This window comes from Arachis hypogaea, chromosome 16 (assembly GCF_003086295.3).
Source record: "Arachis hypogaea cultivar Tifrunner chromosome 16, arahy.Tifrunner.gnm2.J5K5, whole genome shotgun sequence".
NCBI lineage: Eukaryota > Viridiplantae > Streptophyta > Magnoliopsida > Fabales > Fabaceae > Arachis > Arachis hypogaea.
The window spans coordinates 71,785,727-71,857,815 of NC_092051.1; the positions used below are offsets into that span (position 1 = coordinate 71,785,727).

The window sequence follows — 72,089 nt, forward strand, 5'->3', positions numbered from 1 at the left end:
AACAAAGGCAAGGAAGAGACATTGAGGAGCTCAAGCACTCCATTAGATCTTCAAGAGGAAGAACAAGCCGACATCACTAAGGTGGACCCGTTCTTTAATCTCCTTGCTCTTTATTTTCTGTTTTTTGAATTTTTATGCTTTATGTTTATTTATGTTTGTGTCTTTATTACATGATCACTAGTGTCTAAGTGTCTATGCCTTAAAGCGATGAAAATGAATCCATCACCTTTCTTAAATGAAAAATGTTTTTAATTGAAAAAGAAAAAGAAGTGCATGAATTTCAAATTTTAAAACAGTTTAGTTATTTTGATGTGGTGGCAATACTATTGTTTTTCTGAATGAATTCTTGAACAGTGCATATTTTTTGAATTTGTTGATTCATGAATGTTAAAATTGTTGGCTCTTGAAAGAATGATGGGAAAGGAGAAATGTTATTTGATAATCTGAAAAATCATAAAATTGATTCTTGAAGCAAGAAAAAGCAGTGAAAAGCTTGCAGAAAAAATATATATGCGAAAAAAAATGCGAAAAAAGAAAAAAAAGAGAAAAAGAAAGAAAAGTAAGCAGAAAAAGCCAGTAACCCTTTAAACCAAAAGGCAAGGGTAAAATAAAAAGGATCCAAGGCTTTGAGCATCAGTGGATAGGAGGGCCCACAGGAATAAAATCCTGGCCTAAGCGGCTAAACCAAGCTGTCCCTAACCATGTGCATGTGGCGTGAAGGTGTCAAGTGAAAACTTGAGACTGAGCGGTTAAAGTCGTGGTCCAAAAGCAAAAAGAGTGTGCTTAAGAGCTCTGGACACCTCTAATTGGGGACTCTAGCAAAGCTGAGTCATAATCTGAAAAGGTTCACCCAGTTATGTGTTTGTGGCATTTATGTATCCGGTGGTAATACTGGAAAACAAAATGCTTTGGGTCACGACCAAGACTCATAAAGTAGCTGTGTTCAAGAATCAACATACTTAACTAGGAGAATCAATAACACTATCTGGATTCTGAGTTCCTATAGAAGCAAATCATTCTGAACTTCAAAAGGATAAAGTGAGATGCCAAAACTGTTCAGAAGCAAAAAGCTAAAAGCCTCACTCATCTAATTAATACTGATCTTCATAGATGTTTTTGGAATTCATTGTATATTCTCTTATTTTTATCCTATTTGATTTTCAGTTGCTTGGGGACAAGCAACAATTTAAGTTTGGTGTTGTGATGAGCGGATAATTTATACGCTTTTTGGCATTGTTTTTAGTATGTTTTTAGTATATTTTAGTTAGTTTTTATTATGTTTTTATTAGTTTTTAAATAAAAATCACATTTATGGACTTTAATATGAGTTTGTGTGTTTTTCTGTGATTTCAGGTATTTTCTAGCTGAAATTGAGGGACCTGAGCAAAAATCTGATTCAGAGGCTGAAAAATGACTGCAGATGCTGTTGGATTCTGACCTCCCTGCACTCAAAGTGGATTTTCTTAAGCTACAGAAGCCCAATAGGCACGCTCTTAATTGCGTTGGAAATTAGACATCCTGGGCTTTCCAGCAATATATAATAGTCCATACTTTGCCTATGATTTGATAGCCCAAACCGGCGTTCCAAGTCAGCTTAAGAATCCTAGCGTCAAAACGCCAGAACTGGCACAAAAGCTGGAGTTAAACGCCCAAACTAGCACAAAAGCTGGCGTTTAACTCTAAGAAAAGTCTCTACACATGGAAGCTTCAATGCTCAGCCCAAGCACACACCAAGTGGGCCCGGAAGAAGATTTCTGCATTAATTACTTATTTCTGTAAACCCTACGCTACTAGTTCTCTATAAATATGACCTTTTGCTATTGTATTTTCATACTTTGATAGACCTTTTCATGTTTGGGGGCTGGCCTCACGGCCATGCCTGAACCTTGTTCTTATGTATTTTCAACGGTGGAGTTTCTACACACCATAGATTAAGGTGTGGAGCTCTGCTGTTCTTCATGAATTAATGCAAAGTACTATTGTTTTTCTATTTAACTCAAGTCTATTTCTTCTCCAAGATATTCATTCGCACCCAAGAACATGATGAATGTGATGATTATGTGACACTCATCACCATTCTCACCTATGAACGCGTGACTGACAACCACTTCCGTTCTACATGCAAACAAGCTTGAATGTGTATCTCTTGGGTTTCTAATCTAAGATTAGAACCTTCGTGGTATAGGCTAGAATTATTGGCGGCCATTCCTAAGATCCGGAACGTCTAAACCTTGTCTGTGGTATTTTGAGTAGGATCTGGGAAGGGATGACTGTGACAAGCTTCAAACTCGCGAGTGTTGGGCGTGTGATAGACGCAAAAGGATCAATGGATCCTATTCCACATGATCGAGAACCGACAGATGATTAGCCGTGCGGTGACAGCGTGCGTAGAACATTTTCACTGAGAGGACGGGAAGTAGCCATTAACAACGGTGATGCCCAATATAAAGCTTGCCATGGAAAGAGTATGAATGATTGGAAGAAGGCAATAGGAAAGCAGAGGTTCGGGAGGAGCAAAGCATCTTCATACGCTTATCTGAAATTCCTACCAATGAATTACATAAGTATCTCTATCTCTATCTTTATTTTATGTTTTATTATTTTTTAATTATCAATCCTCCATAACCATTTGAATATGCCTGACTGAGATTTACAAGATGACCATAGCTTGCTTCAAGCCGACAGTCTCCGTGGGATCGACCCTTACTCACGTAAGGTATTACTTGGACGATCCAGTGCACTTGCTGGTTAGTTGTGCAGAATTGTGACAAAGTGTGATTCACGTTTGAGAGCTCCAAGTCTTTGGCACCATTGTTGATGATCACAATTTCGTGCACCAAACACAATCCAACACTTTGCACTATATCGGGTCTAGAGGAAGTTAAGTACATAAGAGAACCAATCATTCCTCTATACCTAGTCTCATCAACATCTTTCTCAGTTTCTCCCTTATCTAATTTTGAACTAGGATGCATGGGAGTTTCCATATGTTTGGCATTTTCCATACCAAATTTCTTAACTAATTCATTGGCATACTTCTCTTGATGAATGAAAATACCCTTTTCAGTTTGTTTAATTTGCAGCCCAAGGAAAAAATTAAGTTCACCCATCATACTCATGTCAAATTCACTTGTCATGAGTTTTCCAAAATCAAAACAAAGGGATTTATTGGCTGATCCAAAAATAATGTCATCAACATATATTTGGACTAGAATAAAAGAATCATTAGAGTTCTTGATAAATAGAGTTGTGTCAGTGGTGCCTCTTTGAAAACCATTTTTCAAAAGAAAAGAGCTAAGTCTCTCATACCAAGCTCCAGGAGCTTGTCTTAAACCATAGAGAGCTTTATATAATTTGAAAACATGATTAGAATGCTCTTTATTTTCAAAACCAGGAGGCTGCTCCACATACACTTCTCTATTTATCACACCGTTTAAAAATGCACATTTCACATCCATTTGATATAATTTAAAACTACAAAATGCAACATAAGCTAAGAGAAGTCTTATGGCTTCCATTCGGGCAACATGGGCAAAGGATTCATCAAAGTCTATTCCTTCTTCTTGGTCATATCCTTGTGCCACTAGTCTTGCCTTGTTTCTTGCAATGTTACCATCTTCTCCCAACTTGTTTCGAAATATCCACTTGGTGCCGGTCACTTTCTTTCCACTTGGCCTAGGAACCAAAGTCCATACTTGGTTCTTTTCAAACTCAAGAAGCTCATCCTCCATAGCCTTAACCCAAGAGGGGTAACTAAGGGCTTCCTTGATGTTTTGAGGCTCTATTTGTGAAAGAAGGGCAATGTTTGATCCTTCATTTGCCTTTCTAGTGGAAGACCATGTTTGCACTCCATGAGAGACGTCCCCAATGACAAATTCCTCAGGATAATTCTTTAAGAATCTCCATTCACGAGGTTTGGTGGATTTGGAGGCAGATTCAGGATAATTCTGGGTGCTGCTGGCTTCAGGATTTCCTTCAGATTCATGAGACAAAATGGAATTGTCTCTTGAATTTTTAGCAGTTGCAGTTTTTGGTTCAGCTTGACCAGAATTTTCTTTGTCATGATTTTGAGTAGTTTCATCTTCCTTTTGAGCTTGATTTTCTGCATCACAATCTTCCAAAATGCTTTGTACCAAGTTAGTATCACAAAATGTAACATGAATGGACTCCTCAATAATCCTAGCATCTTGATGATAAACCTTATATGCTTTACTAGTTGTGGAATATCCTACAAACAAACACTCATACGCCTTTGGATAAAATTTTCCCAAATTATCCTTGTTATTTAAGACAAAACATTTGCATCCAAAGATGTGCAAGTAGTCTAAGTTTGGTGGGTAACCTTTCCAAAGTTCATAAGGGGTTTTCTTCAAAAATTTCCTTATGATAGTTCTATTCAAAATGTGGCAAGCCGTGTTAACCGCTTCAGCCCAAAGGAATTTTGGAACATTACTCTCACATAGCATAGCTCTTATCATTTCTTGTATGCTTCTATTTCGTCTTTCCACAACACCATTTTGTTGTGGTGTTCTTGGACAAGAGAAGTTGTGAGATATTCCAAATTCCTCACAAAAGGATTAAAATATATTATTTTTAAATTCAGTTCCATGATCACTTCTTATAGAAGAGATTTTCAAATCCTTTTCATTTTGAATTTTCTTGCAAAAAGGTTCAAAGGCCGAAAAGGCTTCGTTTTTGTGTGTAAGAAATAAAACCCAACCAAACCTAGTGTAGTCGTCCACAATTACTAAACCATAATATTTACCACCTAGGCTTTGAGTTCTAGTTGGACCAAATAAATCAATGTGTAGCAACTCAAGTGGTCTTTTAGTAGAGATGTCTTCCTTTGGTTTAAAAGAACTTTTTGTTTATTTTCCCATTTGGCAAGCATCACAAGTGATGTCTTTGTCAAACTTTATCAAAGGAAGGCCTCTTACTAATTCTTTCTTTACAAGTTTGTTTATTTGAAACATACTTGCATGGCCCAATCTCTTGTGCCATAACCACTTTTCAGATTCTTTAGAGTGAAGACAAGCTACATTTTGATCCTTTAGTTCATTAAGAGTAAGTCCATACATATTATTAAAACGCTTGGCAATAAATATCACTTCATTTGTCTTTTCATTAACAACACAGCATTCAAGTCTTTTAAAAATTAATAAATATCCTAAATCACACAGCTGACTTATACTCAAAAGATTATGCTTCAAACCACATACCAAAAGTACATCATCAATGAAAGTAGATTACTCATTACCTACTTTTCCAACAGCAATGATTTTACCTTTACCATCATCTCCAAAAGTCACAAAACCTCTGATGACAAGTCATCTTAGCCTAGTTTTACTAGTCTTTTTCTTTATTTCTATTAGGTTTTATGCACTTTCTTGCATTATAAGTAAGTAATTTGGAATGGAAATGCATAGTTTCTTTGAATCAATCAACCATCATTTAATTAATACTAATTCATAAGGTTTAAGCCAAATTTAATTGATATTTAAGTGATTTATAAACCTTGTGAATTTGGTGATACTTTGATTGGTTATTTTGATTACTTGTAGGTGAAGAAAAGAAGAAAATAAGAAAGCGTAGCTTAAGAAGTGTGGCCTAAGGAAGAGAATAATGTGGCAAAGGAAATTAAGAAGTGTGGCACAATGAAGGAGGGAAGCCACGAAGCTTTCTCCAAGAGCCCAGTGCTCTCCAAGGGAGCGCAACAATGAACCAAGGAAGCAAGCTTCAATGCTCTTCTCCCCTTGAGAGCGGAGCACAATTTGAAGCCAAGAAACAAGGAAAGGAAAAATAATGCTCTGCTCTCCTTGGGAGCATTATCGGGCTTCCACCAAAAATAAATCAAAGGAAATGTTTGCCAAATGCTTCCTCCAAGATTCGAACCAAGTACATCAAGGAAAAGAGGAGAGAGAAGCGCTACTTCCTTCACAAAGAAAAGAAGCCAGCGTGCCTCCAACAAGAATCGAACCAGGGACCTCCTCTTGGAAGCACCAATGCTCAGCTCACAAGGAGAGCAGAGCGCTACTCCTTGGCGCACACAAGCATGCTTACATGGACCAGGAGGGAGAGACGCGCATCATGACACGGTCCAGGGAGGAATTGAGCGCGCAAACATGACAAGGCCAGGGAGCACAAGGCGCGCAAGACCCACACACAAGGCTCCAATGCTCCGCTCCCCACATGAGTGGAGCATCATCCTGATGCCTCTCCCAGCCTTGGACGCAACAAGGATCTCCACACAAGGCTCTAATGCTCTGCTCCCCACAAGAGCAGAGCATCCTCCTGGGAGCAATTTCCAATTTGGGCTGAAACTCAATCAAAAATCCAACTTAATTCAATTCTTCACCAAATTAAAAAGCCCATCCAAATTCTAAAATCCAAGAATAGAAAGTGTATAAATAGAAGCTAGTTTGATTAAGTTAGCACCTCTAGACGTTACTTTGAAATTTTTCTTTGAACTTTCATTTTCATTTTGAGCTTTTACTTTTGAATTTAGAACTTAGAGAATTGGGAAGGGGAATTGATCTCTCTTCTTCCTGGTTCTTGCTTGAGCACTCTTTTATTTTCTTGCTTTGGATCTTGGGTAGAGAATTGAAGAACTTCTGTTTCAATCTCACCTTGAGATCTCTTGTTTACTTTTCTGCATAATTCAATTTCCATTTCTGTTTACTGCTTCATCTTCTACACTTTCTGCAATTTACTTTTCTTTACTTATTTTGCAATTGTTCTTGTTGGATCAAGGAAGGATTTGAGATCTAGACTTGTTTTCTAGTCTCTTCCACTCCTGAGATCTTCAATCTTCTTTTAAATTGCTACAATTAAGCATCAGTCACTTTCTATTTTAATTTCTCAAGCATTTTTACTTTTCTGTTTAGATCTATTTTACTTCAATTCACCTTCTACTCTTCTGTTTAACTGCAATTCACTTGTTCTTGTTTAAATTCTGTAATCCCAACTCCTAATTCCCTTTATAATTCAAGTAATTTACATTTCTTGCACTTTAAGATTCAGTCATTTACATTTCTTGTAATCTAAGTTTCTGCAATTTAATTTACTTGTTCTTTAAGATTCAGCACTTCTACTTTCTGTTCTCTTTAATTTACTGCAATTCTTCTCTTTCCCTTTACAATTCATGCAATTTAGCTTCTGTCAATTATAAACCACTCAACCAATACTTGATTCGCTTGATTAAATCAACCACTAAACAAAAATTGCTCAATCCTTCAATCCCTATGGGATCGACCTCACTCATGTGAGTTATTATTACTTGATGCGACCCGGTCCACTTGCCGGTGAGTTTTGTGTTGGATCGTTTTCCACACATCAAGTTTTCCATCATACTTATTTAGTTTGATGAAGTAAGTTGACCTTCCAGTCATGTGCCTTGAACATCCACTATCCATGTACCACATGTCCTTTTTGTTCTTGGATGCTAGGCAAATCTCATCAAGATTGTTGTTTCCAGCCATGAAGCAATCTTTATCATCTCCTTCAGATTCTTCTTCTTCATTTGAGTCATTTTCAAGATCTTCCCAAGCTGCCATGAGCACTATCTTCCTTTCCTTCTTTCCTTTGTCCTCCTTTTTGAGCTTTGGACAGTTTAGCTTGAAGTGTCCAACCTCCTTGCAGTGATGGCACGTCACCTTTCTCAAGTCAATCTTGTGCTCCTTTGAACTTGAACCCTTGTATTTGCCCTTGTTCTTCATCATTCTTTTAAATCTCCTAGCAAAAAACAAAAGCTCATCATCTGAAATACCGTCACTAGACTCACTCTCTTTTGGTTCTATTTGTGACTTGAGGGCTATTCCCTTTTTCTTTGAGTCTGTGTTTGTGTGTGTGGCTTCATAGGCAAGGGGTTTTCCTCTCAGCTCATCATAGGTTATGGGACTTATGTTGTTGCTCTCGGTTAGGATAGTGGCAGTGTTTTCCCATTCTTTTGTGAGGCTTCTAAGGAGTTTTCTCACCAAGGTTTGTTCTGCATAGTTTGTACCCATAGCATCAAGGTTGTTGATTATGATTGAGAATCTCTCAAACGCTTCATCAATGCTTTCTCCATCCTTCATGCTAAACATCTCGTACTCTTTTCGCAGCATATCAATCCTCATTTCTTTGACTTGTTTAGTGCCTTCGTGTGTAGCTTGGAGTTTTTCCCAGATTTCTTTGGCTGTCTTGCATCTAGACACCTTCCGGTACTCTTCAAAGCTGATAGCACAGTGAAGAAGGTTGATTGCTTTAGCATTCAGCTCTATCTTCTTCTTATCATCTTCATTCCATTCAGCTTCTTCTTTTGGAGTCACCACTCCATCAGCACTTATTTTTGTTGGGATCTTGGGACCGCTCACAACAATCTTCCATATGTTGTAGTCAATGGATTGGATGAAAATCCTTATCCTTTCTTTCCAGTAGGAGTAGTTCTTCCCGTTGAAGAAAGGTGGCCGGTTGTTTGACTGGCCTTCAGTGAGGGTGTAGGCAACTGTGGTTGTGCCCAAGTTGTTCGCCATTGGATCTTTGCTCCAAGCGGTTAAGCTTGATTCTTGAGACCTTAGCTCCTGATACCAATTGAAGGTTGTGGTAGGCTTAGAGAAGGGGGGTTGAATCTATGCCTACCTTTTCAGTTGCTGTTATAACCCTTTAAAATAAACTTTCAATTCTGATTCTGTTTGTACTCAGCAGCGGAAATTTATGAGACAATTTGTTTTTGTCACATGAATATCAGAAAATAGAACACAGCAGAGAAGAGAAAAGATAACACCAGCATGTATCCTGGTTCGGTTGCCTTGTGCTATGCAACCTACGTCTAGTCTCCTCCATAACAGAGGAAGAATTTTCACTATAGTTAACAGTATTACATACACCAATTTCACAGAATTGACCCAATCCTTTCACACTCAAGTTCTAACCTAACTTGACATTGGCTATGCTAATACCTAACTATTCACTCTTAGTGCTAACCTAACTAAGAAAGGGATACCTTACAGGTACAAGATACAAGACACTTAACCAACCTAAAAAAATCAGAAAATAACTCTAGGCTTTTCTCTCAAGCATTTCTCTCAGCCTTTTTCCACTCATGGTTTTTTCTTAAGCTTTCTCACAATGCCTTTTCTCACAAGAAATTACAGAAAGATAAACATTGAAAAGTAAATCGTAATCAGTAAAGTATGAAGGAGATTGACTTCATCAGCAGCCTCTTTGCTATGTGCAAAACCAGATTCGCAAACCTCAGATACAGTTCTTCAGTATTGGCCGAATGCTTCTTTGATAGAAAGAATTATCCAAGTAGAGGAACTTCTTTGCATAACACAATTCTCAAACTCTAGTTTTCTCTCCTTGGTTTCTGAATGAACAGCAAAACCTCTTTTATCTCCTTGCATGTTGCTGGGTTCTTCTTCCAAGGTCAACACCTTAAGCCTTGAGCTTCACCAACCCACAGATTCACTTTTTCTCATTAAACCTTAGAGTAGAAACTCTCCTTCTGACCTTCCAAGGTTGACCGAAAGCCATAAAACAGCAACCACAAAAATCTTCCAATGGTTAACTTAATCTGAGCCATTGAGAAGCTACTTGGTCCCCAAGAATCACTTGTGACCGTAGATATACAGCAGATTAGGGCAGAAAATAACTTTTCTTTGTATGCCATTTTCGGACTTGCAGAGAGTTGGGAAGAAGAGAAGAAGATCTGATGCATGCAAGAGGAAATGGATTACCTTTAACCTAAGCTTGATTTGGTTTAAACTTGGTGATTTGACATCTGCCTTTCAAGCTTAATCTTTCTCTTTCTTGCTTCTTTGACAATTGGCTTAGTGAAGAAGCTCTCTCTTTCTCTTTCTCACTTTTCTGAGTTTTTGACCAAGGTTCAGAAGTGAACGTTGCTAAGGTAAGGCAAAAGAGAGGGATTTGCTTGCTGAAATCAAATCGGGCTTGGATCGGGTAGTGATATGTTTGACCCATTTTGATTTCTTCAGTTTTGATTCTTCATGGGCTTTGTTTATTTATTGACCCACCAGCCTTGCTATATTATTTTTATTTCAATTTGGGCTGCTAAGTTTTGGCCTGCAACAATAAATAATTAGTAATATGCAATTATAATTGATCCATACTAATTATTTATTTGCCAAAAATAATGTTTGTCATCACTAATTAATATAGTTAATTTCTTAACTCAACAGAAACATCAAATGATGGGACTTGTGCCTATTGAGTAAAACTATACGATTGATAGCCAACCACTATGATTAGATCTTCTATGATGATGGTTCAATGTGGTCAACGAAGTCATACACATTTTAAGGGTACTATCGCTTCTTTGTTTTCTGTCATACATATGCGATGTTTGGCGATGAGTTCCTCCCTAGGGTGAATGATAGTACTAATTCAGTTATGGTGCTTTATTATTTCCACGATTCATATGAGATGCTTGGTGATGATATTCATAGTCCTAAAATGTGGGGATGGAAATGTTACTGCAGCATACTCTTGATGGATAGGCACAAAACTGAGAGTGGAGATGAGGTCGTCTCCTATGAGTTTGGGCACTTAACTTTAGAGCTCTTATGTTAACAGGATGTGGTGTATGACTGTTAAAGCACAAACTGCCAGGAGCAACATTACCTAAAAGAATGTTTTGTGGACTTGTTGATGTGCGCCAACCATAATCTCAGAAGTATAAGGTTCAAAGAGTTTACTGTACCACGCTTCTACAGGGTTGTCACTCACTCGAGTTAAGGTGAAGTTCAAATCCTTTTGGGTACTTCACTAATGCAAAATATTCTCAACCTCCCTTAGTTCTTCTAGTTTCTCCTAAGTTTGAAACATGTGGGGATTGTTGTGTTTTTAAGATTGTGTCTCAAATTTAGTACCACATGAGACACTCTAATAAAAATAAAAGTTTTGAATTGATTTATGACCGTTGCTAATCTTCTTAAAAATATAACTGTTGCTAATTAAGAAGAAAGAAAATCATTGAATTATATATATATATATATATCCCAAAAGACTCTCAATTATTGTTAATCTGTAACTTGTGCTCTATCTCTCTGTCAATAACATTAAGCCTTTTCAAATATTAGCAAAAGTTACTTGTAATAATTTTTTCAATTAAGAAGAAGAATGAGGTTGTGCTGCTTCAAGTGTTCTAAGAATATTGGTGTGAGTTGTATTTTTGATGATCCACGTCTAATCTTGGAGGATTTCCGTCGAGCCATTCTATCTACGGGAAGGACAATAATAAATCCTTAAGGACAGTGTCTAACACGATTCGTGATAATGTTATTCTAATATTCTTTTAATTTATTTGTCTACAAAATTTTATTTATATTTAAATTAGCCAAAATATTATTTTATTGGAAGTCTAATTTCCAACATTTCTTTCCCCATAAGGATCTCTCTCTTTAAGTTACTGATACGGAATTCTCCAAATGTCCATATGACGATGATTTTGCTTTCATCGGACAAGAACAAAAAAATATGGGAACAAAAATTCTATTCAGATACAGATGCAAAGAAAAATAATATATGACAACTGTAGATGTCTGGGTTTGTTATTGGTGCAAAACAGATTTTTACATCAAAAGATGCGTTTCAAACTAGGAGGTGCAATGATAACGCATTGGTTAAACATGTTGAATTGTATTCTAATATTAGAAACTCATACATGAATATCCATCTAATATATAGAAGATGTGAACGTTAAACATCGTCAATATTAGATTTATAGTCTTGAATAATAATAATAAGAGAAAGCCTAGGGGCCAGCAATTTTTGTGTTTTATAGTCAGCACTTAACCATCAAAAGTAAAGTGAGTGATCTCTCACCATTGGATATAATCTCACACCATTAAAAACACAAAAGTTGCTGGCCCCTAGCACTCCTCGTTATTATTATAATAATAATAATAATATCTAACACAATTATGGGTTGAAAGTGATAAGTTGTGAAATTATTTTCAATGTGACTGTTCTAATGTTTAATCTCTTGATATTGCCATTATCACAAGACTGATTGATATCATATTTCCCTATTAATGCATAGTGGCAAGCACTCATCATCAAATAGAAAGCATAATTTAATTGGTGAACAGAGTATGCAGCCCGTCCGAGCTAAACAACAATGATATGATTACCATGTTTTCAAATTTTACTTTCCTTGAAACCGTGAAAGTGGAATTTGATCTCAAATCTAAGAGGAAGACAGACACATCCCCTTGCCATCAGATCACTTACATGCTTCAAATAATATATGTTTTAGGAAACATTTCAAGTGTATCGAGGAATACCGGTGCACCAGTTATTTTAACCGTTGATTTCAATTAATATATATTATATATATTTTTTATAATCAACGGTTAAAACAACTGGAATACCGGTACTTCCGATACACTTAAAATGTTTCCTATGTTTTATACTCCAAAGTGCGTTGACTTACTATTTATTCCATTTTATTATTTAATGTCATCTCAGTCAACTTGAATATACTGGTTAAAATAATGACCGAGTGGTCATGGCAGAGTCAATAATTATGAAATAGTATATTGACGAGATTGCGAAAATCAATTTGCTTAGAAATGATGTTTTTCTTTTTCTTTTTTTGCAACTTCATTTGTTAAAAACTGGTGACAGAGACGTACATCACTCAGGCTGAGTTTGTTAAGAACTAATGTTTTCTCAGATAATGATGTTCTTTGCTGTGTGCCTAAAGTTAATAGAGTTGAGCACAGAGACTTGGAATATTTCAACCTTGGTAGTAGTCAAATCTCCGATCCTCTTGCCTACTGTGTTACACATCAAACACCATATTCCAACATATTTTATTGTAAGGAGGGAAACACTGAATGGTGCCTGGAGATACACTGCTAGCAACTATTATTCAAACATATGTATTGCAAACATCGACTAGTATCCAGTTATGGATATTATTGGCCATCTTATATTGCAAAGTTTATTTTCTTTTCCCATAAAAGGTTTCAACGTAAAGTGCCTAGACACTCGCAAACAAAACCCATATCTTATTATCTTGATGTTCTTATTGCTTTCCGAAGTTTTGCTTGTTTCAGTGCCTTCAACCCATCTCTTTATCTTTCTAAGTAGCTTTCCGCTTTTCGAACGAGTTCCATTGCCGTGACGAAAGGAACCAAAATGAGAAACACTTTGATGCTCAAAGGATGAACCATCATCATCATGTGATTGATCATGGTCGGAGTCATAATGAGTAACTTGAAGATCGCTTCCTCCTCCAGGTTCAAGTTCTATGTTGTTGTCTCCGTGCTGATGCTGATGTACGTTGTCATGGTGCCTTGTTATCTCGTGCCTTAAGCAAGCGTTGGTCCAACGCAAGTGAATCAGTTCTTTAGCTTCATCTGCTTGTTCCTTCTTCACATGGTCCAATTCATCCACAACACGGTTGTAATCTTCCCTACTTACCTCAATCTGCATATGGAAATCTTTGCACTTTAGTTGTTTTGTATTAGTGTTATTACAAAGTACAATTTTTATAATAACTTCTAATTTTGTGAGTGGAACCGAATTATTTGAGTGACACACTCTTTCTTTTCGTCTTAAAACAACTATACTTTTCCATAACAAAATATTCAAAATTCAAGACCTTTGGCTAAGTAAACACAGCTGATGTCAGCTGAGCTATGTGTTCAATGGTATTATTAAAATGGAGTTCTTTGTGGTGAAGAGTGAAATTGAATGAAAAGTGAAGATTGTAACTAAATTTTTGCATTGTAAATCTTGTTTTTTTTTTAAATATATTTTATTAATAAAATAAATAATTTTCAATTTTTATCCAATTAACTTTTTTCTATAGTATTATTCTTATTAAAATAAAGTTTAATTATTTTGTTAATAGTATAGTCTTATATATATCATACAATTTAAACAAATTGTTATTTGTTATTTGTTATTTAGTTGTATAGTCTTATTTAATTTTTTTTTCCTAAAAAAACAAAGTAATTATATTAGAATATTTATTTTTGAATATTTCATAATTCATCTTACTTTGATCACACAAATAAATATTCTAAAAATATTTTATATTAGAAAATTAAAAAATACTTAATTTAAAACCTTTATATAATATGTGAACTCAATTAGAAATTTTTGGATTATAAATTAGCAGAATAATTAAGTTGTAAAATAACTAATTCAATTAAAGAAATTGAGATGTGTGATTTAACAAGCACCTTTTTCTTATAATGTTATCATGAGTAAACCTATAAAATAAACATACAAACCCGACATTATTTCCTTTATCATTGGTACTTATACGTATATCTTTTGCTTACCTTAGACGCATGTAATCTTTCAAGTGTGTCAATCTTCTTAAGAAGTTCATTCTTGTGATCCTGCAATTGATCCAATTCTCTTTGCAGTTTCTTGATTTCATCCTCTAATTCATCAATAACGTTAACCTTCATTCTCAATTCATCATGGCATCTCAAGATTTCTGCTTCCTCTGCCTTGATCATTAAGGCCTGCTCCTTCACAATGCGATACTGCGCCATCGATCTCCTCTGCAGCTTCTTAAACCTCTTCCGAAGCAACTTATTCTCCGATCTCCAATCCTCCAACCTCTTATGCTCTGCCTCCATGGATGAAATCTCCCTGTCCAAGAAACCGATGCGGGCGATCTCAAGCGAAAGTGCATTCTTGATTTCTCCAAGCTCAAGTTCTTGCTCTCTCAAGCCACAAAACTGATCAAACTGCAACCTCAAGGCCAATTCCTTCATTTTCATACCTTCAATCTGGCTTCTTAGGCTGTTAATCTCTTCCTCAAAACATGGATTTTCACTGTAATCATGGATCACCGATGTCTCACCAAACGCACTGTCTCCTTCATCTTCTTCCATTGAAGCAAGGCTAAGGCAACTTTCTTCACCTTGTTGAGAATTGTTGCCATTAGAAATCGCTTCATTTGCTGATAAGGAAGGAGCCTTAGATAAACATCTCTTTGCTTTGATCCATGTATAGATTAAACCACCAAAAGTAACAGCTAAAGGAATACTAGTTTTGAGGATCACTGGCTTTAGAGCCTCTTCTTTTGATGTTGAACTTTCCATTCTTCTTGGTTAAATTGTTTTGTGAAAATTAATCTGAATGTGATGTCTATGTGAATGTTACTATGTTATTACAAATGTTTGGAACAAGGTTTGAATAACAATAATAATGTGGTTAAGAATGATGTAGTATTTTTTTTTTTTACCATTTAGAAGAAGAATTGTAAGTCACCAAATAGCCTTCGTGGTGCTTTTTGGAATCTAATTCGTTTTGGGACATGTCTTCACTTGTGCTGTGCGACTTGAAATTTGCGTCGGGCTTCTTTTCTTCCATGGGATATTATACTTCCCAATGTTCTAAGCTTAAACATAACATTAAAACATACACATATATAGGGGTTGGAATTGGAGATTACCGATTCAGAGAGAATATAACAGTTTATTTCTTATTAATTTTACAGGATTCGTTGAAGCTGATAATACATTTTATTCGTTACATTCAGACACAATTGTGTGACTGTTTATAACTTTTAACCTTAAAAAAGACTCAACTTTTCATAATTCAATCTCTTGCCATTTTGTGGCTAAAATTTTTTTTATTAGCATTTCAAACGTGCTTAACCCAATAAAATTGTCAGTTTTGGGGTTTTCCTTAATGTGGGGTTTATTTTTTAAAAAATTGTAATTAAACAAATTGTATAGTAGAATTTTAGATTGTTCATGATTAGAAAAAAGTTGGATAGAAGAAAACCGATAGGCCGGTTTCATGAAACATAATTTTAAAAATTTTCGAGTTACAAATTGAAGGGCCGGTTTGTTTCTGTAATATTTTTAGTTAGAAACATCAAATTGGATGGTTCAATTTTTTTTTTCCCAAAAGTAATACTTCATTTAAATGAATAAAAGACCTTGACCAAAAAAAAAAAAATGAATAAAAGACGGGTCCAATTGGACAGCCAGCATAATTTAGAGGATTCGGAATCTCCCAACTTACAAATGAAAACAACCTAATAGAGAGAGAGAAGGAATTAATGTCTAAGAACTTCAATAAAGAACTCTTCTGCAATCTTTACCGCTTCTGTATATTTTCATTCGGTCCCTTATCCTTTCCATAAAAATAAGAGAGTTTCGAGTCTTCCATAAATAACAGGAGAGACTAACCAGTAGAGCCATTTGTCTTCTTCCAGTCAATCTGCCAAAGGTGTTGTTTTTCATGACATGCATTCGCCATTTCCTGAACTATTATTTCCTCCAAACTAGCTCCAGGGACTTGAACATTCACCAACGACCAACCTGCTGTTGCATTTGGGCATATCACAAGGCAGTGAAGGGTCAATTCCACTGACTCAGAGCACTGCAGGCAAAAGGGGAAAATTGGTGGGATTTGACAGTTCAACATTTCATCAACCTTTTATCATCAATTGCCACAATATATTCTAAAAAATATCTGATAATAATAATATAGAAATTTAGTCTTAAATCCCGTATCCAAGGTTATTACCAAAATCAACATCGGCAGTCTAATTTCAATTCTGTTTTCAAAATACCAAATGAATTCAGAATTGCACAAACTTTATGTCTAGGCGACCGTTTCGAATTAAGCTTTCCAATAAACTAAAAATCATGATTTTCTGATCACTCTAGTCTCGGGAATAGAAGGAGAACCGTGACTGCTCTGCAGCGTTTAAAAACCAGAAAATAGCAGCAGCGTGTAAAATTCAAAATTCCATATAAAATCCAAATCAAGTCCAACCACCTTCAAAATTAATATGGTTAAACTTATCTTATCCAAGTTTCTTTCCCAATTGGTTTTAGGTCAATACCAGTTTTAATAAAGGAGTTACATAACTTAGAAGTTAGGTAGAAGTATGTCAATATCTGTTTTAAAAATCAGCAAGCTTAGTATCTTTCAACTTGCATAACTTTTACTACAAAACTTCAATTAAGCTAAATTTTGGTCTGGAAACTCCTAAGTTATCTAGCAACAAGTGTGCCTTGGTTGCAACTCAATCATTGTTCAATTCTAAGAGTTACAAGCATTGGAAGTTGATGCGTAACTTGCTGAAAACGGATTCTCTCCAGCTTTGATCACCAATTTTCAAAAATTCACAACTCCCAATCCTTAACTCCTAAAATTCTGAAGTTTTAGAGCAATAAACCAAGTTAATCAAATTTTAAAACAAAATTGGTTTTGCTCCAGAACTCAGCTCGTAGAAGTTGCAGCAAAACAACCAAGTTGCTGCCCTGTTTGAATTTTTCTGCAGCAGGACAGATTCAGCGACCTGACTTTAAAAATTCACCATAAATTGTATAATTAATGAAAAGGCCTCAAGTTTTCCAGTCCAGTTCCATATATTCCCAAGTTTAACCCAGACTTGGTCCTATGCAATTCCGATCATCACAGAATTAGTTATAGCTTTTCAAAGTTTATAACTTCATTTAAAAGTAATGTAGAAAATCAGATTTCACAATTTAACTTTGAAAAATCATAACTAATTCTTCGGTTAATACAAAACCTTGAAAATTGAATCTTAACAATTATACTTATTATAGTTTACTTAGCTTCAATCACTACTGAGTTACTGATTCACTTACAAAGTTGCCATTTAATTCAAAGAAAATCCGATTTTCAACAAAGCAGTTTAGCATTTCAAAATCTAATCCTTCAATACCTCTCAAAATCGATTCCAAATCAACCACCAACCAAGTTCATTGCCATCACAATATATCAAATAATCAACTCAACGACAACAAATCCAATATAACCCATCAAAATTCCGAGTTCTCAACAATCACTCATCAACAATTCATAATCCACACATAATCAATCAATTTCACAAAATCCACAAATTCAATCAATTCACAGCCACAATTCAGCATTCATATAACCAATCAATTACTCACAACAATTAAACTTATTTGCAATTATTCAATAAACTTTGTGGGCATTCTTAAATTAAAACCATTTAAAATTAAACCCCCTACCTTGATTAGCCGAGTTCATATAGATTAACGTCACAACTCCTTTCCCTTTTAGTTTCATGGCAGCAGCGGTGATTCCAACGTGACCCAGACTGCGGCAGCAGCAACAATTTTAATTTTTCAAACATATCTTGGCAGAACTAAGACAGAGACATATGCTATCATAATTAGAAGAAGATCATAGCAGAAAAATAAAATGGCAGCAGTGCAAGGGTGGAGGAATTACATATTCAGAAATGGCAGAATTGGAATTGAAACTGGAACAAGGGCAGTGCTGATTCAAAGACAAGAACAGAGGACGCTGTGGTGGGTGAATGGGACCGAAGCAGTGACTAAAGTAGTTCAGTAGCAGCGGCGTTCATAACACTTCTCCAGCGGCAACCACGGTGATTCCGGCGGCAGTGATAGCTTGGGTTCGGCGGCGGTGGATCCTTCAACAGCGACGGTCTTCTCGGGCACCTGGAATGACGATGGAAGCGGCCTCGCTCTCCTCCCCGGTTCGTGATTCCAGCGACGATGAGGGGCTTAGACAGAATCAGGATCAGCGACGTCATCTCCTCCTCTCACGTGCAACGGCGACGATGGAGCTTCTGCGATGGTGATCAGGCGCAACCCGCAATGGCAACGGGACGGAACGGTGCCTCCTTCCCTTGGTTCTCGCAACGCTCGTTCTGGGTGTCTCTCTCTCACTCGCGTGCGGCACAACGGCGGCGGCGGTGAGGTCCCAGCCGCGTCATTCCTTTCTCCTCCCTCTCTTCTCCTTCCTCTCCTCCTTCGTTTTCCCCTTTTCCCTTCTGTTTCCCTTTTTTTTTCCTCTCACCGTGCGTTTTATGCGTTTGAAATTTGAATAGAAATGAAATTGGGAATGAGGGTAATTTAGGGTTTTACTTAGAAATTCTAGGATTAGAGTAAGATACAGGGAATATAATAATTTTATAAAATATTTGAGATAGAAACTAATGAATTATAATTCAAATGACATAATTTTTTTTACTTATCTAAAAAGTTGTGGGTTTATTATAAAAATTAATTTCAAAACACAAATTTATTTATTAATTTATTAATGAGTTTAAATAATTATTTTTAATTTGAATTATAAAATGAACGTATTAATCACATTTTATAAAATAGAGTTTAAATTCGAAAATATCAATTATTCAGTTTATTGATATAACTTTTCATTATTTTTTTCTATTACTAAAACTTTAATTTTAATTTATATAAAATAACTAATTATAATAAGAATTGTACATAAACATTAATTAACTTAAACACAAAGTATTTACAAAAATTAATTTAATCATTCCTAATAAATTAAGAGTTTAAATTAATAAAATAAACCATAATTTCTTTTATTACTAAATTTTAATTTTAATTTATATAAAATAACCAATTATAAAAAAAATACACAAGAATATTAATTAGCTTAACTCCAAATATTAATAAAACTAATTTAATTACTCTTAATTTAATAGTTCTTAAAAATAAGGAGTTCAAATTATTAATAAAATCGTGATTTATTCGTAACAGAAGTTACTTAAATTAAAATGTACTTTCTTATTTTTCAATCACTAAAATTATGCAAAATATTCAATTATAATAAAATTACATAAGAACCTTGATTGATTTAAAATAAAATTATCTCCAAATCTATTTAATTATTTCTAATAAAATAATTTTTAAAATTATAAAGTTTAAACTTAATAAGATAAAATCACAATTTATTCATATTTAGATTTTCAAAAAATGCAGGATGTTACACCAATCAACTCCAATAATCACAATTTCAAACTATACATACCAATATTACCACAGTTAACACCTAGAATTCGTCAAATTTACAAATCCACAAGGGTAAAGAGGAACCTTATCTTTCCCAATGGTGTTTAGGACACAAACCAACAATAACCCACTATTAGATGGCACCTAAACAACCAAAATCATAAAATTGATTCAAAATCTAAACTTAAATTTTTAAAATTCTTAAGGTTGAAGAATGGAATGTGAAATTCGAAATCTTACTAACAAATTCTAGTTAGAACTGACGGGTTCGGCGAGAGCTTCACTTAGCCGCAAATAGGCGCAAATTGGAGCTCCATAACTCAAGTTACAAGCGAAAGGAGTAGATGATAATAATATTTTCTCTCTTCTTCCTCGATCTCACTTCAGCTGCCCTCTTTTGTGTTTGTGTGTGAAATGTGGCTGAAGTGACCACTAATGAACTTATATATATGTTGGGTTTGGGTCAAACTTGGATTCGGTCCAATCCGTTAGTATTTTTAGCCCATTTGTCCTAACTTTGGGCCAAACCTTTAGAGTTAGTGCCTGATTTTTAACTTTAATTATTTTCCTAAGTTTTTCTACAATTTTTATTACTTTTACGCAGTACTAGATAGACTTACACCGATACTACTGGCTAATTTACCAGTACATATTTTTATGCAATTTTCTGCAGAAAAATACATTTTTTCACTCGAAAAAATCTACTGAATTCAAATATCACCTCTAAATTTTTAAATTAAGACTTCTAAATTTTAAACTTATTTCGGCAATTAAATTATTATTTTATTTTATTTTTAAGTGGTAATTTAGCTATCGGTTCTTACACATACGCAGACAAGGGACGCGTACACGAGATGGTCTAATTTCACACTTCTGCATATGCAGACATGGGCATGCATACGCAGAACTCCTATTTTTTGAAAGGTGAGCTTTTAATTTTCAAACCACTCCTTTAGCTTTCCAAACCTTTATAACTACTTTCTAAGGTTCGATACCTAGTTTCTAAGCATAGGGAGAATAGTGAGCCTTTAGAGGAAGTTAATTGATAGTGGAAAGGGTCATGAAGTGAAGGACTCTGATTGATGAAGTGTGGAAGTGTTGAGTATGAATGAAGGCTGTACTGATGATGATTGATTGAGATTGAATGAATTATATGGCTTATATATTTGAATTATCTGAGACACGGGTTTCCTGGGTAGACGCAGTGGCTTGCCAGCACTTGCTCCAAGTTGAGACTTGATGCTCTGTTGACCTTCTGTCGCAAGATGTGACCGGGCACTTTAACTTTTCGGGTTCCCGCATGGGCATGCCTATATATATATATATATATATATATATATTATATTTGAGCTTGGGGTTTTTTCCGTGGATACTTTTGAGCTAAGGGATGCGCGCACAGAGGGACTGCCCAAGGTTAGCTATCGGACATGTCGAGTTTGGCTATATAACTGACAGATGAGACTCATCAGTCATAGGACAGGCATACATTATATGCATTTATATGTTTTGCTTGAGTGTGCATTGTTTTAGTTTGCCTAACTACTTAACCATGTTTATCTGCTACTTAGTCTACTTGCTGTATCTATACAACTATACCCTATCTGTGTTTTTTTTTTTGTTTGATTTGTATGTGTATGTATTTGAGAGATTCCTCATATGGTGGAGGTGTGATGAGGGTTGTTCCACTCGGTGATTAGGAGGTTTAAAGAAGTTAGAAGGTGAAGAGTTAGGATAGAAGCTAGAATCCTTTAGATAGATTACCAAACTTTCTGAGTTAGCATTAACTTTAAGTTTAATCCGAGTGTTAGAGTTCTAGGAACGCCTCTGGCCTTCCTGGGACCTTATATATTATCTATGTGGGCACCTTAACCATACTGAGAACTTTCGGTTCTCATTCCATACATATATTGTTATTTTTCAGATGCAGGTCGAGAGGCACCTCGTTGAGTATCTAGAGACCCTCCATGGAAGTGAAGAACTATCTTTTGGGCCTTTACTTTCTTGTGTTTAGATTGTATATATATGTAGTTATGATCTCCTCCGTATATAACTTGTATTTTGTCTCTCTTAAAGGTTGAAATGGAAAAACAGGTGTTTATTTTGTAGTTTGAGTTATCTCTTGGGTTGTATATATATATACTCTGGCCAGCCTTAGCTTCGCAGGTCGAGTATGGAGCTTAATACTTGTATCTTTTAGAACTCTGATCTTTATATATGTTATCCTTCCTTATGATCTTGTTTATCCATTTTACGTTTATTCGAACAAGTGTGATGCAATTTTCTGTTGCGCTTTTGTTTAGCTTCTTTTTCAAGACTTCTAGTTATAATTTCTTTCAACTATATTTATATACATATTTTTATTTTAGAGGTCGTAATACATCGCCACCTCTGGTTTAAGACTTAAGCGTAAAGTTTTGTGTGGTAGGGTGTTACAGCCCCTACATGGTTCAAAGTAACCATGTGGTTGTCCTTCCACAATAATAGAGTATGAAACTGTCGTAACGCACTCCTTAATCCAATCTAGCCATCTTTTTCAAAACCCAAGTTTCTCTATAACTGTCTAAACAAACTTCCATTCCACCCGGTCGTAGACCTTATTCATATCTAATTTTAGACCCAACTTTTGATCTCGTTGTAATGATAGATGCGAATTTTTCAAAACCACAACTCGACAAGTGCACCGAATCGTATCAAGTAAGACCACGGGAATGGGTTATCATTTCCATGAGGATTAACGAATTAAGAAAATAATGGTTAACTGATTATTCTAGTAAAACAGTTGAAAACTTGATTTGAGATGATTTGAATACCAAAACAGTAATTTAAATGAAAGCAACAGTAATTTAGTAGAAAAAGTGATATGATTAAAAACGTTAAGGCTTTGGAGATGTTTCAACTTTAAGACAAATGCTTCTCACTTTCTATCTTGATCATGTAAAGATAAATCCCTGGCAAACCATAATTAATTAAACCCCAATTTCTTGGTCTTTTAATTTTTCTTTAACCTAATTAATTCCTAATTCCTTAGTCAATTATTTAAAAAAAGAGGTTAAGCACAATTTCTGATTCAAGCCACACAATTCTTAGAGATTTAACCTAGTTGATTTTATCTCACATATCAAAACTAGTTTTAAAAAACCTTATGGGATTGTTACAAGAAGTTTAAAATCAATTCCAGTAATTAACTTTTCCAAGTTTAAAACAAGATTCAATTAGGTTAAAATTATTTTTCAATACATTCAAACCCTTTTAGATGAAGAACGAAGACTTGCTTCTAAAGAAAACAACAATGCATTAATCAAGATAGAAAAGTAATAACATCAATCCATTATAATCAACAGAACTTCTAACCTTAACTAAGGAGATTAGTGACTTATAGTACAGAACAAAAATAGGATTTGAAAATAATGTAAGACAAGCAAAAGCCCCAAAAGTCCCGATCCAGAGTTTTTCTCAATCCTTTTATACCTTAAAACTAAATAAAAATCTAATATTCAAACTTAATTAAAGCAAAATCAAATCATATCTTCCTAATTAACTTTAAATTAAAAGTGATTCTCCTTGTGATCTGAGCCTAAGCCTTGGTAAATTAATTCGTTAAAAACCATGGGCTTGCACTTAAGTATTGGGTTTGAGAATTAGTTTGGCACTTGAGTGTGATTTATATAGCTTTTGTTGTGCACCTCCTAGGGGTCTTTTTGTGTGTAGAGGATGTGAAGCAAGTGAGGGACATCCCACGCCCTTGAAGGATGAAAGAGAGTGGGCGTGCACATGAGTGTGAGGCACATTCCACGTCCTTGTTGATGTTGGAGTAGGAGTGCCTAGGTGTGGGCTATATGCGACACCTTCGATGCATGGGAGCTTGGAGGCTACTGGATAATAGCCCAGCGTGCCACATTTGGCACGCCCTTGATGTTGCATGGGATTGGGCATGCATGGCGTACGACGTGCTCGAACTGGAGGAGAGTGGAGTGAAGTTGGCATGGGAGACGTCCCATGTCTTCGAGCCTAGATGAAGCATGCATGGAGGTGGTGTGTGGAATGTCCCATGCCCTCGAAGCAATGATGAAGGATGAAGGAAGTGGCATGGGTGGCATGAAGCATGTCCCATGCCTACGATGCTTGAGTAAACTTAGCATGCCTGGGTGTGAATGTCGTGGTACTTCTTCGAGGTTTACATGGAGGTGGCTTTCTGCACTTTATCCTAGTGTTCCATGCTTGGCATGCCCTTGAAGGAGGATGAAGAATAGACATGAAGGATGTGAGTCACATCCTACTTCTTCGATGGTGGAGCTTGAAGGATAAAGAGAGTAGGCATGAAGCAAGTGCCACGCTTTCAATGCACCCACCTTGCTACCTCTTTGGACTTTAACCCAATGTGTGAGTGGTGTGAAGGACATGCCACGCTCTCTATGGAAGGTTGTTGGTGGCGTGTGATGTGTGGAAAACGATCCAACACAAAACTCACCGGCAAGTGTACCGGGTCGCATCAAGTAATAATAACTCACATGAGTGAGGTCGATCCCACAGGGATTGAAGGATTGAGCAATTTTAGTTAGGTGATTGATTTAGTCAAGCGAACAAGAGTTGATTTGAGTGAATTATATCCAACAGAAGTTAAATTGCATGAAATTTAAAGGAAGAGGGGTAATTGACAAGAAATTAAAGTGCAGAAGAATCAAAAGAGCTGAAGCTTAAAGTGCAAGTAATGTAAATTGCAGAAACTTAAATTGTAAGAAATGTAAATAACTGAAACTTAAAATGCAAGAAATGTAAATGGCTTGAATAATAAAAGGATTTGGGGACTGGGAGTGCAGAAATTAGACAATCACAAGTAAATTACAACAAGCAGACGAGTAGAAGATGAATTAAATTCAAGTAGATCTCAAACCGAAAGGTAAATTTGCTTATATAAACATTTAGCAGATGAACTAAATGGAAATGCAAGATCTCAGGGGTCAAGAGACTAGAAAACCAAGTCTAGATCTCACTGCCTTCCTTGATCCAATTCAAAGAGTAATTGCAAACAAATTAAAGTTCAAATTCGTAAAGAAACTTTGAATTCAAATCACTAAATTCTGAATTATGCAGAGAAAGGAACAAAGAGATCTCAAGGTGAGAGTGAGACAGAATTTCCTCAATTCTTCACACTTCAGATTCAAATAAAGCTTTGCAGAAAAGAAAACAAGAAAAAAAAACCAGAGGAAGAAAACTCAATTCTCCTCCCAATACTCTCAGATCCAAAATCCAAGTAAAAACTCTCCAAATTACAAGTGAAAATTCTAAAAGAAGAAAAGGGTTTCCCCTAAATCAAACTAGCTTCTATTTATACACTTCCTTCTAATGATCATTAAGCCTTGAATTTGGGCCCTTGGCCTTGATGAAATTGGATTAAAGATAGCCTCTGTTGATTGTTCTTGGTCTTGAGAAGAAATCCGTTTGCACTATGGACTTTGGGATCATTTACGTTTGAGTCAATGTTTGAGGCAAACGTTGACTCAAACGTCTTGTAATGGCATAATGTAGAATGGGGGTTTGCTGTCACTCACGTTTGAGTTCATGTTTGAGGTCAAACGTGAGCTCAAACGTCATTCTCCCTAAGGTAATTTTCAGCCAATGTTTGACCTCACGTTTGAGGCAAACGTTGGTGCAAACGTTGAGTCCTCTAGGGTATATTATTAAGCCAACGTTTGACCTCACGTTTGAGGCAAACGTTGGCACAAACATTGAGTCCTCCAGGGTATTCCTTTAAGCCAACGTTTGACCTCATATTTGAGGCAAACGTTGGCACAAACGTTGAGTCCTCCTAGGTGCTTCTTTTAAGCCAACGTTTGACCTCACGTTTGAGGCAAACGTTGGCGCAAACGTTGAGTCCTCCCAGGTGCTTCTTTTAAGCCAACGTTTGACCTCACGTTTGAGGCAAACGTTCGCGCAAATGTTGAGTCCTTCAGGGTGGCTTTGCTGTTATCCATGTTTGAGTTCACGTTTGAGGCAAACGTGAACTCAAATGTGATCTTCTCAATGCTGCCTTTATTTCCATTCCTGCCATCCTCTTTCTTCAACCTTCCTCCAAGCCTTTTGGTCACCTATCATCAATCAACAAATGCATCAAAGCTATGCTAAAATCATGAGACTTCTTCTTATCCTTGACATATAAGCAATTATAGAACAAAACTCATGAAAATGCATCAATTTACTCATGATTGATTGAATCCAAGTACACATGAATTTCTACCCAAATGGCTTACTTGTAACTCAAGAAAGTGTATAAAACCTATTAAAAACAAAGGAAAAAGACTAGTAAAACTAGGCTAAGATGCCCTGCCATCACAACACCAAACTTAAATCTTGCTTGTCCCTAAGCAAGCATCAAACATAAGAGAGAATGACATGAAACAGAGAAGTGTGCATATCCTTATTGAGCATATAGTTGAATTTAGTTCATGGGGTTTTTATGCAGACAATGGTGGTTCATTTATTGCTTGCTGTTACATAAGAGATGTTTCCTCAAAGGTTTACTAAGTTTGCTGTTATAAGGATTTACTTTTGCTTGTTTCCTTGCTAACTTTTCCTTCTTTGTTTTGCTCAGAGAGCTTATTATTCTTTGAAGGTTTAGTGGTAAATGTTGCAGTAGTCTTTGGCTTAATTTTGCTCAACATTCCTTTACCACAGATACATGGCTCACCCTTTTCTTCCTAGGATCATTGATGCCCAACATCTCTTTGGATAACTAAATGTTTTGTGGCTAGGTTGCTCTTTATTGTGGACTTTCAGTTGGCAATCCCAAATCAGTTGATCTAAGTGGCCAAATTTTGAAATACTCCTCAGAACTTACTTGTCCAAGCATATCCTAGTACAAAAACACCACAGGCATGTGTCCTAGGGTCCAAGCTATTGGTGCCTAGCCTTATTATTTGTTTTCTTTGCCACTCTTGGCTTCTTCTCTTTCTTTTTCTTTCTGTTATATTTCATTCTCAAGGGATCTTTTAATGATACAAGTATTTATAACAGCAAACTAGTTCCTTCTCCAAAGAACATATTATTATGCAGCATTTATTTTATGAGCCATGCATTAAATCAACAAATACCACCACTAACTTTCATTCTAACTTATGCAACATTGGATATTTACTTCCTAATTCAAACATTTCTCTTTTATTGAATTGAAAAGGCACAGGGGACAAAGCATGCATTTAATCAAGTGAAAGTGAATAAACACAAGAACACACTTAGGCTAGCCTTCTTATTGCAAAGTTAAACAGACAGGATACAAAAACTATTAAAATAAAATGACTATCAACTAAACAAGCATGCTCTTTCTTTATTGAATGTGATAAGCAAAGAGCAATTCCACCTTTCATTTGTCTTTCTTTTTCTTCTCACTTGCTTGTTTACTGGTTTCTCCCTTGCTTTTGCCTGTTAGCTTTTGCCAGAATCCAGCTTTCTTCATTGTCTCTTTTACTTTGTCTTCAAGGAGCATTGCTTTGTCTACTTCTCTTTCACTCCTCCCCTTGAAGTATTCATCATAAGTTGGAAATGCTGGTTCCATATTGTGTAGATGATCCGCAATGTAGCTCAACTTTATTTGGCCATTTATGTTATAGTCAGCTTGAACTCCATACCTCGCATCCTGAAGGGTTGTGAATTCCTTGAAAGCTCTCATGTTCTCAACTTGCAGTTGGGTCAACTGGTTAAATGATTCATGAAATTGGAAAGCTTGTTCCTGTTGCATTACTAAGGATCTTGACTCATAATCCCTTTGTTGACTTATCATCCTCAACTGAAGCTCCTCTTGTCTTTGTTGAGACCTCGTGTACTGTGAATGGAATTCTTTCTGCTTCTCTTGAATCCTCATGTATTGTTGTGACAACCTCTCAATTGCCTCTTGCATCCGAACCATGTCCATATTGTTCTGTGGTTGGAATTTTTGCTGTTCCTCCTGTTCTCCTTGTGGTTCTTATTGTGGTTCTTCTCTTCTTCTCCCTTTTTGTGGCCTTCGACTCTGTTGTGCCTCTGTGACAATCATCATCCTCTCGAAGGTTACAGGTAGGCCTGGATTCAACCATGTTGGATTTGCATCCTCCATTGGCACTTTGGCCTTCATACACAGCCGCATGATGGTACTTGGGTAGTGTAGCCAAGCTCTAGCCGAATTCTTCTCTGTAATCCTTTGAATATCACTTGCAATGATCTCGTGAACCTTCACTTCTCCTCCCACTATTATACAATATAACATGATAGCTCTTTTTTTGTTGTCCTCTGAGTTGTTCACTGTGCCTAAGATTGATCTCTTTACTAGCTCATACCACCCTTTTGCTTCAGGGGTGAGATCTCCTCTTCTCAAGTATTTGTACTTATTGTTAGCATCTCCTACCCAATCCGTGTTCACCACACAGATTTCACTAGCAATTTCATCATAGTCTGTGTCTTCACTTATTCTTTGGTGGTACCCTGGCTCATCAAAATGGACTGTTTTTAGGCCTAAGACTTTCATGATAGCATTTAAACTGAAATCCACTTCCGTTCCCTGTACATAGCTCTTGTAAGTTGGAGCTGTATTCATATCAAGCCTTGGGGTATTAGCATAGAATTCCCTTATGATGTTTGCATTGATCTTATTGATTGGTGAGGTGAGCTCTTCCCATCTCCTCTTTTTAATCTTGGCTTTCATTTCCTAGCATCCTTCATCCGGTAATAGAATTAGGACTTCCGGATATATCTTTTTATCATTCATCCATTCCAGTTGAAATTGATGGTACCATGATTTGAACTTCCATCGATCATTTTCGGGTTCACTTTCTTAAACCATGGGTTCCTTTCCTCTTCTTCGTTTGGCCCTTGAAGAAGAAGCCATGCTCCCTTGAGTGGTTGGCAGCGTTGAGGTTAAGAGTTGATGGGGAAGATTTGGATAGTGTGATGCACTCTTGGAAGAAAAGTGTTTGAAGTGCACGTGAACAAAGGTGTTTTGTTGCACAAGGTACGGTTTCTAAGCCTTAGTAGTGAAGAATACAAGGCTTGACTATGCAAGATGTGTGCAACTTCTTCGTTCATGTGCATGGCTCAAGTGAGGCTTTTTATAGTCACTTTTATGAAAGATGGATGGTTAGGATTCATAGGGATAATTTATAAATCAATGGTGTGCATGCAAAGTTAAATGAGGACAAAATTTTGCCTCTTCATGAAGTGCATCTATTCGGTCTCAAAGTACTTTTCCAGGGTTGTACAGATTCTCCCTTCAAGCCATGTGATCCACTTTTGTCCTTATGCTAACTTGCCTTTCTTTGTCTTGTCCCCTCTATTGAATAGTTCTCTGACTACCTAACAATCACAACAAGACAAGCATTATCAAACGGCAACAAGAGAGCCTTTCATATCTAGAACTATAGATTGACTATCATTCCTTATGCTTATTTAACCGTGACTTCCTTTTGTATATTTTTGGAGGACACCAAACTTAATGTTTGGTCGTATAGTCCAAAATGATGCTTCCTCCAACTATTGCCTTTAAAATTTCAATGTCACTTTCGGTTAAATCTTCATAAGAGGTACTTTTTTTTCATATATATATTATTGTACTTTCATGAGATTCAAAACTCAAAAGATTCTTGACTTTCATGGCTTGTTCTTGCAATATGTACCACATCAGGTTGAATGATTGATTACACAGCCCAAGGAACATATGTCATAGTGTGCTTATGGGCACACCAAACTTAGAATTCGATCATATGCCCTCCAATGCCATGAACAGTTGCCAATTTTGTCTAGAAAGAATTGAATTCAAGTTAGTGCAACAATTATTATTCATATTGAATGATTAAAGACAAGAAAACTAAATCATGGGTTGCCTCCCATGGAGCGCTCGTTTATTGTCACTAGCTTGACATTGGCCCCATTAGGGTGGTTGACGACTGTAGTATCTCAGCTTGTCCCCCCTCACTGTGAGCTTCCTTTTTGTTCCTTGATGCTCAATTTCAGCATGCTCAAGTGAGAGTATTTTTCAAACTGTGTAGTAGTCATTGGCTTGTTGGCTTGTGATGAGCGGATAATTTATACGCTTTTTGGCATTGTTTTTAGTATGTTTTTAGTATATTTTAGTTAGTTTTTATTATGTTTTTATTAGTTTTTAAATAAAAATCACACTTCTAGACTTTACTATGAGTTTGTGTATTTTTCTGTGATTTCAGGTATTTTTTGGCTGAAATGGAGGGACCTGAGCAAAAATCTGATTCAGAGGCTGAAAAAGGACTGTAGATGCTGTTGGATTCTGACCTCCCTACACTCAAAGTGGATTTTCTAGAGCTACAGAAGCCCAATCAGTGCGTTCTCAATTGCGTTGGAAAGTAGACATCCTGGGCTTTCCAGAAATATATAATAGTCCATACTTTGCCCGAGATTTGATGGCCCAAACCGGCGTTCCAAGTCAGCATAGAAATTCTGGCGTCAAAACGCCAGAACTGGCATAAAAGCTGGAGTTAAACGCCCAAACTGGCACAAAAGCTGGCGTTTAACTCCAAGAAAAGTCTCTACACGTGAGAGCTTCAATACTCAGCTCAAGCACACACCAAGTGGGCCCGAAAGTGGATTCTGCATCATTTACTCATTTCTGTAAACCCTAGGTTACTAGTTTTCTACAAATAGGACCTTTTGCTATTGTATTTTACACACTTGATCATACTTTTCAACTTGGAACTTGTATGTTCAAGATTTGGGAGGCTGGCCACTCGGCCATGCCTAGACCTTTTGTTCTTATGTATTTTCAACGGTGGAGTTTCTACACACCATAGATTAAGGTGTGGAGCTCTGCTGTTCCTCATGAATTAATGCAAAGTACTATTGTTTTTCTATTCAACTCAAGCCTATTTCTATTCTAAGATATCCATTCGTTCTTCAACATGATGAATGTGATGATCCGTGACACTCATCATCATTCTCACCTATGAACGCGTGCCTGACAACCACTTCCGTTCTACATGCAAACAATCTTGAATGTGTATCTCTTGGGTTTCTAATATAAGATTGGAACCTTCGTGGTATAGGCTAGAATCATTGGCGGACATTTCTGAGATCCGGAAGTCTAAACATTGTCTATGTTATTCCGAGTAGGATCTAGGAAGGGATGATTGTAACGAGCTTCAAACTCGCGAGTGTTGGGCGTAGTGACAGACGCAAAAGGATCAATGGATCCTATTCCAACATGATCGAGAACCGACAGATGATTAGTCGTGCGGTGATAGCGCATTTGGAACATTTTCACTGAGAGGACGGAAAGTAGCCATTGACAACGGTGATGCCCAACATAAAGCTTGCCATGGAAAGGAGTATGAATGATTGGAAGAAGGCAATAAGAAAGCAAAGGTTCAGAAGGAACAAAGCATCTTCATACGCTTATCTGAAATTCTCACCAATGAATTACATAAGTATCTCTATCTTTATTTTATGTTTTATTCATCTTTTAATTATCAATTCTCCATAACCATTTGAATCCGCCTGACTGAGATTTACAAGATGACCATAACTTGCTTCAAGTCGACAATCTCCGTGGGATCGACCCTTACTCACGTAAGGTTTATTACTTGGACGACCCAGTGCACTTGCTGGTTAGTTGTGTGGAATTGTGACAAATAGTTGAGATTACAATTTGCGTACCAAGCTGTTGGCGCCATTGATGATCATAATTTCGTGCACCAAGTTTTTGGCGCCGTTGCCGGGGATTGTTCGAGTTTGGACAACTGACGATTCATCTTGTTGCTCAGATTAGGTAATTTTATTTTATGTTTAAGCTTTTTACCTTTTAATTTTTGAAAAATTTCAAAAAAAAAATTTTTATTTCTATTTTGTTCTTCAAAACTTTTAAGAATGAATTCTAGAGTTTCATGATGATTTGTTGAAGTCTGGCTGGCTGAGAAGCCATGTCTAATCTTTTGGACCGATGTTTCAACTTATCATCACAAGGGCTTGTTGATTTCTATTAGTCTTTCTGTTGAATGTAATGATTTGCTAAAGCTTGGCTGGCCATTGGCCATGTCTAGTGTTTTGGACCGAAGCTTTCCCTGAAAGCTTGGCTGGCTAGTAAGCCATGTCTAATTCCTGGACCGGAGTTTTAGACTAACATTGCATGATTCCTAGAATTCTCATTAAGAATTTTGAAGTCCTTTTTCTCTTTTCCCATATAATTTTCGAAAAATCACAAAAAATTTATAAAATCATAAAAACCAAAAATATTTTGTGTTTCTTGTTTGAGTCAAGTGTCAATTTTTAAGTTTGGTGTCAATTGCATGTCTTTATTCTTCTTGCATTTTTCGAATATATACATTATGTTCTTCATTGATCTTCAAGTTGTTCTTGATGATTTCATTGCTCTGATCTTTAATTTCTCTTATTTTGTGTCTTTTGTTGTTTCTTACATGCATTTTCAAATTGTTATAGTCCTTAGTATACAAACTTCTAAGTTTGGTGTCTTGCATGAATTGTTTATCTGATCTTAGTTGCATTTTTTTGTTTCTCATCATTAAAAAATTCAAAAAAATTTTTAAATTGTGTCTTTTCAAGTCAATAACACAGAGAATTGAAGATTCAAAACATTCAGCAGAGAAATTACACAGAAAAAGCTGGGCGTTCAAAACGCCCAATAAAGAAGGAAAACTGGCGTTTAAACGCCAGCCAGGTACGTTAAACACCAGAATGGATGCCATTCTGGGCGTTTAACGCCACGAGGACACTAGAAGGAAGATTTTGTTTTTAATTCAAATCTTTTTCAAATTTTCATAATTTTTCAAAATCAAATTTTTTCAAATCATATCTTTTCAAAATCAATTTCTTTTCAATTTTTTTTATTTATTACTATTTTCGAAAATCCTTGCTACAATTAGTGATTTAATTCAAAATTTTCAAGTTGTTACTTGCCTATTAAGAAAGGATCAAAGTTTTAATTCTAGAATCATATCTTTTAATTTCTTGTTGGTCAAGTAATCAAATTTAATTTAAAAAAAAAAAACTTTCTTCTTTTAAATTTGATTCTCAATCATATCTTCTCAATCATGTCTTTTCAATCACATCTTTTTCAAAATTAAGTTTCAATCATATCTTTTTGATTTTTAATTTCAAAATCTTTTTCAAAAATCACTTAATTTCTTTCCCAATCTTAGTTTTCGAAAATCATTTACCAAATTTTCAAAATTTTTCTTAATTATTTCAAAATCTTTTTACTTTAATTTCAAAAATTCTTCCCCTCTTCTCACATCCTTCTATTTATGGACTAACACTCCTCCTCAATATACAATTCGAACTCTATCCCTCTTGAAAAGTTCGAATTCTTTCTTCTCTACCTTCTCCTTCTATTCTTCTTTACCTCTGACACCTCAAGGAATCTCTATATTGTGACATAGAGGATTCCATATTTTCTTCTCCTCTCTTTTCATATGAGCAGGAGCAAAGACAAAGGCATTCTTGTTGAAGCTGATCCTGAACCTGAAAGGACCTTGAAGAGAAAGCTAAGAGAAGCTAAAGTATAACTCTCTATAGAGGACCTGACAGAACTTTTCAAACAAGAAGAAGCCATGGCAGCCAAAAACAATAACAATGCCAACAATGCAAGGAAGGTGCTTGGTGACTTTACTGCACCTACTCCTGACTTCTATGGAAGAAGCATCTCAATCCCTGCCATTGGAGCAAACAACTTTGAGCTTAAGCCTCAATTAGTTTCTCTAATGCAACAGAATTGCAAGTTTCATGGACTTTCATTAGAAGATCCTCATCAATTCTTACCTGAATTCTTGCAAATCTGTGACACTGTCAAGACTAATGGGGTTGATCCCGAGGTCTACAAGCTTATGCTTTTTCCCTTTGCTGTAAGAGACAGAGCTAGAACATGGTTGGATTCACAACCTAAAGAAAGCCTGAACTCTTGGGAAAAGCTAGTCAATGCCTTATTGAAAAAATTCTTTCCACCTCAAAAATTGAGCAAGCTTAGAGTGGAAGTCCAAACCTTCAGACAGAAGGAAGGTGAATCCCTTTATGAAGCCTGGGAAAGATACAAGCAATTGATCAGAAGGTGTCCTTCTGACATGCTTTCAGAATGGAGCATCATAGGTATTTTCTATGATGCTCTATCTGAACTGTCCAAGATGTCATTGGACAGCTCTGCTGGAGGATCTCTTCATCTGAAGAAGACGCCTGCAGAAGCTCAGAAACTCATTGAAATGGTTGCAAATAACCAATTCATGTACACTTCTGAAAGGAGTCCTGTGAATAATGGGATAAATCAGAAGAAATGAGTTCTTGAGATTGATACTCTGAATGCCATATTGGCTCAGAACAAAATATTGACTCAACAAGTCAATATGATTTCTCAGAGTCTGTCTGGAATGCAAGCAGCAACAGGCAGTACCAAAGAAGCTTCATCTGAAGAAGAAGCTTATGATGCTGAGAACCCAGCAATGGAAGAGGTGAATTACATGGGAGAACCCTATGGAAACACCTATAATCCTTCATGGAGAAACCATCCAAACCTCTCATGGAAGGATCAACAGAGGCCTCAACAAGGCTTCAACAACAATAATGGTGGAAGAAATAGGTTTAGCAATAGCAAGCCTTTTCCATCATCTTCTCAGCAACATACAGAGAATTCTAAGCAGAACCACTCTGAATTAGTGATAAACCACTATTTTATGGTTTATATTGTGTTTAATTGGGTGGTTTTATCATGATCTTTACTTACTTATTCATTAAATAAGCATGCATTTATAATTCCTTCCTAAAGTTATTGCATGATTGAAAACTTGCTTCCTAGAGACTTTTAATTATATATTTTATTTCTCCTTTATTCCATTCGATGCCGTGATCTGTGTGTTAAGTGTTTCAGGCTTTATAGGGCATGAATGAGTTTGAGATTGGAAAGAAAGCTTGCAAAAATGGAAGGAACACAAGAGATTGAGGAGATGACCAGCGAGAAGCGACGCGGCCGCCTGGATGATGCGACCGCGCAAAGAAGAGGAAATCGCAGTGACGCGGCTGCATGGATGACACGATTGCGCGGCATGGAATAGCACAAGTGACGCGGCCGCATGGACAACGCGACCGCGCGGCATGGAATAGCACAAGCGACACGGCCACATGGATGACGCGACCGCGTGGAAAAGCAGAAAGCCGAATGACGCGGCCGCATGGATGACGCGACCGCGTGACATGCGTGATCTGCATAATCTGCAGAATCGCTGGGGGCAATTTCGGGCCCTATTTTGACCCAGTTTTCGGCCCAGAAAAGCAGACTAGAGCTAGAGAACATGCAGAAACCAACAACAACATTCATTCCGCATAGTTTTAGTTTTTAGATCTAGTTTTCCTCTCCTCTAGGTTTTCTCTACACACATTCATAGTTTTTAGGATTTGTTATGTTCATTGTTTTTGCATTGGGATATTGAGAAGAGTTATTGCCTCATCAAGACTTCGACATTCTAGTTCGTTTTCTTTACTTGTCTCTTACTCTTCCATGTTCCTTAATTTACTTAATTTTACTATTGGATTATTTTAGCATTTATTAATATAAGAATTACTTTTATTTTTAATTAATCTTTTGATCATTATTTATCATGTCTTTCTTTAATTCCCTTTCTTATGTTATGAATTTTACATTTACAATGAGCGAGTAGTTCCCTAACTTGATGGGGAGTTTATTGAAAGGAACCCTTGAGTTAGGATGCTCAAGAGAGAGATTGTAATTGGGTTTATTCTTGGATTGCTCTCTATTCACTAACACCAATCCTCCCAAGAGTGGATTGGAACTTATGGATAGAACAGCATTCTAACTCGTTTGTCTTATCCTTACTTAGTAAGGGACAACTAAACACAATAATCCTCAATTGTCAATTAATCTTGAGAGTACTCCAACACGAATAGGGCTTCCAGCTAATCAACTCCCAGTCAAGGCTTTTATTTAAATTTATATAAATTCTCTAATTTAATTTTCTGCCATTCAACTCAAACCTTTTTGAAAATATCTGATTAATAAAATAGCACACTTTTCTGCAACTCGTTGGGAGACGACCTGGGATTCATACTCCCAGTATTTTAATTTTAATTTCTGTGACACCCTTCTAAATTGATAAGCGGATTTCTGGTTGGTTGAGAACTATACTTGCAACGCATATTTATAATCATTCTTAACTCGCCAATTTCTGTTCTCACCAATTTTTGGCGCCGTTGCCGGCTAAAGTTATTAATTGGAATTTATTTATTTGCATTTTATTTTATTTTGCTACTATGAGCTGCTTGTTTCTTTCGTTAGATGACACGTTCGCTTCCTGATCCAAGCTTGCTAATATTCGATCCTGAGATTGAAAGAACTATTTCACGAATAAGGCAAGCTCGGCGTCGGTTAGTCCTTTCTGAGGGCGGATCTGAAACGTCATTTGAGAAAGAAACCAGCCCCCGTTCTACTGATTTGGTTGTTTCACGCACAGGTAACATGGCAGCAGCCAGGAGAGTTACTATTCAGGAGGCTGGAGCCCCTGATTTTACAATGCAACCATTTCAAGCGCATCACCCAGCGGTGGCTACAGACTTTGAAATAAGGACCGCACTGCTCAATTTGATGCCCAAGTTTCATGGCTTACCTGCTCAAGAGCCTATCAAGCACCTGAGAGATTTTCAGGCAGCCTGTTCTACTGTTAAGCATGATGGTGCAGATGAAACTTCAATTTTGCTGAAAGCTTTCCAGTTTTCTCTTGAGGGGAAGGCAAAAGAGTGGTACTACACTCAACCAGCAGCAATTGTATCCAACTGGGATACACTGAGAAGAGAATTCTTGGAAAAGTTCTTTCTAGCTGAAGTTACTGATAAACTGAGGAAAGATATTTCCATGATTGTTCAGGATGACTCCGGGATGCTTTATGAATATTGGGAGCACTTCAATAATCTTCTGGAAGCTTTCCCCCACCATATGATTGACAAGATAGTGTTACTCGGTTATGTCACACAGGGAATGAGGCCCCAAGATAAGACCACATTGGAAAGTGCTAGCAATGGGTCTATGAAAAAGTACAAGACCACTGATGAGGCATGGTAATTGATCAGTGACTTAGCTGAATCTACTAGGAATCACAGGCAGAAATAAGGCCGTTCAAAAGCCGTGGCAGAAGTATCCTCTAGCAGAGAGACTACTGCTTTAACTCAGAGTATCTGTAAAATGACCAATTTGCTGAAGCAAATGCAATTGAATCAACAACAAGTTCAGCAAGCTCAACCTTCTCCAGCACAACAAAACCAACAGTTAGTCCTACAGAGAGTTAGTAGAATCTGCGCTGATTATGGCCACTATACTGATGAATGTCCGCAGCTCCAGCAGGAAGACAACACCGTGGCAGCCACACATAACTTCTATGACCGCCCCAACCAAGGGTACAATCAAGGTGGCAATTACAACCACGGATGGTAAGACAATTCTAACCAGAATTGGAGGGACAACAACAACAGAGGAGGCAGAGATAATCAGGGAAATCAGAGGTGGAATAACAACAACAACAGGCAGTAGAATCAGAATCAGCCTTACAGAGCACCTCACCTAAGGCAGTCCCAAGGACCACAGAATACCCAATAGCAGACCTCTCAATTTCCCTATCCTTCTGCATCTGCCAATGATGACTTACTACAATCTATTGATCGGAGACAACAGACCATGGAAAATAACATTAATGCCACTCTGAATAGTCTGACCGCTACTTTGCAGGCTCTTGTCTCCCAGATAGGATCAATGAATAACTCCAATAACCAACCTTTGAGCTCCAGTGGGATTCCCTCTCAACCATTACCCAATCCCAAGGGTGGTATTAATGCCATCACCCTGAGGTCCGGAACCACACTGCAGGAGAGGAACCAGGAGGAGCCAAACCCACCAGAACACGCCTCAGCTGAAGAGGTAGTGGAAATAGAAGATGTTGAAGAAGAAGAGGACATACAGGACATGGCTGAAGAAGAAGTGCAACCACGAGAGGAAGCACTAAAAGGCGCAGATACTGCAGAAAATGCCACTCCTATTCCATTTCCACAACTTGCAAGGAAGCCCAAGAAGCAGCTGGAACCTGATCCAAAAATGGTAGAGATATTCAAAAAGGTTGAGGTAACTGTTCCTTTATTTGATGTTATTCAACAGGTACCTAAGTATGCAAAGTTTCTAAAAGATTTATGTATCCATAAAGAAAAAATTAATGAATTAGAAACTATTCCTTTAGGGAGTTCCATATCTGCTTTAATGGGAGGTTTACCTGAAAAGTGTAGTGACCTAGGTCCTTGTATAGTTAATTGTACTATTGGTAGTGTGATAATTTCTGAATGCATGTGTGATTTAGGAGCATGTGTGAGTATAATGCCTTTGTCTATATATGATGTTTTGAGGCTCCCTCCCTTAAAAAGGTCGGCAGCTCGTTTTGTGTTAGCAGATAAAAGCATTATTACAGTAGTTAGAGTTGCTGAAGATGTACTAGTAGGCATTAAGGGACTCACGTTCCCCACTGATTTTTATATCCTGGAAATGCCCCAAAATGACTCAGATAAGCCATCATCAATCCTACTCGGAAGACCATTCCTGAAGACCTCAAAGTTTAAATTAGATGCTTTTTCAGGAACATACTCTATTGAAATAGATGGCCGAGTAGTGATCTTCAATCTGAATGGAGTTATGAAGCATCCTCAAGAGGATCACTCTATCCTTAAGTGTGGCATTATAGATGAAACCGTGGCTGAAGTTCACCAGGAGGAATTTGAAGAGAAGCACACAGGACAAGGTCCAAGTGTGGGGACATTCTCAGAGGACAATGACAGTGCCTTACCACTGTTACCAGCTCCAGAAAACCCAGAGCCTGAACATGATCAGAAGTTAGAATTAAAACCCTTTCCTCCACACCTCAAATATGCTTACCTTGAAGACGGGCAGAAGTTTCCAGTTATCATTGCAAGGGAACTCACTTCTCAACAGGAAGAGCAGCTACTTGGTGTGCTGAGGAGGCACAAGAAGGCAATTGGTTGGAGTTTGGCAGACATAGTAGGCATCAACCCTCAAGTTTGTGAGCATATAATATTTTTAGAAGAGGGAGCAAGACCTGTCCGTCAACCCCAGAGAAGACTGAACCCCACTATCCTAGAGGTTGTCAAAAAGGAAGTGACCAGACTACTAGAGGCAGATATCATCTATCCCATCTTAGACAGTGAATGGGTAAGCCCAGTACAAGTGGTGCCAAAGAAGTCTGGAGTCACTGCAGTGAAGAATGAGCATGGAGAGCTCCTGACAACCAGAGTTCAGAACGCCTGGAGGGTCTGCATTGATTACAGACGCCTCAACCAAGCAACCGTAAGGATCACTATCCTCTTCCATTCATTGATCAAATGCTGGATCTCCTGTCAGGTAAATCGCATTATTGCTTTTTAGATGGTTACACAGGTTATTTCCAGATTCATATAGCTCCTGAGGATCAGGAAAAGACCACTTTTACATGTCCTTTTGGGACTTATGCTTACAAGAGAATGCCCTTTGGCTTGTGCAATGCACCAGCCACTTTCCAGAGGTGCATGATGAGTCTTTTCTCCGATCTTATTGAGGACTGTATGGAGGTTTTTATGGATGATTTTAGTGTTTATGGCGATTCCTTTAGCCTTTGCTTAGATGGATTATCTAGAGTATTAGATAGATGTGTCAGTATAAACCTGATATTAAATTTTGAAAAATGTCACTTTATGGTTAAACAAGGGATTTACTAGGACATATTGTGTCTAATACTGGCATTTCTGTAGATCCAGCAAAGGTGGATGTTATTTCTAGTTTACCTTACCCCTCTTCTGTGAGGGAGGTCTGTTCTTTCCTTGGCCATGCAGGTTTTTATAGGAGATTCATTAAGGACTTCAGTAAGGTAGCACTTCCCTTATCCAGATTACTGCAGAAAGATATTGAGTTCGAGTTTAGTGAAAATTGCAAACAAGCGTTTGATAAGCTGAAAACGGCACTGACTCAAGCCCCAATTGAAAGAGGACCAGACTGGAGCCAACCATTTGAGATAATGTGTGATGCTTCCAACCATGCAGTAGGAGCAGCACTGGCTCAGCGTGAAGGTAAGGATCCTTTTGTTATTGCTTACGCATCTAAAACCTTAGATGCCGTTCAGTCGAATTACACTACTACTGAGAAAGAGCTTCTTGCTATTGTTTTTGCTCTGGATAAATTCCGAGCCTATTTACTTGGTACTAAAGTAGTAGTGTATTCAGACCACGCAGCTCTAAAGTATTTATTATCTAAAAAGGAGTCCAAACCAAGGCTTATACATTGGATACTGCTATTACAATAATTTAATTTAGAAATTAAGGATAGGAGTGGTAACCAGAATTTAGTGGCAGACCACTTGAGTCGCCTTGAACATATTACAGATGACTCCACTCCTATAGCCGATAATTTCCCATTTGATAACCTGCAAGCAGTATCTGAGATAGTCCCTTGGTATGCACCTGTAGCTAATTATCTAGTTAGCCGCACCTTTCCTCCAAACCTTTCTAAGCATCAAAGAGACAAGCTGAAAAGCGAGTCTAAATATTATATATGGGATGAGCCATATTTATGGAGATGTGGCGCTGACCAAGTAATAAGACGGTGTGTGCCTCAATCAGAATTCCAGTCCATCTTAGAGGCCTGTCACTCATCTGAGAGTGGAGGACATTTTGGCCCTCAAAGAACTGCTAGAAAAATCTTAGACTGTGGATTCTGGTGGCCTACTCTTTTTAAGGACGCTGCTGAATTTTGTAAATCTTGTTTCCCATGCCAGAAATTTGGTAATATATCCAGGAGGGATGAGATGCCTCAACAGATTATGCTTTTCTGTGAAATTTTTTATGTTTGGGGCATTGACTTCATGGGTCCAGTTTCAAATTCTAATGGTTATTTCTATATATTGTTAGCTGTGGATTACGTTTCCAAATGGGTAGAAGTAATTCCTACCCGCAATGATGATGCTAACACTGTTGTTTCCTTTGTGAGAAACCATATTATCTGTCGCTTTGGATCACCACGAGCAATCGTGAGCAATCAAGGCACCCATTTTTGTAACAGGAGACTAACAGGACTAATGGAGAAGCATGGGATAATTCATAAAGTTGTAACAGCTTACCATCCCCAGACTAATAGGCAAGCCGAGGTGTCAAATAGAGAGATAAAGCATATCTTGCAGAAGATAGTCAAATTTCATAGAAGAGACTGGAGCACCAGGCTACAAGATGCACTCTGGGCATACAGAACAGCATACAAAACACCCATTGGGATGAGTCCTTTCCGCTTAGTTTATGGAAAAGCTTGTCATCTCCCTGTTGAAATAGAGCATAAAGCCTTTTGGGCAGTAAAGGAATGCAACATGGGAATTGAGAGAGCCGGAGCTGAAAGGAAGTTGCAACAGCAGGAACTGGAAAGCCTTCGCCTAGAGGCTTATGAGAACTCAAGACTATACAAGGAGAAGATGAAGCCTGTACATGATCAGCACATCAAGAGGAAAGAGTTCCGACCTGGGGACTTAGTCCTCCTCTATAAATCTTGACTAAGGCTCATGCCAGGCAAGTTGAGATCAAGATGGGAAGGTCCATACAGAGTAGAGAAGACCGAACCGTACGGAGTTTATCACCTAAGCCATCCTTCAAGATCTGAACCTATCAAAGTTAATGGACATCGTTTAAAGCTGTACCATGGCGAGAAGCTGAAGAAGAACAAGGAGCTCGAGATCTTCCTCTTGGAAGATCCCCACATAGCTGAAGACTGAGCTAGTGGAGCGTCCAACTTATGGAAGTTAAAGCAAAGTGCTAGGTGGGAGACAACCCACCATGGTATGATTGTTCTTTTCTTTACTTTTAATTTTCTTATTCAATAACTCTTCTCTTCATTAGTACATTTCGTGCATCTGCATTCACATATTTTTACAAAAAAAAAAAATCACGCGACGCGATCGTCTCATTGACGCGTCCGCGTCGCAGGGAGCTGGGAGACAATAATAATATGAACAGAGAGTTACGCAGGAGCAGGGCTGGAGGCATGCCAATAGCACAAATCGTCCCACGCGACCGCGTCGCCCACGCGACTGCGTCATATGGGAATAATGGCCTCCCACGCGACCGCGTGCCCCACGCGGCCGCGTGACCTGGATTTCGACGTAATAAGGGTGCACAGCCGAAAGTTGTGCTAGAGTGGTGCTAGACTGGCGCAGGACGCGCAGTCCATCTCACGCGACCGTGTGCCTCACGCGGCCGCGTCACATCCTAATATTTGACCACTCACGCGATTGCATGCCCCATGCGATCGCATCACCCAAAATTTGGCACTAATATGATTTTGAACAGAGAGTTGTGCGAGTGCGAGGCTACCCTCGCACCATTAGCCTAAAACGGGTCACGCAACCGCATGACCGATGCGATCGCGTCATTAAGTTTAAGCGCAAGGCGCGCGACCGCGTGCCCCACGCGACCGCGTCGCTTGCGCCGCACAGTTTTCCTAATTTGCCAATTATCATATCTTTTTCTCCCCAAATCCTATTTTCTTTTTTCCCTCCTTATTTCTTCTCCCTCCCTTCTTCCCTTCTTCCTTCTTTCTCACCTTTTATTCTCTCTCACCCCTATTAACAAGGTTTTTCTTTCTCCTTCCCTTCTTACTTTTCTATTATTCTTCTTATTTTTATATGTCATCTCTTTTCTTTTCTTTTTACCTTCATTGTTCATATTTTCTTTTTCTTTCTTTTCCCTTTTTACTTGGTGTTATCAATTTATTTGTGTCATTATTTATTATTATATGCTTGTGGAATGTTGTAAATTTGTTTGACAATTATATATTGCTTTTTAAGGGATTCCTTGCATGTTCAAATCCTTATTTTCAAAAGCTTCTTCTACATGCATGCTATGTGTTTGTGAAAAAGCCCATATGGCATTATGAACTTCTTTACATTTTTCTACTCTAATATTCAATGCTTGCTTTTCATAAATTCCCTTTACTATTTTATTCATTGAATTTAATTGTCAATACAAATGTGATAGTTAGTTACGAGTGATAATATATTTAAATTGGACATTGAATGCTTGATATATGCTACTCATGCCTTTGCCTGCACGCCAATAAACCACTTGCATTTACTTGTCCTTACATGCACTTGCTATATTTCCATTAATGGACTTTTCACATGTACTCCGGACCATGTGTTAACGTCATTCTTCTTTATTTTGCATTGATTATCACTTACACCACCCTCTTCGTTGCTCTACCCCTTTAAATTTAATTTACTTTCTCTTCCCTTTTTCAAGATGGCCACCAAGAAAGGAAAAGAGAAAGCTACTCCCAAACAACCAGCAAGAAGAGGTACAAAAAGAGCATTAGTGGCAGAACCTTCTTCAACTGCGGTTAAGCCCTCAACAAAGAAAATTAAGAGGATCATAAAGGTTGATGATAAAGAAAGAGCCTTCCCAGCAAAGGACACTGCGCGATTCCCCAATCGCTACTGTGAGCAGATGTTCCCTATCCTGGTAGAAAGGAGTTACAACAACGAATACCTTCTTCTCCTCCCAAACCACATTGCTACATTTGTTGAGCCGCAGATTGCCCGAAGACAATGGGGTTTCCTACAAAGACAGCCAAGGCAGGTCAATCTTTCTTGGGTAGTCGAGTTCTACTCCAACTACCACCTACCAACGCTGCAGTCTGTCTACATCTGTCAGAAGCAAGTCCCCATTACAGAAGAGGCCATTCAAAAAGTTCTAAGTCTTCCCCCTATTCCAGAAGGATTTGATGCCTTTCAAGAAGCCGCACTCAAGCGCCAGATGTACCAATTTGACTGGGACGCCGTTCTCAGAGTTATCGCACTACCTGGCAGCCGATGGATCTACGGATACCATCGTACCCGCCCTAAGGGAATTTCAGCTTCAGCACTTACCTTGGAGGCTTGCGTATGGGCACAGATTATGTCCCATTACGTCTTTCCGAGCACTCACAAATCCTCCTTCACTGCGGACATGGCCGTTCTACTATGGTGCATCCTTACAGACCAACCTCTGAATCTACCAAGACATATCCGGAATGCGATGGGACACGTACAAATTGCGGGCAACTTACCTTTTCCCGCCCTGGTCTCAGATCTTGTCTCAGCAGCCGGAGTCTCCTACAGAGCTGGGGACACCAAAGCCATGCTTCCCCAGGATGATCAGTATGTCCCTAACGGGAAGTACCTTAGACTTCCAGCAGCCACTATCAGCCAGCCTACTGAACCAGTTGAAGATATTCTTTGTTCAACACCACAAGCACCCACTACTGATCAGCTGCTCCAGCAGATACTTGAAAAGTTGGATCGGCAAGAACACAAAGCTAAGATGAGAGAGCGCCGTAACAAGCGCCAATTCACATACCTCAAGGAGCTGATCATGGGAAAATTCAAGGACTCAGACACCCCGGACTCCACTTCCTTTACCAGCACAGGGAGCCATGATGGTCCCGACTATGGAGATACTGCTACTAGCCCACCTTTGTTCTTGACAGATGGCACCGAGGACGGTGCAAAGCCTTAAGTGTGGGGAGGTCGGTCAGTACCTGACTTCCGGAGGTAATTTCTCTTCCCTAGCACCAATAAATTAGGATATTTAGTTAGATTTTTCTTTTATAGAATAGGATAAATTGCATAGTAATAGGTTAGTTGCATGCATGTTCTGCTTGATTGAAAAGACAATAAGTTTCTTCTAAGACCCTATCTTTGGAACAAAATTTCACTAACTTTAGTTAAAACTTTTATGTTAAATTTGCTTGAAGTTGTATTTGGAACATGATTTTTGAGCTAAAGAACACACAACCTGTGAGATTTGAGCCTTTATGAATGGTTACATTATTTAACCATAATTATTTTATTCTTGTGTGTTTACTTCTCCATGACTGTAATCTATATTTTGTTTCATCTTATATGTCCAATTTTATTATATTTATATGTTTGCATATGATTGAGGCCATTATTTGTTTAGCTCACTTATCCAAATAAAGCCTACCCTTTCAATTACCTTTGTTAGCCACTTTGAGCCTTTAAATCCCATTTGTTCTATATTTTACCACATTACTAGTCTTAAGCAGAAAAACAATTATATATCCCAAATTGAATCTTTGGTTAGCTTAAGATAGAATTGTGTGAGTCAATCAATTATGGGAAATTGTGGGAACAAAGGATAATAAGGGAATGAGTCATGATAATATTATGGGAATTTGGATACCTACTCATGTGAAACTATAAGAATTAAAAATCTATGTGCATTGATAAGCTGTGTTATTTTTATTTTTCTATGTTTATAAAAAAAATCCAAAAATATTCAATAAATAAATAAGGGGACAAAATTACCCCAATGTTAAGTCAAGCATTCAAAGATCAATGCATGTATGATAAAATCAAAATAAAAGGTTGATACATGAGTATGGATGTGAAAGGGATTTCTGGGTAGCTAGGTATGAATTCTAAAGTTATATAGAATATATATATATAGGTTATGTTAAAGCTTGGGTTAATTAAAGATTCAATTTATAAACTTACTTAGCCATATATATATCCTCACCCTTACATTGGCCCCATTACAACCTTGAAAAGACCTCATGATGTTTGCATTGGTATATTAAATGTTGTTGATTGGTTAGGAGAAGAACAAAAATTAGAGAGCATGATTAGAGAAGGATAGAGTGATGATCCTATACACTAGAGAGACTAGAGTGTACATACATCATCAGTGAGGGTTCCATGCTTGAATTTCTATGTTCTCTGCTTTCATGAGCTATCTTCTTGCATTTTTATCTGTTCTCACTATATAAGAATTGAGTTAGTGGAATTTGATTTGTAATTGTTTTGAAGAGCTTACTTACTTTCGATCAAGTGGACAAAAATCATATAGTTGCATTCATATATATAGGTTGCATTGCATTTCATAGATTTTACATGTTCTTACTCATTCATTTTATCTCATTCAACTAAGCATGAGGACATGCTAATGTTTAAGTGTGGGGAGGTTGATAAACCACTATTTTATGGTTTATATTGTGTTTAATTGTGTGGTTTTATCATGATCTTTACCTACTTATTCATTAAATAAGCATGCATTTATAATTCCTTCCTAAAGTTATTGCATGATTGAAAACTTGCTTCCTAGAGACTTTTAATTATATATTTTATTTCTCCTTTATTCCATTCGATGCCGTGATCTGTGTGTTAAGTGTTTCAGGCTTTATAGGGCATGAATGAGTTGGAGATTGAAAAGGAAGCTTGCAAAAATGGAAGGAACACAAGAGATTGAGGAGATGACCAGCGAGAAGCAACGCGGCCGCCTGGATGATGTGACCGCGCGAAGAAGAGGAAATCGCAGTGACGCGGCCGCATGGATAATGCGACCACGTGGCATGGAATAGCACGAGTGACGCAGCCACATGGACGACGCGACCGCGCAGCATGGAATAGCACAAGCGACGCGGCCACATGGATGACGCGACCGCGTGGAAAAACAGAAAGCCGAATGACGCGGCTGCATGGATGACGCGACCGCGTGACATGCGCGATCTGCATAATCTGCAGAATCGTTGGGGGCGATTTCGGGCCCTATTTTGACCCAGTTTTCGGCCCAGAAAAGCAGACTAGAGCAGAGAACATGCAGAAACCAACAACAACATTCATTCCGCATAGTTTTAGTTTTTAGATCTAGTTTTTCTCTCCTCTAGGTTTTCTCTACACACATTCATAGTTTTTAGGATTTGTTATGTTCATTGTTTTTGCATTGGGATATTGAGAAGAGTTATTGCCTCATCAAGATTTCGACATTCTAGTTCGTTTTCTTTACTTGTCTCTTACTCTTCCATGTTCCTTAATTTACTTAATTTTACTATTGGATTATTTTAGCATTTATTAATATAAGAATTACTTTTATTTTTAATTAATCTTTTGATCATTATTTATCATGTCTTTCTTTAATTCCCTTTCTTATGTTATGAATTTTACATTTACAATGAGCGAGTAGTTCCCTAACTTGATGGGGAGTTTATTGAAAGGAACCCTTGAGTTAGGATGCTCAAGAGAGAGATTGTAATTGGGTTTATTGTTGGATTGCTCTCTATTCACTAACACCAATCCTCCCAAGAGTGGATTGGAACTTGTGGATAGAACAGCATTCCAACTCGTTTGACTTATCCTTACTTAGTAAGGGACAACTAAACACAATAACCCTCAATTGTCAATTAATCTTGAGAGTACTCCAACACGAATAGGGCTTCCAGCTGATCAACTCCCAGTCAAGGCTTTTATTTAAATTTATATAAATTCTCTAATTTAATTTTCTGCCATTCAACTCAAACCTTTTTGAAAACATCTGATTAATAAAATAGCACACTTTTCTGCAACTCGTTGGGAGACAACCTGGGATTCATACTCCCAGTATTTTGATTTTAATTTCTGTGACACCCTTCTAAATTGATAAGCGGATTTCTGGTTGGTTGAGAACTATACTTGCAACGCATATTTATAATCATTCTTAACTCGCCAATTTCCGCTCCCATCAATTAGCAACTGTAGTCTCTGATCTAATTAAAACCACTCAAAGTTTCATGACTGAAACAAGGTCTTCCATTAGAAATTTGGAGGCACAAGTGGGTCAGCTGAGTAAGAAAGTTACTGAACTCCCTCCTAGTACTCTCCCAAGTAATAAAGAAGAGAACCCAAAAAGAGAGTGCAAGGCCATTAACATAACCCACACGGTCGAACATGGAGAGGAGGAAGAGGCAGTGATCTCCACTGAGGAAGACCTCAATGGACATCAATTGGCCTCCAAGGAGTTCCCTAATGAGGAACCATGGAATCTGAGGCTCACACTGAGACCATAGAGATTCCACTGAATTTACTTTTGCCATTCATGAGCTCTGATGAGTATTCTTCCTCTGAAGAGGATCAAGATGTTACTGAAGAACAAGTTGCTAAGTACCTTGGAGCAATCATGAAGCTAAATGTCAAGCTATTTGGTAATGAGACTTGGGAGGATGAACCCCCATTGCTCACCAAAGAACTAGATGACCTGACTAGGCAGAAATTACCTCTGAAGAGACAGAATCCTAGAAAGTTCTCAATACCTTGTACCATAGGCACCATGACCCTTGAGAAGGCTCTGTGTGACCTAGGGTCAAGCATTAACCTCATGCCTCTCTCTGTAATGGAGAAGCTAGGAATCCTTGAGGTACAAGCTACAAGAATCTCACTAAAGATGGCAGACATTTCAAGAAAATAGGCTTATGGACTTGTAGAGGATGTCTTGGTAAATGTTGAAGAACACTACATCCCTGCTGATTTCATAGTCCTAGACACTGGGAAGTGTATGGATGAATCCATCATCCTTGGCAGACCCTTCCTAGCCACAGCAAAAGCTGTGATTGATGTTGACAGAGAAGAATTGGTCCTTCAAGTGAATGAGGACTCCCTTGTGTTTAAAGCTCAAGGATCTCCCTCTGTAACCATGGAGAGGAAGCATGAAAAGCTTCTCTCAATGCAGAGTCAAACAAAACCCCACATTCAAACTCTAAGTTTGGTGTTGGGAGGCCACAACCAAACTATAAGTTTGGTGTTGAGAGGCCATCATCATGCTTTGAGTATCTGTTAGGCTCCATGAGAGCCCACTGTCAAGCTACTGACATTAAAGAAGCGCTTGTTGGGAGGCAACCCAATTTTACTTATCTATGTTAAATTTATATTTTCCATTGTTATTTTATGTTTTCTATAGGTTGATGATCATGTGAAGTCACAAAAACAACTAAAAAAGCAAAAACAGAATGAAAAATAGTATTAAAAATAACACACCCTGGAGGAGAAGCTTATTGGCGTTTAAACGCCAGTAAGGGTAGCAGAATGGGCATTAAACGCCTAGTCTGGCACCATTCTGGGCGTTTAACGCTAGAAAGGGGCACCAGACTGGCGTTTAACGCCAGAAAAGGGCAAGAAGCTGGCGTTAAACGCCAGAAATGGGCAGCAACCTGGCGTTTAACGCCAGGATTGGTAGCAGAGGGCGTTTTGCACGCCCAATTGGTGCAAGGATGAGAAATCCTTGACACCTCAAGATCTGTGGACCCCACAGGACCCCACAGGACCCCACCAACCTCATCCCACTCTCTCTCTTCTTCACACCTTCCCATAATACCCTTTCCCAAATACCCTTCACCAATCCCCAAAAACCCCTCACCTATCAAATCCCACCCTCTTCTCCACAAACTCTTCACCAATCCACATCCATCCATCATAAAACCCCACCTACCTCACCATTCAAATTCAAACCACTTTCCCTCCCAAACTCACCCATACATGGCCGAACCCGAGCTCCCCTCTCCACTCATATATAAACTCATCTTCACTCCTTCATTTTCACACATCTTAAACACTACTTCACCCCCTTGGCCGAAACACTACCCCCTCCATCTCCTCTATTTCTTCTTCCTCTACTCTCTTCTTTCTTCTTTTGCTCGAGGACGAGCAAACCTTCTAAGTTTGGTGTGGTAAAAGCGTTACTTTTTGTTTTTCCATAACCATTTATGGCACCAAAGGCCGGAGAAACCTCTAGAAAGAGGAAAGGGAAGGTAAAAGCTTCCACCTCTGAATCATAGGAGATGGAGAGATTCATCTCAAGGGTGCATCAAGACCACTTCTATGAAGTTGTGGCCAAGAAGAAGGTGATCCCCGAGGTCCCTTTCAAGCTCAAAAAGGGTGAATATCCGGATATCCGATATGAGATTCGAAGAAGAGGTTGGGAAGTTCTCACCAACCCCATTCAACAAGTCGGAATCTTAATGGTTCAAGAGTTCTATGCCAATGCATGGATCACCAAGAACCATGATCAAAGTGTGAACCCGGATCCAAAGAATTGGCTTACAATGGTTCGGGGGAAATACTTAGATTTCAGTCCAGAAAATGTAAGGTTGGCATTCAACTTGCCAATGATGCAAGGAGATGCACACCCCCACACTAGAAGGGTCAACTTTGATCAAAGGTTAGACCAAGTCCTCATAGACATTTGTGAAGAGGGTGCTCAATGGAAGAGAGATTCAAGAGGGAAGCCGGTTCAACTAAGAAGGAATGACCTCAAGCCCATGGCTAGGGGATGGTTGGAGTTCATTGACGTTAGGATTTTATGGTGGTAAAGAATTTTATAAAAATAGTCGCATTGTAGATATAGTCTCTAAACCAACAGAAATCCCTTTGTACAAACGTTTTGGTTGTCACAAGTAACAAACTCCTAAATAAATTGATAACCGAAGTATTCAAACCTCGGGTCGTCTTCTCAAGGAACTGTAGGGAAGTATGTTCTTAATATTGGTTACAGAGATTGTAAATTGGGGTTTTGAGAATGAGGAGCGAATAGTCTAATTAGCAAATAAAGTAAATGAAGAACAAGCAATTTAAAATAAATAAATGACTGTAAATAAACTTTTGGCAAGGTATGAGAAATTGGAGGTCCTATCCTAGTTATCCTTATCAATGAGGGTGAGAATTAAATCTTAATTCTACTTTGTTAACCTTTACTAAGATAAAGGAAGGTCAAGGGATTAATTGGTTTGATCTTCAGATCCTATTTATTTCCTAAGAAAAAGATTGGGATTATTGAAGTTCAATTTAATTAACAAAGATAACAACTATCAATCATGTTTGAGTTTGATAACTCCTGAGTTACTGATTCCTTAACCAAGACCAAAAGGAGAAAAGTAAATCTATTGGAATAAAAATGTCTTCAGATGGGAATAACAATAATGTAGATAAAATAAAGCAAGATTAAACTGAAATACCTCAAATAACATTAATTCAAAAGAGTAATCTGTAACATGGAAAAATTCATAAATTAAATTTCAAAAGTAAATAAAAAGGAATATTGAACCTGATAAAGAGATAATCCTGAAAGCGAATAAAATCCTAATTCTAAATCCTAATCCTAAAGAGAGGAGAGAGAGGAGAGAACCTCTCTCTAAACTAAATCTAAATCATGAAAACTAACTAAAGTGGAGACTCCCCTTGAATGGATGCATTCCCCCACTTCATAACCTCTGGTCTATGCCTTCTGGACTTGGATTTGGGCCAAAAAGGGCTTCAAAATTTGCTGGGAGCATTTTCTGCAATTTCTGGTGCGTGGCCTCTGTCACGCGTCCGCGTGGGTCACGCGATTGCGTCATTTCCGAGTTTTCCTTGTCACGCGGTCGCGTCAGTCATGCGACCACGCCATATGTGTTTCGCTCGATGCGCACGGTCGCGTCAGTCATGCGGCCGCGTCGCTGCTTCTTCGCACTGGCATGCGGCCGTGTCGTCCATGCGATCGCGTGGCTGCCAGTTTTTTCACAAACTCCGTTTTATGCTTTGCTTCCATTTTTGTATGTTTTCTTTCTATCCTTTGAGTCATTTTTGCCTTAGAATATCTGAAACTACTCAACACACTAATCACGGCATCGAATGGAAATAAAGGTAATTAAAATAATTAATTTTAAAGCATAGGAAACATGTTTTTCACATACATCACATAATAAGGAAGGGAAAGTAAAACCATGCAGTTAATATGAATAAGTGGGTGAAGGATTGAATAAATCACTCAGATTAAACACAAAATATATCATAAAATATGGGTTTATCAACCTCCCCACACTTAAACAATAGCATGTCCTCATGCTAAGTCCAAGATAAAGAGTAAGGTAAGGTTAAAGTGGTGGAATGTCATGCAATGCAATCTAATCTAAATGCAACTACCTAAATGAATGTTGCATCATGCAATTCTAATTTTTATTCACTTGAATATAAAGCTTGCATGTAGTTGAATTAATTCCCATTCTCAAGGAGTCATATATATATATATATATATAGCCAAGCCTTAGATAGTGATAAAGTGCTTTTACAATTGAGATGGGAGAGAAAAAAATATTTTATAAACTTATAAGACAATTAATAATTTAAACAGAGATATATGTAAATGAGCTATTGAACCCTCACTGGATTTTGTGTTTACTCTCTAATCACTCAGTGTTTATTGGGTTAATCACTCTATTCTTCTTTTTATTCTTTCTTTCTATAACTTTGTTCTTCATCTAACCAATCAACAATTATAGAATATAGACATACCAAAAATCATGAGGTCTTGAATTAAGGTTGTAATGGGGCCAAGGTAAAGGTAAGGGTATATGTATAAGGCTAAGTGAGCTAATAAGTGAATCCTTAATTAGTCTAAGATCTCACCTAACATACATACTTTCTAAAGCAAAGCTTCTTTACCTATTTTCCCATATTTTCCCACCTTTGATGTTATATGCTCATGTCTTAATGTTTATTATTTTTATCCCATGTGCATTGCTTTATTTCACATTTGGGGAATTCTTTCGTGTCCCCTTTATTCAACTACTGAAAAATAACACTTCTTTTTTTTTTAATGCACATGGTAATTCAATTATTTTGATTTCACATGAGCATGCTTCCCAAAACTTTTATTTTGAATTATTTTATTCTTTTCAACTTTTTCACCTTTTGTTTTTATCATCCATGTTCCCAATAGGGTTCCCATACTTAAACAATTACACAATTTCTATCTTAAGCTAACCAAGGATTCAACTTGGGATTTTTATTTTATTTTTCTGCTTAAGGCTAGTAATGTGGCTGATAGAATAAGAGGGATTTAAAGGCTCAAGGGGGCTAACAAGGGTGATGTAAAAGGTAGGCTATTTTGGGATAAGTGAGCTAAAATCAAATAATGGCTTCAATCACTCTCTTGGTATGTAGTTATATTCTATAATCGGACGTATAGATTAAAACAAAGTAAAGAACATCAGAATAAAAAAAGAAGGGCGGAACACACAGGAATAAAATATTATGGTTTGAATGTAACCATACAATTAAGCTCAAAACTCACAGGCTGTGTGTTCTCTACCTCAAAAATCATTTATCAGTTATATATGTCATACAGGTTTAGTTAAAAATTCCCATTATTTTCAATGTAAAACTTAAGGTGGCTTTAAAGTTCTAGTGTTTCTCCTTGATGAAATGTTGTTAACTAACTAACATGTAATGCTATATATACAAGGTGTGTGGATTGTTTCTATTATGTTCAAGTCCCTAGTTTACTTCCTTTTTATATTTTTCAATTTAAACTAAGCTATCTTATGCTAAAAAAAAAGGGTAAACTATACTAATTAATCCACAATTTCTATAACTAATAAGTTAGAATTGCAACTAAAACTAAATGGCTAAAATATGAACTAAAGTACAACATAGAATAAATGCATAAAAATAGCAATATATATAAGTACTGAAAAAATAAAAATAAAAATACAGAAAAGTAGCAAAATAAATAAAAAGAGTATGTAGTGGTTCACCAAAAAAAAAAAAAAGAACGCCAGAGATGGCGACCTCCTCACACTTAAAATGTAGCATCGTCCCTGATGCTCACTCAAGCAGGGTGTGAAGGGGTGTCATCAATGGAAGGACGGGTAGCTGGAGTCTCTGTGGTGGTGGTCTGAGGAGCTGTCTGTGGCAGAGGAGGTGCTGACTGGATAGGGATCTCAGGGTCTACAGCCTAAATCTGATGCGGGGTCTCCTGCTGGTGTGCTGCCTGCTGGGTGCCTGCCTGCTCTGCCTCCTGCTGTGGATGAGTCGCAGCCTCGGGCGTATCCGCCTCCTCCTCAGATGCCTCGGATGGTGTGTCAGGCTCGGAGGAGATGTCGCCAGATCGTATCATCAGCTTCAGGTGCTCATAGCGTCGCTTGTTGCGACGCTCCATCTGGTCAAGCCGTCGAAATAGGCGGTGCATTAGATGATAGAAGGGCTCTGGGGCAGGTGGAGGTACAGTGGTGGTGGCAGGGGTAGCTGGGGCAGCTGTAGAGGAAGAGGGGCCGGCAGATGGTGTGGCTGTGGCACCAGGAGCAGTGAAGAAAGGAGATCTGTAGCCCAAAGCCAGAAAGTTCCTGCTGTGAGGGATAATCTTCTTGCATTCTGCAGCAGGTGGCTTTTCATTAGCATCCTCCCAAGGCACGTCAGCTCGACGTCCTAGTTGTGTAATCAGATAAGGAAAGGGAAGAGTGCCTCGGACGTGGACCCTGGCCATATAGTACCGGATAAAGCGTGGCAGGTACAGGTCCTTTACCCTCCATCACACACCATAGGAGGGTGATCATAGCGGCTGGTATCTCAGTCTCGTGAGTACTCGGCATAATAAAATTGCTAAGTATCTGATGCCATAGCCGAGCCTCATCATTCAAGTAAATCCGCTTGATTTCCTTTGGCATGGTAGTGTTCTGACCCATAATCTGAGGAACGGTCGGGTCAAGGGCTATTCGGGCCTTGACTACATCCCAATCAAACTTCATGAAGCGCATATCCTCCTCAGCTCTTTAATAACCACCCAGTTGATCAGTTTTAGGCAGAAGTTTCAGAACATCTTCAATGGCCTCTTCAGTGACCAGAATTTGCTTCCCTCTAAGGTTCACTGCATCTAGGGAAGTTTTGAAGTAATTGCAGTAGAATTCCCTAACCCAAGATGCATTGACCTCAGTCAGGTTTCTCTCCAGAAAGAACCAGCCTCTTTGTTTGATCTGATCAGAGGTGTATTGCTGGAGTTCTTCTGGGATTTTCAAAGTCCTCTCCAGGTATAGGTTCCTGGAGGTTGCAAACACCATATACTTCAGCTCACAGTATCAGTTTGCAAACTTTACTGGATCATTAGCAGGGAGTAGCTGGTCAGCCTTCTCCTGCGGGGTAAAATTTTTCTCCTGCCAGGAGTCATCGTGCATGATGTCCATGATGGACATGGAGGATTCTCCTCTTTTACATTTGCCAGTAGTTGCCTTTGCTTTTCCCTTTCTCTGGGAGGCAGACATCCTAGTAAGCCAAATAAGGAGAGTGGGGCAGAGAGGTGGCTGGGGACGGCGGGGGTGGTGTCCGGCGCAGTGGAGGAGGGTGGCACAGCGGCGGTGGCTGCTGTTTGGAGGAAGGGAGGGAAAAGAGAGGGGAATGGGGGTAGGGGGTAATAGGGGAAGGAAGGGGGGGCTGTGGTTGGCGCTGGGCAGTGGTGACGGTGGCGCGGTGGTGGTGATCATGGAGGAGGGCAGTGGCGGTGGAGGGAGGAAGAAGAAGGAAGAAGAAGAAAGAGGGGGGGAAAGGAAGGGAAATGGGTGGCCGGCGGGGTCTGGGGGGTGGTCGGCGGTGGCGGCGGTGGGTGATTGTGGCTGGGTGGTGGTGCTTGGTTGGATAAGAAGAGAGGAAGAAGAGGGGTTTGGGGGGGGGGGGTGGGGGCACGACTGATAGGGTTCGCATGACTGGGGGTATAAATTTGAATCACGCGATCGCGTGGGGCACGCGGTCGTGTGGCTGGGGTGAAATGGGGGTCGACACGATCGCGTGGGTGGCGCGATCACGTCGAGGGCAAAAAGAGTGAATAACGCGATCGCCTGGGGCATGCGATCGCGTCGCTGGAATTTGTGCGAAACGCACAGTTCCTGCATCGTTTCAGCGCAACTCTCTGTCTCCTTTTGGGTGTTTATGCAATCCATGCGACGCGATCGCGTCGCTCACGCTGTCGCGTGGGATGTGTGTTGTGCAAGTGACGCGATCGCGTCAGGGACGTGACCGCATGGGTCGTTTGTGCGAAACGCACAATGACCGCACGATTCCACCCTAACTTTCTAGACGTTGGATGTTTACGCCGATTTCCAGGTCACGTGGCCGCGTGAATGACGCGGTCGCATAGGAAGTGTTTTTCGCAACTTGACGCGATCGCATGAATGATGCGGTCGCGTGGCGCACCCTTTTTTTTATGCAGGTATGCAATTATGCAGTATGCATAATGCAATGATTAATATGAATGCGATGCAAAACTCCAGGTTCAATATAATAAAATGAAATAAAACTTGAAAACAAATAAAACTAAATAAAAAAATTGAAAAAGGAACGATCATACCATGGTGGGTTGTCTCCCACCTAGCACTTTTAGTTAAAGTCCTTAAGTTGGACATTGGATGAGCTTCCTGTTATGGCGGCTTATGCTTAAATTCATCCAGAAATCTCCACCAATGCTTGGAATGCCAATAGCCTCCGGGGTCCCAAACTAGGCATGTGAAGCTTCTGAGCAGCTTCAAACAGATTGTCAGGCTCCTGGGGTGATGATTGTCAGCATAGATTCCAGGATCCCAAACTTGGCTTTTAAATCCGCCTTCGTCTTGATCTATACTTTTCCATCTGGGCAGTTTAGAAATTAGATTCTCACTAGGATATCCAAACATTTTCCGAGATCCATCTGATTGATCATGATGCCAATCCGTGCACTTCGAGTTGAAGCGTGGAACCTTATTAAACCTTTTGCACCAGCTCTGAGTACAAGCTATTTCCCGCTTACTCTTAAAGCCGCAGAGAGCTCTAAGCTGGCCATCTGTTTCAAGCAAACCATATTCAAGTGGAAAAACACAGTTAAAGGTTAAGGATTGTACCCACTTGAAACTTGTATTGGGTGGTAATGGCCTTGGGATAGGTGGTTCCAATGGTTCTGTGAGTTCTACTCCCTTGTGCTCTTCTGTGAATTTCTCCACTTCTTTGCAAGATTCTTCAAATGTATCCATGTCCTGATCAAAGCCATCTATGTCTTCCTCATCACTTAAGTCATAGACTGGAGGTTGAGAGAAATCTACCTCCGTATCATCTTCGTAGTCACTTGGAGAAGATCCTTCAATCTCAGAGAATTCACTTGCGGATACAAGTTCATTACTAGAAGAACTTGACTTGAGATTATCATCATCAAGGAAACTTGCTTCTTGGGTTATTCTGTCTAGTTCTTCATAAAGGACTTACTCTGGGGATTGCGCACAATCCTCCTTAGCATCAATTGTAACATCCTTGACAGAATGCTCCACAACTCTGGATTCCCATGGAGGTTCAGCGTCTCCTAAGTCTTCAACCAACTCTTCTTCTTTAATAATGACAGCTTCCTCTACTTGTTCCAGGACGAAGCTATGCTCTGTCTTGTCCACTGGAGTTTCTAGTATCTTCTTCATGCTACGCTCTTCTTTAGATTGTCCACATGGGGCTGTGGGAGGTCCTTGAATGTTCGAATGTCTAGAAGATAACAGACTTACTGCTTTCTCCAGTTGATGAAGGGTTGTTTGAAGTTGATCTACTATTTCCTTGAGGCGAACATCTGATTCTCGGGGCGATAGATTTGGATATGGTACATGGAGAAGTGGTGATATTTGGGACTAATTGGACTGGAATCGGGGTAGATGAGGATCATACGGTGGTGAATGGTGAAAAGGAGCTTGTGAGTGTGGTGGTTCGAAGTTATGTTGAGAGGATGGTCTATAAGCACATGGTGGGGCTTGTGGGTAATTACAAGGTTGTCCACCATGTCTATTGGCTTGGTATGCATTGTAGAATGGTCCTTGTCCATGATATCTTGGAGGGTGTTGTTGCCTAAAGGATTGATCAGATCCTCTTGGCTCCATCCATCTTTGATTGTTCTGACCTTGATGCATGTTCCTGTTATAACTTCCATTCCTTTCAATAACATTAGAACCAAACTCAAAGCGAAAGGGGTGAGAATTCATAGTAGCTAATAGAAATAAAAAGGGGAAAATAAAGACAAATAAACAAGTAAAAGAAAAGTATTTACAATAACCAATAATAAGGCACACGATTGCAGTTCCCCGACAACGGTGCCATTTTGACGTTAGGATTTTATGGTGGTAAAGAATTTTATAAAAACAGTCGCGTTGTAGATATAGTCTCTAAACCAACAGAAATCCCTTCGTACAAACGTTTTGGTTGTCACAAGTAACAAACCCCTAAATAAATTGATAACCGAAGTATTCAAACCTCGGGTCGTCTTCTCAAGGAACTGCAGGGAAGTATGTTCTTATTATTGGTTACGGAGATTGTAAATTGGGGTTTTGAGAATGAGGAGCGAATAGTCTAATTAGCAAATAAAGTAAATGAAGAACAAGCAATTTAAAATAAATAAATGACTGTAAATAAACTTTTGGCAAGGTATGAGAAATTGGAGGTCCTATCCTAGTTATCCTTATCAATGATGATGAGAATTGAATCTTAATTCCACTTTGTTAACCTTTACTAAGATAAAGGAAGGTCAAGGGATTAATTAGTTTGATCTTCGGATCCTATTTATTTCCTAAAAAAGATTGGGATTATTGAAGTTCAATTTAATTAACAAAGATAACAACTATCAATCATGTTTGAGTTTGATAACTCCTGAGTTACTGATTCCTTAACCAAGACCAAAAGGAGAAAAGTAAATCTACTGGAATAAAAAATTCTTCAGATGGGAATAACAATAATGTAGATAAAATAAAGCAAGATTAAACTGAAATACCTCAAATAACATTAATTCAAAAGAGTAATCTGTAACATGGAAGAATTCATAAATTAAATTGCAAAAGTAAATAAAAAGGAATATTGAACCTGATAAAGAGATAATCCTAAAAGCGAATAAAATCCTAATTCTAAATCCTAATCCTAAAGAGAGGAGAGAGAGGAGAGATCCTCTCTCTAAACTAAATCTAAATCATGAAAACTAACTAAAGTGGAGACTCCCCTTGAATGGATGCATTCCCCCACTTCATAACCTCTAGTCTATGCCTTCTGGACTTGGATTTGGGCCAAAAAGGGCTTCAAAATTCGCTGGGAGCGTTTTCTGCAATTTCTGGTGCGTGGCCTCTGTCACGCGTCCGCGTGGGTCACGCGATCACGTCATTCAGAGTTTTCCTTGTCACGCGGTCGCGTCAGTCATGCGACCACGTCATATGTGTTTCGCTCGATGCGCGCGGCTGCGTCAGTCATGCGGCCGCGTTGCTGCTTCTTCGCACTAGCATGCGGCCGCGTCGTCCATGCGATCGCGTGGCTGCCAGTTTCTTCACAAACTCCGTTTTATGCTTTCCTTCCATTTTTGTATGTTTCCTTTCCATCCTTTGAGTCATTTCTGCCTTAAAAGATCTGAAACTACTCAACACACTAATCACGGCATCGAATGGAAATAAAGGTAATTAAAATAATTAATTTTAAAGCATAGGAAACATGTTTTTCACATACATCACATAATAAGGAAGAGAAAGTAAAACCATGCAGTTAATATGAATAAGTGGGTGAAGGATTGAATAAATCACTCAGATTAAGCGCAAAATATATCATAAAATATGGGTTTATCATTCATCCAACGCTCAATCATTCCTACTAGCAACTGGTCTGAAGTTACTATAGACCGGGCTATCATGATCCATAGCATCATGATTGGAGAGGAAGTAGAAGTTCATGAGGATATATCCCTAGAACTCTACAAGGTGGCGGACAAGTCCTTTACTTTATCAAGGTTAGCCTTCCCTAATCTCATTTGTCACCTTTGCAGTTCAGCTGGAATTGACATAGAGGAAGACATCCTCATTGATGAGGACAAGCCCATCACTAAGAAAAGGATGGAGCAAACAAAAGATCCTACTCATGGACAAGAGCATAAGGAAATTCCTCATCATGAAATTCCTAAGATGCTTCAAGGGATGCATTTTCCTCCACAAAACTATTGGGAGCAAATTAACACCTCCTTAGGAGAATTAAGTTCCAATATGGGACAACTAAGGGTGGAGCACCAAGAGCATTCCATCCTCCTCCATGAAATTAGAGAAGACCAAAGAGTCATGAGAGAGGAGCAACAAAGGCAAGGAAGAGACATTGAGGAGCTCAAGCACTCCATAAGATCTTCAAGAGGAAGAACTAGCCACCATCACTAAGGTGGACCCGTTCTTTAATTTCCTTGTTCTTTATTTTCTGTTTTTCAAATTTTTATGCTTTATGTTTATCCATGTTTGTGTCTTTATTACATGATCATTGGTATCTTAAAGTTATGAATGTCCTATGAATCCATCACCTTTCTTAAATGAAAAATGTTTTTAATTGCAAAAAGAAAAAGAAGTACATGAATTTTGAATTTTAAAATAGTTTAATTATTTTGATGTGGTGGCAATACTTTTTGTTCTTCTGAATGAATGCTTGAACAGTGCATATTTTTGAATTTGTTGTTTATGCATGTTAAAATTGTTGGCTCTTGAAAGAATGATGGAAAAGGAGAAATGTTATTGATGATCTGAAAAATCATAAAAATGATTCTTAAAGCAAGAAAAAGCAGTGAAAAAAAAAAGAGAGAAAAAAAGAAAGAAAAGCAAGCAGAAAAAGCCAATAGCCCTTTAAACCAAATGGCAAGGGTAAAATAAAAAGGATCAAAGGCTTTGAGCATCAGTGGATAGGAGGGCCCACAGGAATAAAATCCTGGCCTAAGCAGCTAAACCAAGCTGTCCCTAATCATGTGCTTGTGGCGTGAAGGTGTCAAGTGAAGAGCTTGAGACTGAGCGGTTAAAGTCATGGTCCAAAGCAAAAAAGAGTGTGCTTAAGAGCTCTGGACACCTCTAATTAGGGACTTTAGCAAAGCTGAGTCACAATCTGAAAAGGTTCACCCAGTTATGTGTCTGTGGCATTTATATATCCGGTGGTAATACTGGAAAACAAAATGCTTAGGGTCACGGCCAAGACTCATAAAGTAACTGTGTTCAAGAATCAACATACTGAACTAGGAGAATCAATAACACTATCTGAATTCTGAGTTCCTATAGAAGCCAATCATTCTGAACTTCAAGGGATAAAGTGAGATGCCAAAACTGTTCAGAAGCAAAAAGCTAATAGCCCCGCTCATCTAATTAAGACTGATCTTCATAGATGTTTTTGGAATTCATTGTATATTCTATTCTTTTTTATCCTATTTGATTTTTAGTTGCTTGGGGACAAGCAACAATTTAAGTTTGGTGTTGTGATGAGCGGATAATTTATATGCTTTTTGGCATTGTTTTTAGTATATTTTAGTTAGTTTTTATTATGTTTTTATTAGTTTTTAAAAAAAATCACACTTCTGGACTTTACTATGAGTTTGTGTATTTTTCTGTGATTTCAGGTATTTTCTGGCTGAAATTGAGGGACCTGAGCAAAAATCTGATTCAGAGGCTGAAAAGGGACTGCAGATGCTGTTGGATTCTGACCTCCCTACACTCGAAGTGAATTTTCTGGAGCTACAGAAGCCCAATTGGCGCGCTCTCAATTGCGTTGGAAAGTAGACATCTTGGGCTTTCCAGCAATATATAATAGTACATACTTTTCCCGAGATTTGATGGCCCAAACCGGCATTCCAAGTCAGCATAGAAATTCTGGCGTCAAAATGCCAGAACTGGCATAAAAGCTGGAGTTAAATGCCCAAACTGGCGTTTAACTCCAAGAAAAGTCTCTACACGTGAAAGCTTCAACACTTAGCCCAAGCACACACCAAGTGGGCCCAGAAGTGGATTCTGCATCATTTACTCATTTCTGTAAACCCTAGGTTACTAGTTTTCTACAAATAGGACCTTTTGCTATTGTATTTTACACACTTGGTCATACTTTTCATCTTGGAACTTGTATGTTCACGCTTTGGGAGGCTGGCTATTCGGCCATGCCTAGACCTTTTGTTCTTATGTATTTTCAACGGTGGAGTTTCTACACACCATAGATTAAGGTGTGGAGCTCTGCTGTTCCTCATGAATTAATGCAAAGTACTATTGTTTTTCTATTCAACTCAAGCCTATTTCTGTTCTAAGATATCCATTCGTTCTTCAACATGATGAATGTGATGATCCGTGACACTCATCACCATTCTCACCTATGAACGCGTGCCTGACAACCACTTCCGTTCTACATGCAAACAAGCTTGAATGTGTATCTCTTGGGTTTCTAATCTAAGATTGGAACCTTCGTGGTATAGGCTAGAATCATTGGCGGCCATTCCTGAGATCCGGAAAGTCTAAATCTTGTCTGTGGTATTTCGAGTAGGATCTGGGAAGGGATGACTGTGACGAGCTTCAAACTCGCGAGTGTTGGGCGTAGTGACAGACGCAAAAGGATCAATGGATCCTATTCCAACATGATCGAGAACCGACAGATGATTAGCCGTGCGGTAACAGCGCATTTGGAACATTTTCACTGAGAGGACGGGAAGTAGCCATTGACAACGGAGATGCCCAACATAAAGTTTGCCATGGAAAGGAGTATGAATGATTGGAAGAAGGCAATAAGAAAGCAGAGGTTCAGAAGGAACAAAGCATCTTCATACGCTTATCTGAAATTCTCACCAATGAATTACATAAGTATCTCTATCTTTATTTTATGTTTTATTCATCTTTTAATTATCAATTCTCCATAACCATTTGAATCCGCCTGATTGAGATTTACAAGATGACCATAGCTTGCTTCAAGCTGACAATCTCCGTGGGATCGACCCTTACTCACGTAAGGTTTATTACTTGGACGACCCAGTGCACTTACTGGTTAGTTGTGCGGAGTTGTGACAAAGAGTTGAGATTACAATTGTGCGTACCAAGCTGTTGGTGCCATTGATGATCACAATTTCGTGCACCAGCTTGTTCCTAACTGTTGATAGATCAACTGTACTTCATCACCCTTGGAGAATCCCTTAGTTGGGATCTTATTGTTCTTCCACCCCTTTTGAGTCTTTTTCTTGCTTTTCTTTCTTCTTTTTGTTGATCCTTCTTCTTTGACAGTGGACTTTGTTTTGGGATTTTCCTTCTTAGTGGTCAACATTTCAATTTCTTCTTGAGTTCCTTTATCACTCTGCATCGTCTCATTCTCTTTTCTTCTTACTGTGTTGTCTGTTTCTTGCTTTGGAAGGTGATTACTGGTTGTCTTGTTGATTCCATCCTTCCATTGCAAGTCTTCCTTGTCAGTTTCCATGCAATTCTTCTTTTCATCAATGAGCTATGTTTCTGGAAATACATTCAAGGTGATGCTTTCATCATGCATTCTGAGGGTCAGCTCTCCCTGCTCCATGTCTATAATGGCCCTAGCAGTGGCCAAGAATGGTCTCCCCAGTATAATGGAATCGCCTTCATCCTCATCTGAGTCTAAGATCACAAGTCTGCAGGGAAGATGAATTTGTCCACCTTAACTAGAAGGTTTTCAATCACACCCCTGGGACAGATCACTGACTTGTCCACTAATTCTAGAGACATTTGTATTGGCTTCACTTCCTCTATGCACAGCTTTCTCACCAGAGAAGAGGGCATTAGGTTGATACTTACCCCTAAATCACACATTGCCTTGTTGATGATTAATCTTCCAATGGTACAAGGCAGAAAGAAACTTCCAGGGTCTTCAAGTTTGGGTGGAAGCCCTTTTTGAATTAATGCCCTGCATTCTTCAGTGAGCAATATAGTTTCTTTCTCGTGCCAACTTCTCTTCTTATTGATGAGATCTTTCAGAAATTTCGCATATAGAGGCATCTGCTCCAATGCCTCAGCCAGTGGAATATTTATCTCCAATTTCTTGAAGACTTCAAGAAATTTAGGAAAGTGTTGGTCCTTAGTCTCCTTGTTGAACCTTTGGGGATATGGCAATGGAGGTGTGAAGTTCACTCCTGCCTGTGATCCTTGGTTAGTTCTTCCATTGCTTCCTTCCCTTTTCTTGAGATTTGTGGTTGGTCTTCCTTTTCTTGAGCCTGCTTGCCTGTTGTCACATTCTTGTTGCTGGCTTCCTCTTTCTCTGTTGGTTCTTTGTTGCTGTCCATAGCTTTCTTGGTTGCTTCTTTGTTGTCCACCAATGTCTTTCCACTCCTTAGCTGTATAGCTTTGTACTCCTCTTTTGGATTATGAATGGTGTCGCTTGGTAATGAGCTTGATGGTCTCTCAATAGCAATTTGCTTGGAATGCTATCCAATCTGCCTCTCCATATTCTTCATAGAAGCTTCCTAGTTCTTTGTTGTCATCTCTTGATGCTTCATCATTTTCTCCGTTAAGAGCTCCAAATTGGTGATCCTCTGAGAGTCTTGTGAGATTGGTTGGTTGTGGGGGGTTGAGGGTTGATGGTAAGTGTTTTGATTGGTGGCTTGGTTATTGGATGGATGATGGTTAGAATTGGGGTAAGTGTTTTGTGGTTTTCTGTATGTATTTTAGTTGTTATTCTGCTGGTTGTTGTGGTTTGTGTTTTTCCAACTGTTTTGGTTTGAATTCCTTTGCCATGACTGTTGAGTCTGAGTGTGATTGTCTCCCCATTTAAGGTTCGGATGATTCTTCCAGGATGGGTTATAAGTGTCACCATAAACCTCATTGTGTCCAGAGCCTTGATTGTGCATGTAATTCACTTGTTCTTGCTGTTGATCTTCACAAGCTTCTTCACCTTGCCCCTATGTGGTTGATGGTTGACTTGTATTTACTGCTGCAACTTGGAGGCTATCAATCCTCTTGGCCATTTGCTCAAATTATTGCTGAATCTGCTGCTGCATCACTTTGTTTTGAGCTAGGATTGAGTCCACTCCTTCCAACTCCATCACTCCTTTCCTTTGTGATGGTTGGCGTTGCCTTTGGTGAGCAAAGAAATATTGGTTGTTAGCCACCATATCAATGAGATTTTGGGCCTCCTCTGCAATTTTCATGAGTTGTAAAAAGCCCCCGGCTGAGTGAACCAGAGCCTCTTGAGATTTCAATGTGAAGCCTTCATAAAAATTCTGCAATATGTCCCATTCATTGAATATTTCAGGAGGGCACTTCCTAATTAGAGCCTTGTATCTCTCCCATGCCTCATAGAGAGGTTCAGTATCTATCTGTATGAATGTTTGTACTTCAGTCTTCAACCTAATAATCCTCTGAGGTGGGTAAAATTTGGCAAGGAAATTTTTCACTAGATCTTCCCAATTGTTGATGCTATCTCTTGGAAAGGATTCCAACCATTGAGTAGCTTTGTCTCTGAGGGAAAATGGAAATAATAGCAGCTTGTAAATGTTAGGATGTACACCATTGGTTTTGACAGTATCACAAATCCTCAGAAAGGTGGATAAGTGTTGGTTTGGGTCTTCAAGTGGTCCTCCTCCATAGGAGCAGTTGTTTTAAACCAAGGTCATGAGCTGTGGCTTCAGTTCAAAGTTGTTTGCATTAACATTTGGGGTAAGAATGCTGCTCCTACAATGTCTAAGATTTGCAAATGTATAGGAAGCCAAAACTCTTCTCTGTGGTGGATTGTTGTTGTTGTTGGCTGCTCCTGCTAGTGGATTTGTTGGGTTTGTTTAGTGTTCCTCCATATCTTGGAATTCTTCTTCTGAATCCTCTTCTCCAACAATGCCTTTTCCTCTTTCTGCTCTTCTCAACCTCCGAAGGGTTCTTTCGTCTTGTTCACAAAAGGTGGGTATAGCTCCCCTTGTCCCTGACATACAAACCAATCATAAAAATCACACAAAACCAAAAAAAATAGGAAAACTTAAATCTATTGCTAGAGTGAAGTTTTGGTTAGCTTAGGCAAAAATTCAAACAGTTAGTGTGTTAGTCAAAAATTAAAGAAACAAAAAAGAAAAAGTGCTTGATCTAGATCACCACCTCACTTAATCATTGTCAACCTAATCAATCCCCGGCAACGGTGCCAAAAACTTGATGTGTGGAAAACGATCCAACACAAAACTCACCGGCAAGTGTACCGGGTCACATCAAGTAATAATAACTCACGTGAGTGAGGTCGATCCCACAGGGATTGAAGGATTGAGCAATTTTAGTTAGGTGATTGATTTAGTCAAGCGAACAAGAGTTGATTTGAGTGAATTGTATCCAACAGAAGCTAAATTGCATGAAATTTAAAGGGAGAGGGGTAATTGACAAGAAATTAAAGTGCAGAAGAATCAAAAGAGCTGAAGCTTAAAGTGCAAGTAATGTAAATTGCAGAAACTTAAATTGCAAAAAATGTAAATAACTGAAACTTAAAATGCAAGAAATGTAAATGGCTTGAATAATAAAAGGATTTGGGGACTGGGAGTGCAGAAATTAAACAATCACAAGTAAATTGTAACAAGCAGACGAGTAGAAGATGAATTGAATTGAAGTAGATCTCAAACCGAAAGGTAAATTTGCTTATATAAACATTTAGCAGATGAACTAAATGGAAATGCAAGATCTCAGGGGTCAAGAGACTAGAAAACCAAGTCTAGATCTCACTGCCTTCCTTAATCCAATTCAAAGAGTAATTGCAAACAAATTAAAGTTCAAATCCATAAAGAAACTTTGAATTCAAATCACTAAATTCTGAATTATGCAGAGAAAGGAACAAAGAGATCTTAAGGTGAGAGTGAGACAGAATTTTCTCAATTTTTCACACTTCAGATTCAAATAAAGCGTTGTAGAAAAGAAAACAAGAAAAAAAAACCAGAGGAAGAAAACTCAATTCTCCTCCCAATACTCTCATATCCAAAATCCAAGTAAAAGCTCTCCAAATTACAAGTGAAAATTCTAAAAGAAGAAAAAGGTTTTCCCTAAATCAAACTAGCTTCTATTTATACACTTCCTTCTAATGATCATTAAGCCTTAAATTTGGGCCCTTGGCCTTGATGAAATTGGGTTAAAGATAGCCTCTGTTGATTGTTCTTGGTCTTGAGAAGAAATTCGTTTGCACTATGGACGTTGGGATCATTTACGTTTGAGTCAACGTTTGAGGCAAACGTTGACTTAAACGTCTTGTAATGGCATCATGCAGAATGGGGGTTTGCTGTCACTCATGTTTGAGTTCACGTTTGAGGTCAAACGTGAGCTCAAACGTGATTCTCCCCAAGGTAATTTTCAGCCAACGTTTGACCTCACGTTTGAGGCAAACGTTGGCACAAACGTTGAGTCCTCCAGGGTATATTATTAAGCCAATGTTTGACCTCACGTTTGAGGCAAACGTTGGCACAAACGTTGAGTCCTCCAGGGTATTCCTTTAAGCTAACATTTGACCTCACGTTTGAGGCAAACATTGGCACAAACATTGAGTCCTCCCAAGTGTTTCTTTTAAGCCAAAGTTTGACCTCACGTTTGAGGCAAACGTTGTTGCAAACGTTGAGTCCTCCAGGGTGGCTTTGCTGTTATCCATGTTTGAGTTCACGTTTGAGGCAAACGTGAACTCAAACGTGATCTTCTCAATGCTGCCTTCATTTCCATTCCTGCCATCCCCTTTCTTCAACCTTCCTCCAAGCCTTTTGGTCACCTATCATCAATCAACAAATGCATCAAAGCTATGCTAAAATCATGAGACTTCTTCTTATCCTTGACATATAAGAAATTATAGCACAAAACTCATAAAAATGCATCAATTTACTCATGATTGATTGAATCCAAGTACACATGAATTTCTACCCAAATGGCTTACTTGTAACTCAAGAAAGTGTATAAAACCTATTAAAAACAAAGGAAAAAGACTAGTAAAACTAGGCTAAGATGCCCTGGTATCAGCGTGAAAGGCATGAGGCAGATGACACATGATGTCTCTACTTTCTTCCTTCCTTTTTGTTTTTCCATCTCCTCTATTTTCTCCTCCTTCTCTTAGCTTGCTTATTCTTTGTTCTTCAATGATCTCCTACAAAACATAAAACACAAGACATTTAAAGTATATTGATCGAAGTACAATAAATTTAGAGAAGGATCACTAACTTTATTAAGATAGTTAACTAGAAAACTACTAAAAGATGCTCATGCATCACAACACCAAACTTAAGTCTTTGCTTGTCCTCAAGCAAACAAAGAATCATGCATTCATAGTTAAAGAGCTTAATATTAAAGATCAAGGGTAACTGGTAATATTTTAAGTGGTTTCAGTTGGCCTTTTCACTTATACATAATCTATTACAAAATATTTTAATTTTTCAAGGCTTCCATCTTTATCATATTATGGAGTCCTTCCTTATGAATTCCCACCTTGAGGCAAGCTATTTTCTTTTCTTTTCTTTCACAATTTCTTTTGTCGGGTGCTTTGCACCTTGAGCTTAGCTTTGACTCTAAATGCTTTGTCTCAAGCTTTGCTTAACACAGAAACACTACAAGCACTTGACTGGAAAACTCTTTGAGTCTATGTTTCTTTTTATTTTTCTCAGTCAGTGGTGCTCAGAGTCTTGAGCTTCTCTTCTTTGGGGAGTACTTTGCACTTTTGAGCTTAACTTTGAATCTATATGTTTTGTCTCAAACTTTGTTTGACACAGAAATACCACAAGTACTTAACTAATTATTTCTCCCAATCAGTAGTGCTCAGAGCCTTTGACTTCTCTTTCTTCCCCATTTTTGTCATTTATTAGTCATTTACTTTTGCTTCTTCAAGGCTTTGTTAAATATGAGGGTTCCATAATACTTCTCTAGATTGAAATCTCAAACAGTTTTATTCAATTTGTACTGAACATTCAATTAATTTGGCCTTCTGTATCCAATTAGTCATGCTCTTGTCTACTTTTATTCAACTCCTTTTTCTTTGCAATTTCCTTTTAATACATGATTCTTGCTTGCTTAGTGTATCAAGCTTTAAGTACATTGGTGGTTCTTAAAGGGAAAGATAAAAAAACAATCAAAGGAAAATAGAAACATAATGCATGAAAGGAAAGAAAAGAAAAAAAAAGAGAGAAAAAAAAGAATGAAAGGAAAAAGGAAGAAAGGAACTCAACTACCTTATTCATCATCTTCATCCTCTTTATCATCTCCATCTTCTTCATCATCATCAACCTGGTTCATCTACCTTTGTGGATCCCTAGCCCTCTATATTTCTTATTATTGCTCAAGCGATTGTTGGGTTATGGTGTGCCCTCGCACAAGTTGTTCGTTAATCCAAAGGTGAATCCTTGTGAAGGGGCCATTTGTAAGAAGCGGAGTTTTTTACGTAAAACCGTTTTAATAAAAATAATAATTTTAGTGCCCATAATATATTCAAAATTTAGAAGTTTTAATTTGAAAATAAAAAGGTAAAATTTGATTTCAGTGAATTTTTCTGAGTTGGAAAATGTATATTTTTCGAAAAGTTTTTGTAAAACTGCGTACTGGCGCTTAAGCTGGCAGTACCGGCTCTAGTCTGTCCAGTACCGTGTATTTTGGAAAATAAGATTTTGAAAGTTGATTTATTGTTTTGAAAGGATAAAAATAATTTAGAATAAAAAACCAGGCGCCAATTTTAAAGGTTTTGGCCCAACGTGGGCCAAACGGACTAAAAATGCTAACGGGTTGGACTGGGTCCAAACCGAGCCCAAGGCCCAACATATATATTCTCATTTAATGAGCATTTCAGCCCATTCCACTTCATTTTGGGAAGAGGGGCGCTGATGGTGGTGAAGGGAGAAGAGAAGAGAAGTTACTATTCATCCTCTCCTTCATTTGACCGTAACTTGAGCTACGAAACTCCAATTGACAAGCCGTTTACGGCCACGCGAAACTCTTGTTGAGATCTTCGTTTCTATCTAAGCAAACCTGGTAAGAAATTGCGTCTCAATCTTCAATTTTCAGCCCTAGTATTCTGCATTTTTGGGGTTATAGTTTTGAGTAGATTTTGTGGTTTTGCTTGTTTAGGTGATCTCTAGTAGCGGGTAATTGTTAGATTTTACCCCTAATCTTGTTAGGTAAGGTAAAGTTTTTACTAAACCCTTGTGTTTAGTTATTTTGTGTATCTTAGGTTTTGATTTTGATATATATATGATGTTAGTTTGAGCTTTGGTGGCTTGTTGGTGAGTTGAAAGCTTGTTGGACTCCAATCTTGGTGCGATGTGCATTTTGGGGAGCGACCAAGGTATGGTTTCGGTCTTCTCTATGTAATATGTAAAATCTTTGGACACTTAGACTAGTGGACCATAGGATAGGATTGAAATTGGATGTTGATGAATATGATGTATGATGACTTTGAGTATATGTAACATGATGATGGATTATTGATGTTGTGTTGAGATAGGGGTTGGGTGATTATTATGATAATGATCGGTGGTAAGCGGTGGATCTATGTATGAGAAATTATTGATGTGTAATGTTGTTGTGAATTATTTAGGATGTTAATGATTTGATGATGAATGTTGAGAATTATTATAGTTCTTGAGAATTGTTAGTATTGTTGATGATTAATGATGATTAATGAGAAAGTTATTGGTGAATGGGGAGAATTATGAGTCTTTATGATGATTTTGGATGTTGTTGGATAATGACTATGATGTGTGATGATATATGTTGGTGAATTATGATGTGGAACTGATAAAGATGGTGTGAAATATATAGATTGAGATGAAATGAGATTGATTATGATGATTGGTATTGATAGATTTTTGATTGATGAATGTGTTGGTGGAGGATTGATTATAGTGTTATATAATTGATGTTCGGTGGTTGAGAATAATGAAATGTGAAGGAAACTTGGTATAAATGGTGGAATGTGACAAAAAGGGTAAGTTATGATGTAATTTGGAGTTTGTAATAGTTTGATTTGGTTTTGGTTATGTATTGCAAGGATTTGAGCAATTGGTAGATTTAGTAAAAGCTAGTTTTTAGTGAACTTTGATGGGTCATAACTTGTGGCTTACTTTTCAAAAATTGTTGAAATTTATTTAAAATTAAATTTCATTGAAAAGTCTTCAAATTGATATAAAGTTTGTAAAATTTGGATTTTTGTAGAGGAAGTTATGATCATTCAAAGTTTGGTGTCAAAATCTGAAATTTTGCAATGTTGTAAAATTTTGTGATTTCTGTTTTGTGTGCGCACGCACAGCCTTGTGTGCATGCACACCCCTGTGATTTTTCGAACCTGTGCACACGCACAGCATTGTTCGTACGCACACACAGGGGAAGGCCTTCTGTTGGGAGTGCTAGCACAACCTGTGTGCGCACACAACCAATGAAGATTTACAACCTGTGCGCACGCACACGTTGGGAAGGGTATTCTGTTGGGGGCGCTAGCACACCTTGTGCGAGCGAACAGAATTGTAAATTTTGGTACTTGTGCGTACGCACACTTTTTGAAAATTTCCCTGGGCGTGCGCACGCACACCCCCTGTGCGTACGCACATGCCCGATTTTTTTAACTAAAATTCTGTTTTGATCTATTTCACCTTCCCAACAAGCTTGTAAACTTCTGTGACACCTTTTTAAGATTCTTTGGCTTATTTTTGGGTATTAAAACATGGAAAAAGGTCCTAGGAGATTTAATTTGTATTGTTGTGAAAAGTTAGAGAACGGAGGTTTAGGTTTCTGATGTACTGATGATGAGTTGGGTTGAGAGAGAAGGAAGAGTAGTGAACTTGGTGATTACTGACAACAAATTGAGTAACTGATGAACTTATGAGTTCGGAGTGGAAATTATGAATGATTATGGTTGATGGAATGAATATGAGTGGAAGTGTGATATGAGGAGTGGCCTTTGAGGCTAAATATGTGATTACGATATGCATTGTTCTCCGTCATAGGGGCTGTGGCAGTCTCCCGCCTACATTCGGATGTAAGGCTTGAAGCTGGGCTTCTCACTCATATTTATCGCTCAAGAGGACGGTGGTAGGGCACTCTCCATCGAAATGTTTTCCTCTGAAAGGAGAAGGTGGTAGGGGACTCATCCCTCAGAATTTTCCTCCTGAGCATGGGTTTCTCTCTGGTTGCAAGGTGGTAGGGCACTAACCCACAGAATCATGCGGCATCCAAAGGAAGGTGGTAGGGCACTTTCCCTCGGAATATTTCCCTCTTAAAGGAGAAGGTGGTAGGACACTCATCCCTTGGAATTGTCCCTCCTGAGTATGTGCAACAGAAAGACTAATCCGGGAGTTACCGTCCGGATTTTGTGTCGGGCTTGGCACTATAACCGACATATGATATCACAGCCAATAGGACAGACATTCATCATATGCATCTTCTATATGTTTGCTTGCTTTGATTACTTGAGTTTGCCTAATTGTATAATATGCCTACTTGCTTCTTGAATTACTTGTTATATATGAATACTATCTGTGTTTTACTTGCTTGCATTATCTGTGTTTGTCTGGTGCTAAGGAGGTTAGGTAGGCGGTGGCGAAGGGATCGCACGAAGGGTAGGTTGGTGAAGGCTGTGGACAGCGGTGACTAGTTTTAGTTAGAAATCCCCTAAGATTAGATACCTTGTTTATTATTTACGGTTTAAGTTATTTATTTTCGTTAAGCTTGAATATCTGTTTGGTATGAAGCTCTAGGATTGCCTCTGGCGTCCCGGGGTCTTACATCTTACATTACTGGGTACTGTTACCATACCGAGAACCTCCGATTCTCATTCCATACATTGTTGTTGTTTTTTAGATGTAGGTCGCAACTGATGGGTTGAAATCAGATTTCACACCTAAACTCACCGGCAAGTGTACCGGGTCGCATCAAGTAGTAATTACTCACATGAGTGAGGTCGATCCCATAGGGATTGAAGGATTGAGCAATTTTCGTTAGGTGGTTAGTTTAGTTAAGCAAACAGTTGATGA

The 72,089-nt window shown here is 38.3% G+C and overlaps 1 protein-coding gene, 1 long non-coding RNA gene and 1 other non-coding gene across 4 annotated transcripts; all 3 read right to left on the reverse strand.

Annotated features, from left to right (window-relative positions):
- Positions 1-12,650: 12,650 nt before the first annotated feature.
- LOC112754357 (protein CHUP1, chloroplastic) lies at positions 12,651-15,425 on the reverse strand. 2 transcript variants are annotated; one of them, XM_072220852.1, is made up of 3 exons: positions 15,215-15,425; positions 14,298-15,104; positions 12,651-13,434 (listed from the first exon to the last, which is right to left on the reverse strand). In XM_072220852.1, the coding sequence occupies exons 2-3, from the start codon at positions 15,069-15,071 to the stop codon at positions 12,901-12,903; spliced, it is 1,308 nt and encodes a 435-aa protein (XP_072076953.1). In that variant the 5' UTR covers positions 15,072-15,104; positions 15,215-15,425; the 3' UTR covers positions 12,651-12,900. The 2 variants fall into 2 exon arrangements, with proteins under 2 accessions (XP_072076953.1, XP_025657768.1); XM_025801983.3 differs by having other exon boundaries at positions 14,298-15,373.
- A 432-nt stretch (positions 15,426-15,857) lies between these two features.
- On the reverse strand, positions 15,858-18,846 carry LOC112754358 (uncharacterized). Its single transcript, XR_003178509.3, has 3 exons — positions 18,217-18,846; positions 17,994-18,130; positions 15,858-16,362 (listed from the first exon to the last, which is right to left on the reverse strand). It is a non-coding gene; the product is annotated as an uncharacterized lncRNA (long non-coding RNA).
- Positions 18,847-33,733: 14,887 nt separating this feature from the next.
- On the reverse strand, positions 33,734-33,841 carry LOC112761849 (small nucleolar RNA R71). The gene has a single exon (XR_003182222.1). It is a non-coding gene; the product is annotated as a small nucleolar RNA R71 (small nucleolar RNA).
- Between the last annotated feature and the right edge of the window lie 38,248 nt (positions 33,842-72,089).

Bases quoted from the DNA above. Each gene is read 5' to 3' on its own strand.
- LOC112754357 (XM_072220852.1), bottom strand. From the start codon at position 15,071: ATGGAAAGTTCAACATCAAAAGAAGAGGCTCTAAAGCCAGTGATCCTC. The intron at 13,435-14,297 runs GTAAGCAAAAGA...TTCCATATGCAG, and splicing joins AAAGATTACATGCGTCTAAG to ATTGAGGTAAGTAGGGAAGA.